A 72089-nucleotide genomic window follows, 5' to 3' on the forward strand; every position below is an offset into this window, starting at 1 on the left:
AACTTCTGAAATAATAGAATTGGTTGATACCCCGGATGTCTTATTCTGCCTAAACTGGTTGACTAGCACATTCTGTGAACCTGTCCTCTGTACCTACAAAAAAAAAACCTCCAATAAACAAAAAAAATTATAATTCTGATGTTTTCAGGAGGTGTGCTTTTACTGTTATAATTTTTTTTTAAAAAGTCTTTGTACTTTAAAGGAAGCCTGTATTGAGACAGTTCTGAACATGTGAATTGCCTGGATGTCGTGCTAATCCAATTTCTTGAGTACTTTAAAATGCATTTCTACCTATGGACATTGAGGCTCCCTTCACACTTATGCATTGCTGTAATGCACAGCACTCTGTGCAGCGCAATGGGGTGTCATTCATTTAGAAAGACACTCCAAAAAGAATACTGTAGATGCCCAAACTTCCATTGTAGCACAACACAATGTACATTTAGTTTGCACACACACAAATGCATCTAAAGGAATATTAAAGTAGATGTAAACCCTAACTGAATGGCCCATTTAGGGTCGGTTAATGGGCTTTTGCTTGCAGACGACAAGATTTGCATTTCTTCACAAGCCAAGGGGAATGCAAAACCCACTTATAGTCAGAAAGCCAACTACAGGTCAAATAAACCTGCCCAGATGCATCTCAAACTGATATCATTGACCCAAGTCCAAAGCCCGTCAACACAGGCCTCTATAGTTTACTAAAGTACTGTGTATCACTTTTTTTTCCATCCTTTGCTGTATCCTAATAAACATCCCTTGTGACAGTAATAGGTGGTGACAGGTACTCTTTATGGAGGGATCGGGTGTCTAAAAAGAACCCCGATCCCTCCTTTGCACTTCAAAGTATTCAGATCACCAAAAACGATGATTCTGAATACAGTGTATTTTTTTTTAAATCCGGCGCCATTGGCAGTCGAGAAACCCGGAAGTGACGTCATGACGTCGCTTCCGTGTTTACACTGCAGAGACTGAATCGAAGCCGTTTACGGCTTCGTTTCAGTCTGCGCCTGGACACCGGAGGTGCCGGATCGAGGATCGGGTCTCCCAGTGGGACAGGAGGCCCAGTCAGAGCGGCAAGAGGAAGTCCCCTCCCGGTCCTCTGGCATAACAACCGAGCGGCTTTTAGCCGCATCGGTTGTTATGCCTGGATAGCCAATCGCAGGCTCTAAACAACGGTACAACTAAACAAATGCCGAGGACGCATATATGCATACGCTCGGCATGAAAGGGATAAGCTACTTTAGTAGTGAGAAATTAACATCCTGCACTCTCATGCCTCAGATCTGCCCCAATTCCTGCAACTCCACACCTCAGATCACTGTCCCCCCTGCAAATCTGTTTTACCACTGTACCCCCCCTGCACATCTGCCCCACCACTGTAACCCCCTGCTAATCTGCCCCACCAATACACCTTCTTTCACATCTGCGCCACTGCTCTACAGCAACACTGAACCCCCTGAACATCTGAGAGAGGACATGAGGCCGACTGGCCACTTACAGCAAATTCCACGTCGCCCTGGAGGTTCGGTGATTTACGTCAGGGCTTGGATTCTGCCTGCGCAGTCAAGACGGGAACCATAGAGGCTTTTCTCGTATAACATACCATTAGGACTCCTTTAATATATTGCTTAGTGATCTGGCTAGAAAACTTGGTTATGTATACACAGCAGTTATAGCCACTTTGCTGGGAAAATACTGGGCAAGCTATGGCTATACAGATGTTGCTCTGTTTGAGACAAGTCAGCTGTACATCTACTGTTAAATGCCTTCTATAATGTATAAGTAAACCAGTCAGGCTTGGTTTAACTAATTTTTTGGAGGAAAAAAAAAAGGCACCGAATATACAACACAACTCATAGGTCCCCAAACAAATGCATTTTATTTTTCAAAAATAATAAAAATTAACAGAATAGGAGGGTTCTTCTAATAAGTATTTTTGCTTGCACAGATAAGAAAGGGGTTAAAGTAGACCTATGCGTTAATGGTGACATAAAGCCAATGTATGTCGTCAACCATCTTTCTGAAATGGATGTAAATGTGATTTGTGTTGAAGAGAAGCCTTGGAGTAGAGACTGTACATGATTCTTACTAATTTCTTCAGCAGAGATCAGGTAACCTTATACCTTGGCTTTTAGCCATCTTTCTAGTGCTTCTGAGTTTCTACAGCAGCATTTTCTCTAAGGCAGGCAAGCATTTCAGCATTTTTTTTAATATGCCAAGACTGTAAACATGGGCTGGAGTTAACATTTCAGTTTTGGTCCACTTTAATCCCTCCCATTAAAACAGATGAAAAGCCAAGCCGTGTTATTAAATTTCATGTTACACATGGGGGAAAAAAAAACAGTAAAAGCAATGGGGTAAATCGGTAAAAGCCTCCGCAAATTTGATGGGAGATTAACTAAAATTACAATTTTGTTTTGAATTTATGGGACTGTATTCACCTCCGATACAGTGAAAAACCATTATGGAACTCCCAACTGACCCATGTGCAGATCTGCAAAAACACTCCAAGAAAGAAAAGTGGTCACTTTCCCAGTGAAAGAAAATAAATGGGGGATAAATTCCTCCCAATAAATTAAAGATTTTATTGATCTATATAGAAAGTGAGTGGTGGTAACACTAGCGCAGAATGCATCACTGCACAGTCTGTGGCAAATGGGGGCAGAATGATGGAGAAATGTAGAGCAGCATCAACCGGTAATTCTTTATTAGCGATGTATTAACTTCGGAAGCCAAAGATGCCTTTGATGTATCCAGTCAATCCACTCTTTGCCTTCTGCTCCAGCTTATCCTCCAGAGAAGGCAGCGTTACATGATTTAAGGCCAAGTCAAAGAACAGAGGTTTACAAGGGACTGGATGGAAGTCTGGAGGGAACTGCACCAGACGGGCATGTTTGGTCACCAGAGAGGAGTCAAAGCAGAAGTTATCCAGACGATCCGAGAGAGGCTGTAAGGGATCAGAGGTGAGGAACACTATGAGATGAAAAATTGGCAACAATTCAATGCAGTGTATAAACTAGTATAGGTTTTATTAACCGTTAAGGCATCATGTACACTGCTGCTGGTAAACAGACGTTTAGGAGCAGTTGGGCATTTTTCTCTACTGCTTCTGAACTCGGTTATCTTAACTGTCCATGTACACAGGGTCATTTACAGTCATTTCTAGGCAGTTACGTTTAGAGGCTTTTTGTGTAAAGCAAAAAAATTGGTACAGAAGCTGAGTTTTAGAAGGGTTTGCGCTTGAAATGCTACTAAAGCGGCTAAACGCAGTAACTCGCATTTCATTTACAGGCTTTTTTATTTTAGAAAAAACGCTTCTAAATGCAGCAAAACTGACATTTTAAGCTTGGGTTACTATTTGCCAAGTTAAATCATTCAGGAGAGGTTGTAAAAAATGTCCCGTGTACACGAAGCCTTATTGTTTTGCTTAGAGTAGTAAAAAGGTTAAAAAAGAAAAATAAAATCAGTCAGTTTTTTGCAGATTGTCTCTCATTGTTGAGCTTTCACCTTGCTTTATTTTTACTAAAGTAAGAGGAAATCACCTCTAGTCAGAATAGTGGTCCCCATTACATGATTTCCCAACCACCTTGGGTTGAAGCGACAACTGTAAAATGTTGGATTTCTCATTACTCTTTGTCCAAGTGACAATGGTAACCATGAAACACGAGGGTGAACCTTATGGTTTCATTTTGAAACAAACAGGCCTGAGATTCACTTTCAACCAAGGATGCTATGGATTTTGCATATTCTTCCTTTTGTATAGTCCCTCTGCCCCCCCCCCCCCCAATTTCTGCCTCTAACCGGAGTTTCCAGTAAGTCAATTGGCCTCCATCCAAGATTATTCAATGGAGTGTACATAACTAGCTCCTTTCAATTTCTGAAAACCACCAGGTAGGGTTCTGTGTGGGAGCAGCAGCTTTTGTCACAAAGAGTACTCCATAATTGGAGGTTAAGGGTTTGTGGATGAAATATTCAATTTCAGGACCAATGTTAAAATTTAAGTGACAGGTAAATTGGAGCCAAGGATCAAATGCCTGGGTTCAAATATTGGAGGTTCGATTAAACGTGGTTGTAAAGGCTAAAGTTTTTTTTAACCTTAATGCATTCTCTGCATTAAGGTATAAAACCTTCTAGGTGTAGCCCCCCTTATAATTTACCTCAGTATGATCTCGATACGGTGTTGGTCTCCCCCTCCCTCCTCACTGGACTCAGTAAGAGCAATGGGAGCCATTTCCTTGCTGCTTTAGATATGGGACAGGAAGTGAAGGGAAATCTCCCCAATGTGAGACAGATGGCAAAGGGAGAGGGTTTGTCCAGGTTTTCAGGAAATAAAAATCAAGATTACAGAACCAGTGTTACATGAATGAAACAGACTGAGGACCTGTGGCTATGGGGCTTTTGTTCACATCCGAGCCGCTTCTCTCCCAAGTCTCATCCATTTCAAATATGCCCATAAACACAAGCCTTTACTATTCCTTCTAGGATTTAGAAGGACCAGGAAGGCACTGGTCCACCTGTCATCTATGAAAACCATTTGATATAAATGGAGTCTTTTCAAAGCACTGTAGGGAAGGAGGTTTCAGTTATCAGCATGGGGTAACAAAAAAAATAAGTTCCCAGTACATAGCACCTTAATTAAAACTTTGCTGTAAATTTAGCAGTAAACATGAGAAAAATATGTTGCTAAAGAAAGTATTTTCTGAAAAAAACTCAGGACCCCAGCAGGGGCTAAATGGGTTCTACTCAAAACGCTTCTCAAGGGGGTTACTAGCCTCCAATGTACAGATATTACCCACCGACATAATAATACTGGACTTACCTTGTTATCTTTTGTCTGAGAGGGAGAGACCTCTTCTGTGATGTCGGTGGAGTCTGTAACATATAAGTGAAAACAAAATCTATTAGGCTTCTTGTCCCAACACGGGATTAAGTGAGTGCCAACTGGCTGCCTAGTCTATTAACAATCATGAATATAGGACACATTTATGTTCGAGCTGCACGATTCTGGGAAAAATGAGAATGACGATTCTTTTGCTTGGAATGAAGATCACGATTCTCTCACGACTCAAAAACTTTTTTATTTTGAAAATTACCACAGTCTGAGTCAGCTACCCATATTATGATTATCATCACAGTGAGCTACCCCAGACTCTGGGTAGCTGAGTGTGGTATTATTCATAATATGGGTAGCCGACTGTGGTAATATTCATAATATATTATAAGGGACAGTGGTTGTTGGTATTTTAAAGCAGTTGTAAAGTAAAAAATGTTTTCACCTTAATGCAATCTATGCATTAAGGTGAAACAACATCTCATAATGACGCCCCCCCCCCCATCCCCCATTATACTTGCCTGACCCCTCGAAAGTCCCGCGCGGTCCCGAGATCCTCTTCGGCGCTCAGCCTGGCCGCTGATTGGCTAGAGCGGATGGATTGAGAGCAGCGCAGACATTGGCGGACGCTGCTGTCAATCGCATCCAGTGACTTGGCGCGCCGAGTCCGAGTGATACAGCGATCGGCTACGGCCGCTCGCTGTATCACGGGAGCGCGCCCGCAATTACTCACCACCATGCGAGCTCTCGCATGACTGTGGTCAGTAATTGCGGGGAGGACAGAGACAGCCGCCGAGGGACCCCAGAAGACGTGAATCGGGGCCACTCTGTGCAAAACGAACTGCACAGTGGAGAGAAGTATCACGTTTGTTATTTTAAAGGAAAAAATAAAATAAAACATTTACTAACCCTTTAAGTCCACTCCTCACAGGCTCACATGCCCCCCTTTTAATAGCCTAACTGTAATCTGCAAGGTCTGGGGTGGCCGACTGTGGTAATATTGATAATATGGGTAGCCGACTCGGACTGTGGTAATATTCATAATATATTATAAGGGACAGTGGTTGCCGGTCTTTTAGGTCCACTCCTCACATGCTCCTCTTTAATAGCATGTCTGACGGTCAGGCTATTAAAGAGGGGCATGTGAGGAGTGGACTTAATATATTATGAATATTACCACAGTGAGTCAGCTACCCATATTATCAATACCACCACAGTGAGCTACCCCAGACTCTGGGTAGCTGACTGTGGTAATATTCATAATATGGGAAGCTGACTCAAGACTGGTAATATTCATAAGGGACAGTGGTTGCCAGTATTTTTAGTCCACTCCTCGGCTCACATGCCCCCCCTTTATGCTGCTGGTGTGCACACTCATTGCTGTGCTGTGTGCGTTTCAATTCCCGGCTGAGAAACGTGGTAGTACCGCCCACGCATCATCGACATCCAGCGCCGCATCACACTCTCGGATGACTGACGTCAGTTCCGATATCCGCCATATGCGCTCCACGCTGGTTCTGTGGATCTGGCGGGGAGATCAGAAAATCGCGCTTATCCAGCCTGGAGATTGCAGGCGAGCCTATTGTTTTCAAGCAATGGCTGCCAGACTGCACAAGAAAAGTGTGATTTCTTTGCCTGTAGAACTTTTTTCTTGGAGTAGCTCACAGGACACATATCCATATCCAGGACACATATCCATGACCACACAGTTATGCTGCCACCTTCAGGTGATTGGACATTGGTAATATAAAAAAAGACTGAAAATCTTGTACTAGGGCATAACCCCTCTTGGCTCTGAGCAAGGCTTAAGCATTTGTAGCAAGGCTTAAGCATTTGTAGCAAGCCATGAACCACAAAAGGAAGTGGCCGGGATCCCGGTGTTCTGTGATGTACTCCAAAAAACTTTTTTTTTTTTTTAAAAGATAAGCCAAAAATTTCATGTTTTTCATCATACATCTTCAGGGTATCTTCATATCCATGATGCGGATCGATATGTCCCAAAACACTGAATATAAGGGAAAAGCAAAACAGCAACAAGCCTCAAACAACCAAACCATAATCTAACGCAGCAGCTGCCAAGACTTGCAAACCAAAAGATAGCATCCTTAGCATTCACAATTTACAAGCATGAACTGAAGACCAGGTAGCAGCTTTATGAACTTAAGCTACCAAAGCTTGATGACAAATAGCCCAAGAAGCACCAATAGAATGAGCCATCAGCAAAACCGGTGTAACCTTGCCCCTCAGACCATAAGCTTGGGAAATGAGCTGAAAAATCCACTGAGAAATGGCAGGCTAAGAAACTGCCTCACACCTCAAGGAGGACAAAGATATTCAGACTGACAAATTGAAGCAGTCGACTTCAGGTCAATGTTATCCAAGGTTTGAAGAGATTTGACCACCGGCATCTGAAGCTTGGGCCAGAAAAAAATTAAGCTTTGCTTAGCTGGGAGGGGGTTATGCACCTCTGCGCATTAGCTCTAGATTGCGGAAGTCTGTCCTGAAGCCCAGTGGGGTGTACGATGCAAATATGCCAAGAGATTGTAACATTTTTGCTTTGAGTCCTAGTATGTATATGAAGACCATGGAGAGCTAATAAATTACTTTAAAGGATCAGTGACCATGAAGTGGGATCCTTTTTGAACGCTAAATGACGATCAGTAAAATGAGGCAAATGTGTAGCGCACAAAGTCGTGTTACCCCTGTGAGAACCGGCTCCAAGAGCACTTTTTGTAATTTGGGTTTGAATAATATTGTGCTTTAATCGGTTATGGTGGCAGCATACGTAGTTGTGTATATATATATATATATATATATATATATATATATATATATATATATATATATATATATATATAGTTGATATTCTGCAGGGTATGGTGTATTTAGCAGTTTAACTTCTGAATGGTTGCTATAGGAAGCACTATTCATACACAGGAACCCACGTGATTAGTCTTTCTTCCCTCACAGTTCAAGTCAAATCACTTAAATGGAAATTTTACATTCTCTGGAGATTAGACCTGCGATAAACGCCAGTTCTCCTACTCACCTAGTATGGCAGCTGCCTGCATGGAGTACTTCTCTGCATTCACCTGTTTTATGAGTTCCAGCACATCAGGTAAATCCTAAAGAAAATGGAACTGGGTTAATGTTCAAGTAAAACACATATTCAAAACACATGCCTGTTTTGTGGAAAGTGACCACATTTTATATAAAAGACATACCCGATTCCTTAGTTATTGTATAAATATGACCCTAAGGCCTGAGATAAGGTGGTTAAGGGATCATCTTGTAAGTTAATATTGGGCACTTTTACCCCCTACCTGCCCAGGCCAATGATCAGAATTTAGCGCTGTCGCACTATGACTGACAATTGCGCAGTCATGAAGCACTGTACCCATAAGAAATTTTAATATTTTTTTTCCACACAAATAGAGCTCTCTTTTGATGGCATTTAAAGAGGAAGTAAACCCTCCTCTTTTTTTCAAAACACCCTGCAATACAAAGGCATAATGAGCTAGTATGCATAGCATACTAGCTCATTATGAAGTACTTACCTGAGATCGAAGCCCCCGCAGCGGTGCTTGTTGTTCTCCTCTGTCTGCGCCATCTCTCTACGAGTGACTTCTGCATATCGCCGCTCCGGAGCCGCGATGACGTCACTCAGGCCAGTATAGTGAGCAGCCATCGTTGTGTCCGATGACAGATCTTGCAGCCCAGCGAGCAACTTCTGAGGACATATGATGTCCACTCAAGAGGAAGAAAGGCCCGCCTGGCTGCCAATTTGCTCTAGGTCAGGTGGGAAGGTTGGGCTTTGGGGCCAGAAGAGTTTGTTGCTTAGTAGCTAGACATTTACGAAAAAGATGTCCGTTATGCTAAATGTTTTAAGTACAACAGTTATTTTTTAGTACATAGTTAGTCTAGGTGACACACGTTCATTTAGTTCAACCAATGCTTTACACTACTACAGTCTAGGTGCAGCAGAAAGACTACCCCTGCCGATATAGGTAAAGTGATAGATAAGATAAGCGGGTACCTTCAGACTGTCCTTAGATGAACCAGTCTGGACTTCTTTTGCATACTTTAGCACCCGATCATAGAGAACTAGGGCTTCACTCCACTTCTTCACCAGAACATAGGATTGAGCAATAAAGAAGCACCTGCAAACAAAACAGCATTGAGTTACTGAGATGGATTTAAGGAGTTTAGAATATAATCACATTTTCAGATTTTCTTCAATTATCCAATCATGCAACTTTAATTTCTGCACAGAACTGGTTATTTAACCACTTCAGATACCGCCCATAGTCAAATGACGTCCACAGATCGGATCTCCCATCCTGGGTAGACGTCATATGATGTCCTGGGCTTCCTGGCCGTCTGCGCCTGCTGCATCACAGAGGACCTGTGCGCGTGCCTGGCGGCTGTGATGTCCACCGGGCACCTGCGATTGCCCGCAATCACGGCAGGACTGTGGATTTGTAAACACACAGATCAGTGGCGACTGGTGCTCAACATTTTTGGGGGGGCGCAAACGGAAAAAAAATTGCAGCCTCACTGTGCCATCAAATGCAGCCACTGTGCCATCAATTGTCACCACTGTGCCATGCCATCAAACGCAGTCACTGTGCCATCAATTGTCACCATTGTGCCATGCCATCAACCGCAGCCGCTGTGCCATGCCATCAAACGCAGCCACTGTGCCAATTGTCACCACTGTGCCCTTTAATTGTTGCCACTGTGCCCATTGTTGTCACTGTGCTGTGCCCTTTAATTGATGCCACTGTGCCCTGTCGGCGCAGTGCCCTTTAATTGTTGCCGCTGTGCCCTTTGTCACCTCTCTTCCCTGTAAAATGCACTTACCTTTCTGCTTCTGCTGCCCTCCATCGATGTCTTCTCCCGCCTTGGTGACGCTTCAGCCAATCAGGTTCCTGATAACCAGAATCCGGGAACCTGATTGGCTGAAACGGCCATCAGTCTTATCCAAGGAACGCAGCCCCCTTACGTTCTGAGGATAGACCTTCCGGGAGACTAGGGCTGTACTCAGAAAGCCTATCAGAGCTGCTGGCTCCGATGGGCACTTACGCTTAGGTAACCGGCGCCCTATGTCCCGTTATCTGAATAGACCAGCGGCAGCTGGTAACCAATAACATACATTCGTGCAATACAATGCATGAATGTATGTTATTTGCGAGAGGGGGTGGCGCTGCAGCGCTCTCTATAGATGGCCGCCATCACTGCAGTTAAAATGTACAAATGACATTTTAAGCCAAATAAAAATTCTTAAAGGAATACAGGAGGGAGGGGGGGGCGGCACCCGGGCGTCCCTATGGACGGGCCGCCACTGACACAGATCCATGTCCTGTCAGAAGTGAAGAGACCGATGTGTTTTCCCAGTACAGAGGAACAGATTGTCGTCTCCTCTTGTGAGTCCCCTCCCCCTAGGGAACATTTAACCCATTCAGCGCCCCCAAGTGTTAACCCCTTCCCTGCCAGTCACATTTACACAGTAATCAGTGCAAAAAAATTAAGTAAAAATGCAATAAATCTATCCCCTATTTTGTAGACGCTATAACTTTTGCGCAAACCAATATACGCTTATTGCGATTTTTTTTTACCAAAAATGTTAAAAGAATACATATCGGCCTAAACTAAGGAAAAAAATAGTTTTTAAAAAAATAAATTGTCATATTTATTAAATCAAAAAGTAAAAAATTGTGTTTTTTTTTTCAAAATTGTCGCTCTCGTTTATAGCGCAAATAAATAAATACTGCAGAGGTGATCAAATACCACCAAAAGAAAGCTTTATTTGTGAAAAAAAAAAAAAAAAAAAAAAAAGTTAATTTTGTTTGGGAGCCACGTCGCACGACTGCGCAATTGTCAAAGTGCGACAGTGCTGAAAACTAAAAATTGGTCTGGGCAAGAAGGGGGTGAAAATGCCCGGTATTGAAGCAGTTAAAGAGACCGCATCACCAATTAATTGGCTGAAGATTCAGCGTAGTGCAGCTCCCCTTAAACTTACTTCAGTCCTATCCCGTTCCAGCGATGTGCACGCAAGCTGAGGCTCTCCCTCCTCATTGGCTGAGGCACAGCAGCGGAGCCATTGGGTCTGCTGCAGTCAATCACAGCCAGTGAGGAGGGAGCAGGACTGAGCCACGCTCTGTATGTCCCAAAAGAGACAGAGGCAGCTCAAGATCAATCATGCACGAGTGCCCACAGAGCAAGCAGCTTGTTATTGGGGCAATCAGCAAGGGGGAGGGGCCAGAAGCCCCACAGGGCTGCTCTGACCATTGCACAGAGCAGGTAATCATGATGGATTTATTTTAAAGAAAGGAAAAGGGAATCTTTAGAACAGTTTCAACTTCTTTAACCACTTCAGTCCCAGACGGATTGGTTTGCGCCTACAAAATAGGGGATAGATTTATGTCATTATTATTTTATTAGTAATGGCGGCGATCTGCGATTTTTAATCGGGACTGCGACATTATGGCGGACACCATTGTCATTTATACAGCGATCAGAGCTACAAATAGCCGATTACTGTATAAATGACGCTGGGCATGGTAGTGGTTAAACACTAGGGGGCAATCAAGGGGTTAACTGTGTCCTAGGGCTGTGTTCTAACTAGGCATCTCCCCATTCTGCCTTTCCGTGTCACCGAACAGAGTTCACTGGACCCGTAGGCATGGGCGTGCCCCCCTAGGCAGCAAATTCAAAGTGACGTGCAGGTACACCCCATTTGCCTTCCCATGCCGTTCTGCCGATGTAAATTGACAAGTGGTTAACAAAAAAAATTCTGTCTAGAAGGGACGTGTTCTGATAATTTTGAATGCAATACACGATCCACTGCAAGCATACAGAACATTAGGACTGACAGGAACTAAATGATTCATTCTAACCTGTATGCTTTGTACACCAGAGTCTTCAGTGCAATCTCCTTCTGGAAACTTTGGTCTTCCTCCAAACCAGGCAACTGGGTCAGCTCAGCAAGATTCTGTGTTGGAAGAAGCAGAGCGAGAAGCTGGTTTAGTTTTGCAGTTGGTATTGGCAATGTATATGCATTGTGTAAAAGGAAGGGAAAAGGGGATGGGAAAATTTTGCGCTTAGTGAGAAAAAATATATATTAGTGAAACAATTAAGATAAGGTCCTGGGAGTGACGTCCTGCTGCTAAACACTACAACTTAGATATAAAGTGTGAAGAAAAATGTGCAAAAACAGTGTAGCGCTGGACAACATATACCTTATAAATCAATGTATAAAGCAACAAGTATAAACAGTGTTAAACTATAAGTGATAAAAAATCATTTGAAACTTAATTCAATATATGAGTGCGCAAAATCTATAAATGCATAGGTTATTGTAACACTGTGCCAACAATGTAGTACTGAGCGATAAGTGTCAAAATACCTGTGTATATATCTCAACAGATAATATCATAATAAAACAGTGTAAATTGAAGTGACCAATTCAGCATATGAGGTGCAAAACAAATAGAGTCCACAGAAAAGAGCAGGGAGTAATTAACATTAAATGTGATCAGGGGCAGTTGAAAAAAATTCCCAAATGCCTCTGAACTCGAGTTTACCAGCGTCTCGTGTGCATGGGGCCTAAAAGTCCAATTATGAGATCCACAGGTGAGAAAGGAGGGAGATTTAGACATCCGTGACCCAACACCAGTGAGAATGAAGGCTTACCAGAAAGCCTGTGACTAATCCCTTTCAGGAGTAGTCTAAACAGGCATAGCAGGAGGTTGTGATCCTTTCAGGTGTCGGGAACGAATCCACATCTCTCCACAAGTTAGAAGGTGAAATTCACAGCTCCTCATAGGGTTAACCACTGCTCCCAGATAGAACTTGCATTGATGTGCGTGAGCGTGTGTTTAACAAACACCATGTAGGGAAAAAGAAAAGGACAATCCCATAGTGTAGGCGTAAAAAACGAGGGGATTTATTTAAAAGATTCAAGTTGAACAGCATAAAAGTACTCTCATTCATAGAGAGTAGTACAAAAGTCCTTGCAAGGATAAAAAAGCTCTGTATGAATGTCAGACCGCCTAAGGCCGTTTAGCGCATGCGCAATGCGAGTGTATCTGCCCAGAGTACTTTTATGCTGTTCAACTTTTATCCATTAAATAAATCCCCTCGTTTTTTACGCCTATACTATGGGATTGTCCTTTTCTTTTTCTCTACATGGTGTTTGTTAAACACAGGCTCACACACATCAATGCAAGTTCTATCTGGGAGCAGTGGTTAACCCTATGAGGAGCTGTGAATTTCACCTTCTAACTTGTGGAGAGATGTGGATTCGTTCCTGACACCTGAAAGGATCACAACCTCCTGCTATGCATGTTTAGACTACTCCTGAAAGGGATTAGTCACAGGCTTTCTGGTAAGCCTTCATTCTCACTGGTGTTGGGTCACGGATGTCTGAATCTCCCTCTTTTCTCACCTGTGGATCTCCTAATTGGACTTTTATTAGGCCCCATGCACACGAGACGCTGGTAAACTCGAGTTCAGAGGCATTTGGGCATTTTTTTCAACTACCCCTGAACACATTTAATGTTATCCTATGTGTCCATGCACACATTCACGTTTTTTTGTGTTTTAAAGCAGTTGAGTTTAGGCTCGTTTTTTCAGACGCAAAATTTTGGGTTCAGATGCAAACGTTTTTGCGTTTCAAAGCTTTGGGAGGGTCTACAATGTCTTTGTTATGAACGCTGATAGCCGATAAACGCGGCAAAACGACGCAAAAAATCAAGGCAAAAATGCTGGTTTTTGCCTTTGAAAACTTGAGTTTACATGTGTTTGCATTTGCTTCTCGTGTGCATGGGGCCTTAGTGCTTGCATTTTTCATCATCTGAATTGGAAGGGGCTAATTACTCCCTGCTCTTTTCTGTGGACTCTATTTGTTTTGCACCTCATACGCGGAATTGGTCACTTCAATTTACACTGTTTTATTATCATATTATCTGTTGAGATATATACACACAGGTATTTTGACACTTATCGCTCAGTACTACATTGTTGGCACAGTGTTACAATAACCTATGCATTTATAGATTTTGTGCACTCATATATTGAATTAGGTTTTAAATGATTTGTTTTGCACCTCATATGCTGAATTGGTCACTTTAATTTACACTGTTTTATTATCATATTATCTGTTGAGATATATACAGGTATTTTGACACTTATCGCTCAGTGCTACATTGTTGGCACAGTGTCACAATAACCTATGCATTTATAGATTTTGCGCACTCATATATTGAATTAAGTTTCAAATGATTTTTTATCACTTATAGTTTAACACTGTTTATACTTGTTGCTTTATACATTGATTTATAAAGGTATATGTTGTTGTCCAGCGCTACACTGTTTTTGCACAATGTATATGCATTTCCTTCCCGGAGACTGAACATCAAATATGCCACAGACTTGGTTCAACGACAATACAATGTAATGCTTTTGGTAAAAGCACACATCCACCTTACGATCTTCAGCCTGTACCAGGGTTGTCAATATCTTTTGTTATTTTTCATTACCTCTATTATACTCCTTTTTACTATTCATTTCCATTTTCTGGCCTTGTTACTGCGTGCACACAGAGGCCTTTTACTTGTTTTTAGAGGGGCCCAGGAGCCTCATAAACCCCAACATCAGGCTGTAGAATTAAGATGAGCTTCGTTCCATGGCTCCCTAATGGTTCATCAATATAACAGGTGGCATCCAGGGATGAATTGATCTTCCCAGGCCAAGTCATGCCCAGCCTAACATGCTGACACTGGAAATGGAGGGCCTAAGAAAGAAAATTTGCCTACTTCATTTCGGTATACCCGACAATGGACTAGAAGAGAAAAACCAAGCATTTGCCCTGTTCTGCCAGCAAGTTGGTTTTAGAGGAATGGAGACAGAGTGGCTAAAGCCTAAGCACAAAGCACACAATTTTTACACCAGCCAAAGAACAAAGACAGCAACACTGAGCAATTCGGATGGATTACACCAATAAAAGAATGCGTTAAAGTGGAACTCAAGTCTGAATTAAAAAACAAAAAATTATAATATGCAAGCAGGCAGCTCTTTATTGGAAGACAGAATTGCAAGGTCTCTTCTGCAATAAAATAAGCTTACCTGAAATGTGTAGTCTTCTTTAAAATGTACATTGTTTACATTCCAGCACGGTGCCCATTTGACGTAATGACTGAACTACTTACCGTGCATGCATGGGAGTTACATCACCATATGCAGGCCAATCAAGATGGCCAAAAACCAGCACCTGGAAAAGGTCAGGAAGAACTTGCCAGTGCCTTTAAAGAAACTTGCGGGCGTTGGACCGCTGAAGCATTGCAGATTTTTCTTCTGCTTTAAGTGGTAGCAACATGTGTAGATGAATATGGGCTGCCTTGCTTTTGAAAGCTCTGCTTTCCTAGGTCACACACCTATGTCGGTTACATAGTTATCCAACCCTGGGCGGGATCAGTACCATGTCATCTGATGTGTGTGATAGCACCAGTCCAAAAGAACAGAAGTGAGGCTGGATTCTGATGGATATACAATAGAATGTGTCTTCATTAAAAGCAGCGGATACATAATAAAGGCATATTGTAGGTGGACCTTCCTCTGGTCCTAGGCTGCTACCTCCTCGATTGTGGCAAACAGTGCACTCAGCTGATAAACTCTAGGGTGGGTATTGATGATCAAGGATTTGCACTCCTCAATATCTTCCTCAGTACTATGTTGTGAAAAAAAACTTTACAGAATGTTATTGAACTCCGCTACTGCAAATGCTAGATGTCTGTTTCCCAACTAGTGTAAAGAAACAAACATAGATCGAAATAGCACCGGTTTTGTCAATAAGTGAACATTTTCACTCTCATTACACATCATTGTGTTGCATCCACAAGACCATTACTAGAAAATGTAGTGACTGCCATCATGAAAATAATGCTAAAGTGCAGCAACAGCTCAGCTCTGTCTCACCTGCAAGATGATATCATAAAGCCTGATAAGGTCCTGTGGTCGTGGGTTCCTTTTGCCATCTTCTTCAGCCTGTGGCTGGCGGAGTAGGGCCTTCTGTAGAGCGCTTGCCATGCTCTCATTACGGTGGATGGCTGTGGACAGCTTGATGTAGGATAAGTAGCTACAAAAAAAGACACAGTTGTATAGAAGCTGAATTGTTCATTAAACCAATTACATCCCTCATTGTTATGGCACCATTATGGGGGAAATTAAGGATGAAAGTAATTCCGTTGCAGAAGGGCAAGTGTCCAGGATTCTGGAATTTCCTGCAGCAATAGGAACCAGGTTATCAGCCCTCCCTTTTTCTGAGATGATTTAAACAAGTTGTTCTGCCTAATCTTTAAGCAAATTCCTGCATCTGATTGCTTTAGACTTCTCCAAATGGGTCCTAAAGCCCCACACACACACACACACACTAAGACGAAAATCAAATTTTTCTTCAGATTTTCTCAGTGTGTATATGTACACAACTTTCGACATCCGATTCTGACTTTGCAAAAAAAAAAAAAAAAAGGACAAAAAACGCCAAGATTTTCTCGTACGTGAACAGAAGGAACTATCTGTTTAATGTGTACCATTTTCGTGTGATTTTTGGATGAGACATCTCAGATACGAAGGACCGCGCATGATCCAAAAAAAAAAAAAAAGAAGCCTTCGTCGTACGAGAATTTTCGTACATTTCTATCCTCCAGTCAGACTTGCTGTGAAACATTGAGAAAAAACAGCCGATCGTTCGGCCGATTTTCTTAGTGTGTACCCCAATTAATGCTTGAAACACACGCAGAGTTACTGTAATATACATTTTCTGATGCAATGTAATTTCAGACAACTAACACTTCAGTATAGAAAATAGGCAGACCGGAAATTTTCAAAATTGAATAAAAAACACAAAGTATGACTGCAGAATATTCACAATAGGACCAAAGCCTATTCCTGTAAGGGAGGGGACTTGTCTCAGGGGATAAGTCAACCTTCTTTTAACAAAACAAACTCGATTCTTCTGTGTCCCCCAATGAAGAGAAAAACATACAATAGTTACCTGTGCAAGTACTGTAGGGTAGAGACTTTGCCAGTTTCACCATCAATAACAGCATCTCTATGTCTCTGCAAAGAAATAAAATGTCCATCCACAGTAAACAAACAATCTGTTAAGATGTTTAGTGCACAAAACTTTTTATATGTTGGAATAAATGCGTACAGTAAATGGACTTGGTTACAGAGGATTTTTTTGTGGCAAACAAACATAAACGGGAACGTTTAACAAACTATGACCGTACATTTATATCATTATAGAGCATTCCTAACCACTTGCCGACCAGCCACCATCATACTGCGGCAGGTTGGCTTGTTCCCACGAATCGCCGGAGCTGTACGTTAGTCCGTTTTACAGCTACATCAACTAAAAAAAAAAATCTTGCAAGCTACCAATCCACTAACCTAAGGAGCCAATAAAAACAACCCTCATGAGTGATGAGGTGTATCTAGATTACTTTTACCTGCTAGCACCAGACAAACTCATAAACTGTTGAAAAAAGATAAATAAAATAAACCCCTGCCCCGCTGTGTATACCTTTGTGCAAATATTAATATCCAATGTGCCAATACATGAAGTGCAAATGCCAAATAAAAAATATTGGCAACTTGGATATTAATACTCGCACAACGGTATACACAGCGTTTTACAGCTAGCGCAGGCACGCTGCACGGTGGGGGAGCTGATGCGTGTGGCCGGCGGCCACGACGTCTGCCGGCCAGCAGCAATCGCTCCACAGAGAGCCAGAATAGGAATCTGTAAATGTAAAACATATCCCTGTACTAACCAGGAAGTACAGAGTGATAGTCTGTTCCTAATGATTAGAAACTGCGATCTCTCTGTACTCAAAGTCAGTCCCCTCCCCCCCACAGTTAGAAACATCTCCCAGGGAACACATTTAACCCCTAGATCACCAGTGTTAACCCCTTGCCTGCCAGTGTCATTTATACAGTAAATCAGAGCATTTTTTTTATAGCACTGACCCCCCCCCCCCCCCCCCAGTACATTGATCGGCAGGCAAGATTCTTCCTGTGTCCAGTGAACCTGTGTCGACTGAACACCCCAAACTCCCCCCAAATCAGTCAGGCTGGCATCCATCGCGATCACCGCCCAGTGAAAGGGAAGGAACGACTTTACTGGAATAAAGGGTCAGAGATCTCAGCCACCAGACCAGGGAAGTCCGGACTAGTTGGCTCATCCGGATTTGACAATCCAGGGACAACGGAGACTTATCCAACTTGGACAGGATCTCCTTCTGCAAGACTCGAGTGTGGAATTGAGCATACGGTACTGCCTCGAAGGAGGCTACCATGAGACCCAGGACTTGTATGCAAAAGCGCAGCGATGACCACCAGCGGAATGCCAACAGCTTCACCACCGTCTGCAGAGTCTGCAATTTTTCCAAAGGGAGAAAAACTCTCGCCTCTGAGGAATCTAGAATCAGACCCAGATATTCTAGGCGCTGAGTCGGTACCAACACTGACTTCTGGAAGTTCAGCACCAAGCCAAACTCTGAGGGTCTGACTGGCAATCGCCACATCCTCCTCTAATTCTGAGCTTGAAGCAGCTCTCAGAAGCAGATCGTCCAAGTAGCCCACGATAGCGATTCCTCGCCGCCTCAACAAGGCCAGAATTGGGGCGAGCACCTTGGTGAAAACCCTTGGCACTGACGTCAGGCCAAAAGGGAGAGCCACAAATTGATAGTGGTCTTCCCCAACCGCAAAGCGCAGGAACCTCTGATGCCCGACGAAAATGGGGACATGCAAATATGAGTCTTTGATGTCCAAGGACGCCAGAAAATCCCCCGGATGGAGTGCCGAGACCACAGAGTGAACCGATTCCATCCTGAACTTCCGAGCCCTCACAAAGGTATTGAGGGCTTTGAGGTCCAGGATTGGACGGACACCGTCTTTCTTTGGGACCACAAACAGATTTGAGTAGAAACCCTGAAACCTTTCCTGCAGTGGCACAGGTATGATTACCCCGCATTTGAGCAATTCCTGTACCGCCCCAAATAGGGTGACCAGATGACCCAGAAGGAGAGGGAGGTTTGAGGGAAACAATCTGTTTGGTGGACAAGAGAGAAACCATCTTGTACCCTGTTAAAACCACTTAGAAGACCCACTGGTCGGAAATCAGGGAGGTCCACCGAGCTGCAAACTCGTGCAGACGTCCCCCCATCCGAGAGTTGGGCAGGGGCAAACCTTCATGCCGTCGCCGATTTGTTCGCAGGCTTGTTTGGCTTGCAAACCCAGGGAACTCTCAGCTGGGCCTTTGTCGGTCTGAGGACGCCTACCTGCGGGTCCTGACTGACTAAAGTACCACTTCTGCGCGGAAAAGGAGGGCCCTGGCCTACGGTGTGGCTCCTTTCCTGGACTAAGGGAGGAGCTTGCTCTTACCCCCAGTGGCATCCTTTATGTCATCATCCAGGGAGGCACCAAATAGCCTCCCACCCCGAAACGGCAAATCCGCCAGAGCCTTCTTGGAAGTCTGATCCGCAGACCAGACCCCAAGCCAAATCAGGCACTGCAGATAGTGAGGCTCTGGAGATCAAGGGAGCTGCATCGCAGACATACTTGAGATCATGCACTAACTGGTCAGCCAGTTCCACGCAGCCTGGGGGGAGCATGATGCTCTTCCAACTCCTGGTGCAATAGTTTTGCCCATTCAGCAAGTGTCTGACACCAGTGCCGCATCCAAAATAGGCCGCAATGCTGATCCCAGCATAGTGAACATGGACCGGCCCACCGCTTCGGACATCCGTCAGCAGGGTCCTTAAATGCAGGGGTCCCCCTCAGCCGGAATCGTGGTTGCCTTGTTTAACCTAGATACCGGGGGGTCCACAACCGGGGGAGATGCCCACTTTTTTTTAAAAGGCTCTCCTCAAAAGGATAACGGACCACCATGCATTTTGGGACCCATTCCTTGTCTATGAACTTATCAAAATAAGCCACATAAGGAAACACCTTAGCAGTGCGGGCCGGCTTGTGGGACCCAAAAAGGGGCCGACACCTCAGCAGATTCCCCGGCAGTATCCTCCAGCTCGAGTGTCCCGCACTGCGATAAGAGCTCTAACAAGTGCCTTGTCTTGCGCTGACCCGGACATGGAGTCCTCCTCACTGTCAGAAAGGTCCTGGTCCGCATCCTCGGATACCTCAGAACCGGGGCCATGTGCCGCAGCCTGCCCCAAGTCAGAGTCAGAGCTATCCCCAGGAGATGGTGGGGGGAGGGGGCGTTTTTTTACCCCCCATGCGCCCCTACACCTCTTCCACCCTGGCAACAAATGATTCCAGGACTGCCGACAAAGCGTACACAGGAACCGCAGGTGCAGGGGCACCGGTTGCTACCACAGGAATGTCTGGGGAAGAAGCGACAGCTTCTGACGCCATGCTGACCCGCTCACTTGACAGCCCTCAGGGACTATAGTCAAGGTACAAGTGCACAAAAAAAGACCCACCCTCCTTGCTGTACTGGCCAAAGGGGTATCCCAGGGGACTCACCACCCTGACAAGAAGCTGCACAGCACCGCGGTCCGCTCTCCAACACTACACAGTGTGTGTGTCTGGGTGTCTCTGAACAGCGCAGTTCACCTTAGACAGCCATTCCAGCACTAGAGGCCAAAACCTGTTTAAAACCACACCAAGATGACCGCCTCAGGAAAAAAAAAGAAAGAGCGCAAGCTTCTTGAAAATGGCTGCCCGCTGTAACTACCTGCGCCACAGCACGGGTACAAGAAAATGGCTGCCAGCTGTGTTACATTAACAGCAGCGCGGCTACAAGAAAATGGCGCAGGTGCTCAAAAAACAGTGCCGAGCTACTGAGGTGGACGAGAAGGCCGGGAACGACGCCGAGGCCCCTTAAAAGGCAGACTACCCAAACAGAGAGCGGACCCGAAAACACCCGCATCCCCCAGGCAGGACCCGGTGCCCCCCTTCACAGGTACATGGCGGTCACAGCAAGCCCAAGCATGCATGGGGGAGGAGGAAAGGGACGGGGAGAGAGGAAAGGGAGGGCAAGAGACCCCATAGTCGACCACCCCAGGAATGCACAGCTATTCCATCCTGCCAAGACAGGAGGAAAACTACTTACCTGTTCCTGGAGGACTGCCGGCGCGTTCCTAACAGACTCATCCCCGAGCGGTACGAATTGGCTGTCCGCCACGGCTCACTGACTCAGACAGCAGTAGCCCAGTCATATGTGAGCCTGGAGCATAAAGCTCATCGGCCACCCCTGGAGCAATGGGGTATGGCGTGGCCGACCCAGCGTGTAGCTACGGCCTGCTCACGCTCGATGGCCGGACTGGGGAGACTACAAGGATCTATATTATCCAGCCTGTCACCCAGCCGGCAGTTGATTAGAAGATCTCAGGATCAAAAAAGTAAAGAAAAAAAAAAAAAAAAAAAAGTTCTCCAGGACCAAGGGCCCAAATTGATCCAGGTCCTTTTCTACTAGGCAGAAAAAAAAACATACCGCTCTATTCTGATTTTGTCCAGGGCTTCCCGGTTCCGATGACTGCGGGACTGGGCGTTCCTATCCCTGCCTCAGGGTTCTGATGACTGCGGGACTGGGCGTTCCTATCCTTGGGTTACATGATTGACGGTTTGTGAAACAGTTCCCCTGTCGCACAACGCGTGTCACCAGATTTCCGGAAATAGCCGAGCTGCGAATCGGCACTATACGGCGCCTGCGCCGTCAGCTCTAAGTGGCGGGCGCAAGCACCGTATAGTGCCGACTCTCAGTTCGGCTATTTCTGGAAATCTGGTGACGCGCGTTGCGCGACAGGGGAACCGTTTCACAAGCCGTCAATCATGTAAGCCAAGGATAGGAACGCCCAGTCCCGCAGTCATCAGAACCCGGAAGCCCTGGACAAAAAGACAATATAACGGTATGTACTGAGAAAAAAATAAATGACCTGCATACAGTAAATGTGCTTAGTATGCTGGATGTAATGTTAAACATTTTTTGGGTGAACCCCCGCTTTAAGGGAGAAAATCTTCTGGTCCTTAAGTGGTTAGTTCCGCTTTAACCAATTGCATAGTTTTTAAGTAGTTATGAACATACAATGTTATGCAGATACCATAATGGATTTTTCAGAAATTATATATTTCTTACCATAAAAAATAAAAAAAAGTTAAAAAGTTGTCTCATGTGAGCACACATCTAGGTCTTCCTGATAAGGACACTGTGCAGACATACTGGTGTTGATTTAATAAAACAAGAGCACTCAGAACCTGGTGCAGCTCTGCATGGTAGCTAGTCAGCTTCTTCAATGAAGCTTTGACAATAAAACGGATTGGTTTCTATGCAGAGCTGCACCAGATTGTGCACTCTCCAGTTTAAGTAAATCTCATCCACTTGGTGCCTGTATTCCATAGTCTGTTCAGACAAACTGTAGCATATGCGTTAGCAGGGGGTGTGTGCAAGATGACAGGCTATGATGATTAAGAGGAGGGGGGTGTATGCCAGAGGCAGGCTGTGAATGGTCAGGGTGGTGTCTAAACAACTACGCAATACAATAGAGGCATTCTGCATGTCTGCATAGTGTTCTGTACCTCTGAATGGCCAGCCAAAAAGGATGAAAACTGTCCACACAAGCACAGATGAGCTTCTGTTCTTTGTGTGGTCAGTTTAGAACAAGGAAGGTCAATAAGGTACTTCAGTTCGAACAGGGCCGTCTTTAATATGGTTTGGGCCCTGGGCAAACATTTTTTTTGGGCCCCCCTCCAGCTTAGTTTGGGCCTGGCTGGTTCACATGTATGTTTTGGCGGTCCTCATTTGTGCAGGTACAGCAGCCCATTGATTTGAATGGGCTGCCATGCCTTTGTTTCCTGCAGAAAAAAGGTGCATTCAGCATTTTAAAAATACAGTTGCTTTGAAATCCATTCTGCTTTTGCACCATGCTACTTACCTGCAGTTCTTGCACACACAAACGCACTGTGTTTTTAAAAGCGTGACCTAAACGTCTAAAAATGCAGCAAGTTTGACAGTGCGGGAACTGCAGATGAGTCACAACAGACAGCAGAATGGACAGACAGTGCTGTATTTCAGTGCTTGATGGGTATAGGAGTGCCGTGTGCGCAGCCTATTACATGAGGCATGCGCTTTTATTTGCAGGAAACGCAGGCATGGCGGCCCATTCAAATGAATGGGCTGCTGTGCCTGCGCAAATGTGGGCCGCCAAAACACATACATGTGAACCAGCCAGGCCCAAAATAAGCCCATCAAGCAGTTAAATACAGATAGTAATGCCATGTGCTCTGAGGCCTTACTCAGCCTGGACTGCAGGTCTGGTTTGTGATTTAAAGAGTTCCTCTATTTTACACATGGCATGGCATGGGGTCCCATGGTGCTAAAGCAGAACTGACAGACCCCATGCCATGCCATGTGTAAAATAGAGGAACTTTTTAAAACACTGACCAGACCTGCAGTGAATCATCAAATATTATAAAGACTTTGGGCACACTCTACAGAAAACTTCTATTTACAATATAGATTAGCAAACAGTGACATACCTTGAGGAGCAGGACATGAAGAAGTCAGCCTCGGGTAGAGCAAACTGGGGATGTTATAAAATCACATTCTAATTCACTTTTATATACAAGCAGCACCCAGTGGCAGGAAGGGAGAAGTGCACGTCTAAAGGGAAGCCAGGGGTGCTGTACATTTTAAAACACTGGGAAGGGAAGCAGTACTGCCACTGGCTGCGTGCCGCTGGGCCGCCATCAGGAATTATGGGGCCACTTATACAGCTTCAGGCATGGGCCCCCTGGAGCAGAGAACTGGGATGGGGGGGTGCTGCCGCCTGAAATTGAGAAGCGGGGGGGGGCTGCCGCGAATTTAGAAGCGGGGGGCCCTTTACCAAAAAAGAAATAAAGAAAGAAATAAAGATAAATATATATATATAAAAAAAGGGGTGTAGCCATCCGGGGGCCCTGGGGACCTCTGGGCCCTTTAATAAAAAGAAAAAAAGAAAGAAAAAATATATATAAAAAATATATTTTAAAAATGGGGTTGCCATCTGGGTCCCTGGGGACCTCTGGGCCCTTTAATAGTTTTTTTTTATAAAAATAAATTAGAAAAAAAAGTGGGTTGCCATCCGGGACCTCTGGGCCCTTTAATAAAAAATAACAAAATATATATATAAAAAAGAAACATTTATAAAAAAAAAAAGGGGGGGGTGTTTGCCACATGGGGCCCTCTGAGCCCTTTAATAAATAAATAAATAAATAAATATATATATATATATATATATATATATATATATATATATATATATATATATATATATATATATATATATATATATATATATATATATATATATATATAAATAAAAAAGAAATAAAAAGAAAAAAAAGAAATAAAATAATATAAAAAAAAATGTTTTTTTATAAAAAAAGGGGGGTTGCCATCCGGGGCCCTGGGGACCTCTAATAATAATAATAATAACAACATTTATATAATTTATATATATAGAAATAAAGAAATATATAAAAAAAAAATGTATAAAAAAAAGGGGGTTGTCATCCGGGGCCCTGGGGAACTACGGGCCCCTGGGGACCCCCAGACCTCTAAAAAAAAAAATTGGCCCTTTAATAAAAAATAAAATAAAAATATATTAAAAAAATATATATTTTTTTAATTTAAAAATAAATAAAAAAGGGGGGTTGCCATCTGGGCCCCTGGGGGCCTCCGGGCCCTTGGGGACCCCTAAAAAAATGTCCCTTTAATAAAAAATAAAAATGTATTAAAACATTTTTTTTTTATTTAAAAATAAATAAAAAAAGGGGGTTTTGCCATCTGGGGCCCTGGGGGCCTCCGGACCCCTAAAAAAAAAAAAAGGGGGGTTGCTTTGGGCCCCCAACAGTGACAGGGCCCTGGGCAGCTTCCCCATTTGCCCTGTGGTAAAGACGGCCCTGCGTCCATCACAGGCTCCAGAAGGCGGGATCTGCTGCTATGGCACTCGGCCGCACTCGGCAGGACTTGGTTTGGCGGCGTTTGGGAACAGATCGTTCCCGGGGGTCGCCGCTTGGCTCGGGGCTCACAATAGAGAGCCTGCATGCCGAGACTCGGGGCTTTTCGGGGACCCATTCAGGGCTACAGCCACCCAAGCCTGGGCCTCCCGACGCCCCTCAGGATTGTCCTGCTGTCCAGTGTCATCTTAAGAGCATTATAGGCCCCCGGGCAATACAGTGCACTGGGGCCCTGTCTACACAATCACGCACGAGAATTTACTGACAAAAATCATAAAATTTACTGGCAGAACCACATTTTTTACTGCCACTGCAAAAAAAGTACCTACAATTATAGTTTTCAGTGCCGAACAATGCAAATGTCAGTATTTAAACTATAAACATATAGCTGGTGCTATTAGCAATGTGTTTAAGTTAAACAAAAGTAAAAAAAAATGTCTTCATTGACATGAAGGTCAGGTTACTATAACCCAGCCAGCACAGAGTTTCCTCTTACATCAGAGTCTGCAGGATTCCCCCTTACAGTGAAAGGGAACTCTTATGTAAAGGGGAACGCTGCAGATCATGATCTAAGGGGGGAACTCTGATGTGGAGGGGGGCTCTGGTGACCAGAGACCACCTTATATCCGAGTCCACTGCTTTCTCTTTCCCACTTACATCAGGGTCCGCAGACTGAGTTCCCCCTTGCTTTATAAGGGAGAATCCTGCAGACTCTGATGTAAAGGGGAACTCTGATGTGGGGGGCACTCTGGTGACCAGAGACCACCTTCCGTAGAGTAAATACACTAAGGTAAGGGGGGTCACTAATATAGGAGGGGGAACCTTTATATCAGTGCCCCCTTACATTTTTGCATTCACTCCCCCCTTACATCAGCAACCCCCCGCACTCGTGGAGGACCAGATCTTCTCTGTAATTTCCGCAAACTGGGCATGGGCAGTTCTAACCCGTCACTCTCCACATTTTTTTTACTGGGCAGCCGGTGGGGCCCCCCAGGCAAGCGGGGCCCCCGGGCAACTGCCCAGCGTGCCCAATGGAAAAGATGGCCCTGAGTTCGAAGTACACAAAAATGAGAAGACTATGATTTAAAAAATAAACAAATATGCACAAAAAAAAAAAAAAAGGACATATCTGTATACAGAATGTCTCCAGGTGCAATATGGCAATATTGCATTTTACATATTTGGCATTTCTACTTATGAAAGTGCAGTTATCTGTTAAGGTTCATCAGAAGTAGTAGCTGCTTTCATCACAATGGATGGTAAAGCTCACCTGTTCAGATCGAAGCTCCTCTCGTACTCCCTGTATAGCATCTCTACACTCACTCAGCACAGATTCAAACAATCGTTCTTTGGTCTCCTCATCTTCAGCCTAAAAGAAAGACAGACATTGTTTACAGGAGAAGAATTAAAACAGAGAATCCTCCGCTTCTATACAGCCTTCCTTTGAATCATTGCTAGAAAATGGTAGTAGGATAGATAATCAGCGTTTTCAGTCCTTTGTTTCCATTCAAATCGAACATATTGAAACTGATTCACAAAAACTAGAGCAAAAATAAAACAAAGCCTACAGCAGCTAACTAAGCAACCAACGCATTTCCCCATACAAGGCATTGACGCCTTTTATGGAGAAACGCGTTGGGTGGAGCACTAGTCCGTGGCGTCACCACGCAACAGCCAGCCAAGTCATAAAAAGCATTTTTTCCTTCCTCAACGTTAATACCAAACAACACAATTTTCGAAAAAGTAATAACAAGAAAATTAAATTATAAAAAAAGTGTTTTATTGTTAACGATTTGCTTTGCAGGAATGGAAGTCAGCTGCAGAACTGATCCGTTTATTCTGACAGCAGCAGGGTGCTGCTTTCAGAATACGCCAGTGCATGCAACGCTGCAGGAGGAGATTTCTCATCCGCAATTAAAAAATAAATAAAATAAAAATGTATATGCCCAAGGGGGCCTGGGATGGTTGGTCAGTGGGCAGATCACTCCTATGTTTCGGCGTATACATTTTTTCCTGACAGATTTCTTCATCCAGATTGATGTTCTTCGGTCTCTTCATGTAATCCCAGACAAACTCAATGATGTTGAGGTCAGGGCTCTGTGGAGAAGCCAAACCATCACTTCAAGGACTCCTTGTTCTTTACATTAAAGATCCTTCTTAATGACATTGGCTGTTGCCCTGCTGCAGAATAAATTTGGGGCCAAATCACACACCTCCCTAAAAAGGTATGGCAGGAAGCATCTGCCTGTATTTCTCAGCACTGAGGACACCATTAATCCTAACCAAATCTCCAATTCCATTTGCAGAAATTAGGCCCCAAACTTGCAATGAACCTCCACCATGCTTCATTGTTGCCTGCAGAGACTTATTGTACCACCCTCTGGCCTTTTAGCAAACTTTCTCCTGCTACTGCAATATTTCAAATTTTGACTCAGACCAAAACAACTGCTGTCATTTTTCTGCCCAGTTCCGGTTTTCATGCATAGTTAGCCTGGTTGCCACGTCAGATGTATTTTTTTGGGCTGCATTTCTTCCACAAAGACCACTTCTTTTCACAATTCTCTGGACAGTAGATGGGCGTACCTGGGTTCTGTGCTGATGGCACTGCTGGACATCTGGCGCCAAAGGTGAAGCTTGCATGTGTCTTTCATCTGCTACACTTCCTTGGCCGACCACTACGTCTATGGTCCTTAACGTTGTCTGTTTCTTTGTGCTTCTTCAAAAGAGACGAACAGCATATCTTGAAACCCCTGTCTGCTTTGAAATCTTCACCTAGGGGAGACCTCGCTGATGTAGTATAACTACCACGTGTTTTATTGCAGTGCTCAGGTTTGCCATGGTGTTTGATCTGTGAAATGAAACGGTCTTTCACAACCTCACCTTAGTAACAGAGTTTGGATGTTCCTACCCCAGTTTTAAGCCTCCTACATAGCTGTATCTGTTACAGTTATTGACTGTTCAACATACATAATGAAATTGATGATCATTGGCACCTGCTTGGTATAATTGGTAAATTATACATCTAATTCTACTACAAAATCTCTCACCTGATTTGACGCCGAAGGGTAGTCATACCAAATATTGATTTCATTTATATTGGTCTTCTGTTCTTATAAAGAGTGTATGTATGATAGAGATACATACACCCCCCCACCCCTCTTTTATGCAATTACATAAGTGAACAGATTATAGACCATACAGTGCATAGTATTCATAATGTAATGACTAAAAACCGTTTTTCAGCTTACATTATAGATATTTTGTTAGTAAACCCAACGTTTTTCCACATCTTATATTTTTCTGTACTGTCCATCCCTTTTAAATTTTTTATTTTCCTTTGATCCACGATCCCATTGGCTGGCCTTGACTCCCACGTCACTTCCGGTGCGACGGCGGGACGCTGCGCTCCACGGTGAAGCGCACGCCGAATCTCCGTGGCCTTTCTGGTGTTCCTATCCCCGGACATTGAATACCATCAGCCTGCTGCTGCCCGTGATTTGGACACCCGTTAGTTGACACCACCGAATGACTCCAGGCACGCAGCTGACCGATAACAGACACAGAACCGGAATGGAGGGGTGCAGGTTATCTACTTCTGTTTGTGAGTAGGCACTGCACATGTATTTTTATTTTATTTATATTCTTCATTAAATTTGGGCAGATTGGCGCATCTTGTCCCTTTTTCTTTGGATTTTATTTAAACCAAGTCGATTTAAATCGCTAGTAAAAAAAGCTCAAATTAAATCATAATTTTTTAAATAGCAACTGTCATCTCTGTCCCACTGTTGACTCACCGACAGTCCCATTCACTTTAATGGGATGGTTGGTGATGAGGCAGTGACAAAGTGAGGGATGTGGCGGCAGCAGGTGAGTGGATGCCCGCTAACGGGCGCTACCATGATGGATCTGAAATGGATCTGAAATGACCGGTACTCTTTACTGTATCAACAAAAAATTAGTCCTTACAATTAGTTAGAATCTATAATATTTGCAAACAAAATGGAGTAATAAGCTGTCAGGTAAGTAAAACAGCAATATCAGAACCGATTCAATCATGGAGTTTGTAGTGTACATAGATTTGCAAAACAATGGGATAAAGGAATATTCCTGAACTTTGTTTTATCTCATGGTTACTGTGACATTGTGTGAATGCATCAACGCAGTCCATGTTATCTCAGCTTGCAGAGCTTGGATTTGAGTTTAAATATTGCAGAATATACAGCCTTATACTGTATAACCAAGCTCCATTTCATGCCGAATAAACTAAATTATTAATGCATCTTAAAACAGAAAACTATCTTTACATAGATTTTTACTCCAAAATCCGAATATATACATATACATATATATACACATATACATATACATATACACACATATATATATATATATATAATATAATCTCTCATTGATTTATATCCACCTGGTTAGAAAAATTAAGCACTAAATTGTGTTTGTACAGAAAAGATTGGGATAAATGAATCAGGTCTGTTCAAAAAAAAAAGCTGCACTTTTCAGGTGACAGGTTTTGTTGAACGTCATCAGTGCTGAACTGTATCATCCCAACCCACAGCTACCCCAATAAAACATTTACTCATCAAAACATCCGTTTTTGAAAGGTTAAAGCTCTGCATTCTAAATAAAATACAGCTGCGTAAACGATTTTTCTCCTGCATGAAACATGTGGTTTTATATAATGGTGAAATGGCAAAGAATTTCTTTTAGCGTACACTAAAAATACAGAATCACATTCCTTCCTTAATGGATTTTTGCGGGGGAATCGTAGAGGGTTTTTAAATGCAGCTTGTATTCTTTACAGGCTCTGTCATGACTATATGAAGAGTACACAAACTCAAAGCGCACCAGTCCTTAGATGTTGCAGCCACAATTGAATATTCAAGCTTTCTTTCCTTTATTTTTTCCTGGTGACCCTTAACAGAACTCCTATCTTGGGGTGACAATACTCAATCATCTGAAAGTAGGGGTGCAACGGATCAAAAACTCACGGTTCGAATCGTTCCTCGGATCAGGAGTCACGGATCGGATAATTTTTCGGATCGGATAATTTTTCGGATCGGCAAAAAAAAAAAAAAAAATCTCCCCCACTGTAATATCCACATCTCCCCCCCCCCCCCACCAACTATAGTACCCCCTCGATGCAGACACCCCCCCTCCTCAGTACAGAGACCCCCCCCCCTCAGTACAGAGACCCCCCCCTCCTAAGTACAGAGACCCCCCCCCCTCCTCAGTACAGAGACCCCCCCCCCTCCTCAGTACAGAGACCCCCCCCCCCTCCTCAGTACAGAGACCCCCCCCCCCCCCTCAGTACAGAGACCCCCCCCCTCCTCAGTACAGAGACCCCCCCCCTCCTCAGTACAGAGACCCCCCCCTCTCAGTACAGAGACCCCCCCCCCTCTCAGGACAGAGACCCCCCCCTCTCAGGACAGAGACCCCCCCTCTCAGGACAGTGACCCCCCCCCCTTTCTCAGGACAGTGACCCCCCCCCCTTTCTCAGGACAGTGACCCCCCTTTCTCAGGACAGTGACCCCCCCTTCTCAGGACAGTGACCCCCCCTTCTCAGGACAGTGACCCCCCCCTTCTCAGGACAGTGACCCCCCCCCTTCTCAGGACAGTGACCCCCCCCTTCTCAGGACAGTGACCCCCCCCCCTTCTCAGGACAGTGACCCCCCCCCCTTCTCAGGACAGTGACCCCCCCCCTCCTCAGGACAGTGACCCCCCCCCCTTCTCAGGACAGTGACCCCCCCTTCTCAGGACAGTGACCCCCCCCCCAGCTAGTACCGACAGACGAGCGGCGTGTCCCACGAGTGCGGGCTCCTCCTCTGTGGGTGTAAACAGAGGAGGGCCGCCGCCGGGTGTACCAAGATGGCCCCGGCTCCGGAGCTAGGCCAAAGCCGCGTTCTTTCCTAATGTTACGGCGGCGGCTCCGGAGCTAGGCCGAAGCCGCGGCCTTTCCTAGCGTTATGGTCGCGGCTCCGGATGTCGGCCGAAGCCATAACATTAGGAAAGGCTGCGGCTTCGGCCTAGCTCCGGAGCCGCCGCGGTAACATTAGGAAAGGTCGCGGCTTCGGCATAGCTCCGGAGCCGTGGCAATCCGCGGATCACAGTGTGTTCCGATCCGAAGGGGGTGACCCGTTCGGATCACGGATCAACTGTGATCCGTTGCACCTCTATCTGAAAGGGTATCTATGGAGGAGCAGTGGTGTTGTTGACTAGGTGACTGAGTCAGTAGAGAGCGGGTAATTCCAGAGAATTGCAAACTAACCCCTTAGAGCAAGGCTGGGAAAATGTCAGCACCAAGCAGTTTGTCTGTACGCATGGGCATAATCCCTACTAACCATAGATGAGGCCCTGCGGAACCCCCATAGGTATCTTAGGAATAGAAAGACAGGATCAAGGAGCTTGCTTCTCCCGCAAGAAATCCCCCTTCCGTCTAGCTGACATACCCCATAAGGGGTCTTCACAGACAGGGCCCGGCTCTGTACAGTACTCTGCAGTTGCCTCACACAGTACACAAGTACCTAGAAAAGCAACTTCTGTACAAGTCCATTGTCAAAAGACGCATTACAAGCAGGCCCGATTGTCCTGTCATGACAATGCGGAAGATTAAATGATCTAGAAAGCTGCCAAGAGCTCCGTCTGAACACACTTGCTAGATGAAACTGAGATCTTGCTGAAATGTAAGGCCCCATGCACACGAGACGCTGGTAAACGCGCGTTCAGAGGCAGTTGGACAGCTTTTTCAACTGCTCCTGAACACATTCAATGTTATCCTGTGTGTCCATGCACAGTCTCGTTTATTGCCGTTTTTAGGCAGTTGCGTTTAACCTAGTTTTTCCAGAAGCAAAAAAAAAATGGGTTCAGACGCAAACGTTTTCCACGTTTCAGACGCAAAATGCCGCTAAACGCGGCAAAACGCGGCACCGCCATTTTGCCGCGATTTAGTTTAAGCGTTTTTAAAGGTGACCTATTTTTTTACATTAGAAATCTCAAATGGCAAATGATGAAAAACCATAAAAAAAAAAAAAAATTGCTTGCATTGCGGACAATCCACAACTTGTGGCAGGTGGCGTGGCCAGTGGACAATCCACAACTTGTGGCAGGTGACGTGGCCAGTGGACAATCACTTGTGGCAGGTGACATGGCAAGTGACACGCTAAATACAAGTACACTGCTGCTACTCACTCTGGTTTTAAAAAATGGCTGAAATGGTTACATACTGTTTTTTGAGCTTAGGGAGGGTCTTATGATGTTTAACTAAACGCTTATAAACGCAAATGCGGTAAAACGCAGCGAAATTTGTGGCAAAACGGGCGTTTTTAAACGCTGGTTTTAGCATTTAAAAACATGTGTTTAGCAGAGGTTGCACCGGCGTCTCGTGTGCATGGGGCCTAAGAAAAGCACATTAGCAAAAAAACTGGAGGCAGGATTTGTGTTTGCTGGTGCCAAATCTCATGAAAGCAGCAGGATAACCCAGTGTACATCATTAACCACTTAAGGACCTTGGGTGTTTTTCAGATTTGGTGTTTACAAGACAAAAACTTTTTTTTTTGCTAGAAAATTACTTAAAATCCCCAAACATTATATATATTTTTTTCTAACACCCTAGAGAATAAAATGGCGGTCATTGCAATACCTTTTTTTGTCACACCGTATTTGCGCAGCAGTCTTACAAGCGCACTTTTTTTTGGGGAAAAATTCACTTTTTTTTATTAAAAAATAAGACAGCAATAAATTTGGCCCAATTTTTTTATATATTGTGAAAGATATTGTTACGCCGAGTAAAATGATACCCAACATGTCACGCTTAAAAATTGCGCCCGCTCGTGGCATGGCGTCAAACTTTTACCCTTAAAAATCTCGATAGGCGACGTTTAAAAAAATTATATAGGTTGCATTTTTTGAGCTACAGAGTAGGTCTAGGGCTAGAATTATTGCTCTCGCTCTAACGATCTGCACGTTGCTCATGAATATACTGTATCAGCTAAGATTGGACTATTACTACACACAACTCTGGGGACCTGGAATATGACATATATATCCATCTTATAATGTGCCTTCATTCATTCTGTCCGGACATGCTTAATTCCATCTTTAACTACTCGCACATAAAACAGACCCAACCTGCCCGAAATTCTGAATATCGCAGATCGGAAACTCTTGACTGGGTTTGTATAGGAGAACTTGGTTGCCAACAGGCCTGATTAGGTCTTGCTCAAATCCTTTGCGGAACAATGATTACACCGAAACCATGCATAGTAATCACTTTGCTAACATGTATTGCTACATGGCCTTGATGATAATGTTAAGCGACAGTGAGGCTTCTAAAGAAAACAAATTCCACAGTGCAATCCACACCCAGGATTTGTCTGAACAACTGCAGTCAAACTGCTTTTAAAAAGCATACACAGTAGAAAACATAGTGGAAAAAACAACAGGTATAGACAGTTTTCCTATCGAAGTTACACTGAAGAGATTTGCACTTGTTTGTTAACCACTTCCAAACCAGCTACTTGGGGCACCTATTGCTCCAACAGGACCCCTTTCACACTTAAGGCGTTTTTCAGGCATTTTCTCTATGATCGTTAGGCAGCCGGGTGCGATGTTATGACATCACGACCAGCCTATACATTTGGGAAAAAAAAGCCACCGCCTCCGGCTGGGAAGCCAGGATCTTTATTTTCCAGGATAGAGGTGAGATCTGGGGACTTATTGACCCCAGATCTCACTGTAAAGCAGACCCGCCACGCACTATTCACAATACAAGGGATGTTTACATTCCTTGTAATAGAAATAAAAGTGATAAAAAAAAAAGTCAAAAGAAAAGCATCAAAGCTAGGAAAAAAATTATATATTGTATATATATTAAAAAAAACACACGATTTAAAGTGCCTTTGTCCCCGCATGTTCCCTCACAGAAGCGAACGCAAAAGTCGCGCCCACACCACACGTAAGGCATTGCCGCAAACTTTAGAGCAAGAGCAATAATTTGCAAAGAAATTGGGCCAACTTTAACCACTTCAATTACCGGGCATTCTCACCCTCTTCCTGCCCAGGCCGATTTTCAGCTTTCAGCACTGTCACGCTTTGAATGACAATTGTGCGGTCGTGCGACGTGGCTCCCAAACAAAATGTATGTCCTTTCTCCCCCCCCCCCCACAAATAGAGCTTTCTTTTGAGGGTATTTGATCATCTCTGCAGTTTTAATTTTTTGCGCTATAAACAAAGATTGACAATTAAAAAAAAAAAAAAACCCACAATAAAGCGTATAGGGATTGGTTTGCGCAAAAGTTATAGCACCTACAAAATAGAGGATAGATTTATGACTCTTTACTAGTAATGACGATTATCTGCGATTTTTGTCAGGACTGCGATATTACGGCAGACAGATCGGACACTTTTGACACTATTTTGGGACCATTTTCATTTATCGGCTAACAGTGCTATAAATATGCACTGGATTACTGTATGTGATTGGCAGAGAAGGGGTTAACACTAGGGGGCGATCAAGTGGTTAAATGTGTTCCCTAGGTAGTGATTCTAACTGTGGGGGGAGGTGACCGGTGTCCCTATGTACAAGGGACACACCATCAGTCTCCCTCTGACAGGACGTGGATCTGTGTTTACACACACAGATCCATGTCCCCGGCTCTAACTGCTGATCGCGGATAGCTGGTGGACATTGCAGCCGCCAGGCACGCGCCAACCTAGTGGTCGGGAGGCCCGAGGACATCATATTACTATAGGCGGGATGCAAAGTGGTTAATGCATAAATGTGCAAATCCTGTGCGAGATGAAAGGTTCCAAGGACTGCCATTTTTTTCTCTAGGGTCTCTGCTAAGAAAACATGTTTGGGGGTTCTGTGTAATTTTCTAACAAAAACAATATGATTTTTACATGGAGAGAAATGTCAGAATTGGCCTGGTAGGCGAGTGGTTAAAAGGAGAAATGCACAGAGCCAGAGCAGCTCAGTGCCTTGCAATCAATGTTAACCAATCGTAGTGGTAACACTGGCTGTATTCACAAATATCATTCCTTCCTTCCTCTCACAAAGGCGAATCAAGGAAGGGGAAAAAGTGCAGCAGATTGGAGCAGCAAAAGCCTGCAGCAGAGGAAGGCTAAAGCCGAGTACACCACTTTCAGTCTTTTTTCGTTGCCCAAATGTAGTTTAATGCAAAGGCAAAAGCAGCGGGTATCCACCAAATGCAGAACTTCACAGCAGCCCTTCCAGCCTGAAAATGTGTGCATGTGACAATCCCCCCTTCTCTAGAAGAATATATTTTGGCCCAAGTTTATGCAGAAAGACTATTTGACATGTTTTACTAAAGAGTATAAGACAAAAAAAAAAAAAAATCGATGTTACGTCCAGGATATAATGCAACAAAACAGAAAAACCAGAGGTTGGAAGGAGAAGAAAAAAAATAAAACTTTCCCAAGCCACTGTAATTACACCCTTAGCTGGTGATGGTACAAATCAAATATCAATGATTGTTGATATCAAAGTTTGTTAATTGGCTTTGACATCAACTAATGGTGTATTTGTGTTGCTAGTATTTCCCACACAACTAAGAAAATGCACACATTTATGGGTACCGTTTCTGAGGTCCATTCAGTTCAGTATGGGATCAGAATGTCCTGCCAGAACATTTGGGGGTTAAAAAAACACACACACACACACACACACACACACACACACACACACTATGTGTATATTTTAAATGGATGTTATGAACAATACTAAAGCCATTTTCTCTCTAAAGTTGAAATTAAGTTCATAGCTCATGAATAGACAATGTTAAAAGTTTCATGAAGAGCCTGTATTATCTTCCCAGACCATAAATTAGACACTTCATAAAATAAACAAGATAAGGGGAGATTCTACAGATGATGTATGAGCTCACAGGAATTATCTTTGCATGAACGAAACAAGAGGGCTTATTCATAAACAGGCTATCGTATTGTGCATTTTAAATAATAATCTTTCCTAATATGTTTACAGTGTATCTGTATTAGTTATTCATATATAATCCCATTTAATACATATATATTATAAAGGTTACCAACTTGGTATTCTATTAGTGAGATTGTTCATACAAAAAAAAAACTGTTGGTTTCTCATTGGAGTCATATATTGGAGTTTCAAGGAATTTACAACCTCAACTAGATGTGGAGTAAACATTCCCAAAACATATCTAAGCTAGACAACAGGACGGCTGGGGAAGTTGACACGCGATATTAATCATTACACAATTAATGGTGTTTCACTAAGCCGAAGATCAAAGGGTGTCATAAATTGTATTAGAAGTAATTTCTTATACAACACTGCCCCTAGAGGTTAAAATGATAATTATTCAAGATGCCTGCCAAATCCGATTGTTATGGCAACATATAAACTATCAGAGAGTGGGTAACCGCTCAAAGAGAACCAGGTAATCTGATTCCTGTGGTCCGAGCCAAGGGTGCAGGCAGTGCAATCAAAATGCAGGTTAGGATAAAGGAAAAAAGCTGGGACAGCCGCACTCCAAAAAAACTCCTCCTTTAATTAAAAATCACAAAATACAGCTATGAAGAAGCACTAAGGCATAGTGCGAAACGTCAGCTTTTCTTTTGTTGTGCTGTTTTTTGCTGTGGCATGTATTTTGTGATTTTTAATTAAAGGAGGAGTTTTTTTTTTGGAGTGCGGCTGTCCCAGCTTTTTTCCTTCATCCTAACATATAAACTCTATCGTCATATGACATCATCAATTACATAGTAGGGACACACACACACTTTTTGTGCAAGATAAAATGGAGAGACAGATGACAGAAGGGGGGTCTGAGGATGGCTGGATGGCTCTATCTCTATAGAAATCTCAGAAGGGAGGAAGAGAGGCTCTCGCTGTCTGGCTACCCAGAGCAGAAAGAGATGCTAGGCTTAAGAAAATAAGATCTCTTGATCTCTCGCTATCTCTCAGGCTGAAGGAAGAGATCTTGAAAAAGCAGAGATGAGGAATGTGGAAAGAAGTCCTTTTTGGGACTTTGCTTCTCAAAACAACAGAATTCTTAAGTCCTGGTAAAGTATTAATTTTTATGTATACCTTTTTGGTAATTCAATTGTTTTTGCATATACATTACTAAAAACCATTTAAATATATATGGCAGAGCAAATTGGGAGTTGTATTATTTTTAACCGCAGTTTGAAATAATTATATTCCAAATATTAAAAGACATACATAGTTTTGTCTGTCTCTAAAAAGCTAGCACTAAAGTTGAAAAATGTTTTTATTATGATATAGGTTTAGAAATTGATTCATCCTAAATTTAACATACATCTTGATTGAATTATCAAGCTGTGCACAAAATGACATTTTGTCTGTGCACGTTTAAAGTTAGAAGATCAGCTTGTTTTGAGAAAGCTTCACATAGTGTAAGAGTCGATTCACACTAGGGCGACACGACTTCCAGCGCGACTTTCAGAGGCGACTCCGACACGACTTGAACATGAACCACAGGGCGATTTACAACACAACTTGAAGTCGTCTCCAGGACAGGAGACTTTCCAGTGGCCAATCAAACAACAATCAGCTCTGGGAGAGGGAGGGGGAGGGAGGGGGGCAGGAGAGGTTTGCCTGAGAAATGTATGTTATCTTTCTGGAAAGTCGCTTCAGTTAAGAGAGTGATCCGACTTCTGAGGCGACTTCCATTGAAATCAATGGGTACAAATCGCCTACAAGTCAGATTGAAGTAGTACAGGAACCTTTTCTGAAGTCGGATCGCCTTGAGTCGTGTGTATTAACACCGCTCCCATTCACTTCCATTGTTTTTCTCTACAGCGTGACTTGGGACGACATGAAGTCGGATCGCAAGTCGTCCCAGTGTGAACCGGCTCTTAAGGTTAACAACAATTGTTTACACAAGTTTGTGAAACCACGGTAGCTATTCACTTAGACCCCATTCACACCTGAGGGGGAAAAAAAAAAAAAAAAAACCTATTATTCTCTATTGAGATGGTTCACATCTCCACTCCAAAACCCCTGAAGCCAGAAGCTCCAAAACGCCTGAAGCTCAAACAAGTTCTGGGACTGTCAGATTTGGGCGTTTTTCTGGTTTTTATATTGGTGACCTTTTGACCTGTAAAAAAAATCGCTGCAAGAATTGCAGTAAAATTGCGTGACTTTCTGGCTGAAAAACGCTATGCTCAGGTGTGAATGGGGCCTAAGAGTTACCAAGTCTTAAATGTACAAGTATCATTCAAGTATTGAAATGTGGTCATTTGTTATAGAGCCTGTATAGAAAATGTGAATCATCATTTATCTTTGATATGTAGAAGTATATCCATTTATTTGTATTGTCACGAAATATACCTGATATTAATTTGCACTGTATTTTTAGTTAAGAGGTATTTTTTAGCATATCATTTGTATCACTTGTTTTCAAAATAGCAAGGATAAAAACGAACTTGAATTTCTTGTTGGTATTGGCGGAAAAAATGTAAATCTCCCAAAACAAAGACTTGCATATTTTCATAAATACAATATGTATTATTTCAGTATAAACATTCTGACAGTCCTTTTATTTTACTTGACCTTTTTCACCTAAGTATCTTACAAAAAAACAAAGCTGAAAGCCAAAACATGCACACTTTATGCTTTACCTGAGCAATTGCAGCTTCAGTATCTGATAGCCCAAGAAGGAAAATCCTCACTTTATCAATTTTAACTGGAATAGTGCGCCCTCGCCATTCCACCTCACTCATGGTAGCTGCCTGTTTTGCCCTTGTCTGGCTGATCAGGGCCTGTTAAAGAAATGTAAACAAATACAGTAAAAGTTCCACAATTTAGTAAATCAACAAACATACAGTACAAAAGTTGTAGGCAGGTGTTAAAAAAATGAAAATAAATTTACAAAATTAGGAAAGCTTTCAGAAATAGCATTTACAAATGTTTTATCAATTAACAAAATGTAGAATTAAACAGAAGAGAAATCCAAATCAATATTTGGTGTGACCACCATTTCCCTTTAAAACAGTGCCAAATTTTCAAGGTACACTTGCTCACAATTTTTGAAGGAACTCAGCATGTAGGTTGTTCCAAACAGCTTGGAGAACTAACCACAGATCTCCTGTGGATGTAGACTGCCTCAAACCTTTCCTGTCTCTTCATGTAATCCCAGACAAGACTCGATGTTGAGATCAGGGCTCAAACAATCACTTCCAGCACTTTGTTCTTCTTCATCTCGATCCCTGTGTCCAAACACCGAAGTCCTTGTGATCACAATGCCAACAAAGCGGTTATGAATTCTTAACAGCCGATTCCTGTGCTGCGATTGGCCCACAGCTATCACATGGTAACCAGGACAAATCACAGCACTCTTGTACCATGCTATTAGTTGTAGCCAATCATAGATCCCTAGTGATTACAGCTGTCATGAATGATTAACCCATTCATTACTGTTGAAAATTTTGCTGTTACAATGATCATCCCCCAAGAAAAGAACAGTGTTACTATGGTGACAATGAACTACTGACAAAACTATGTTTAACTATTGTACTGCAGCAGGTTGGTAAGGCAGCGTGAATTGCTGTCATTGTACATCGGGCGCATACACAACGATCTGTGTGCGCACGCCAATTCGCTAGCGGGGGAGCCAACCTGCAGCCCACCGGCCATCGCTCCAGAGAGGCAGAGCAGGGATAACAGATTCCCGTTCTGTCAGGGGAGTAGAGTGAGATTGTCTATTCCTAGTGATTAGGAACAGCAATATTTCTTCTCCTCCAGTCAGCCTAGCCCCCATACAGTTAGAAACACCTCACATAGAACAATTTAACCCCTTGATCACCACTAGTTTTAACCCCTTCCAGCGTGGTTTATACAGTAATCGGTGCATTTTTATAGCACCGATCTCTGTATAAAATGTCACTGTTCCCAAAATGTATCCGATCTGATTTTTAGCAGGATTGCAGCGGACAGATCACCGGCATTACTAGTAAAAATAAATAAAAAATACAGATACCATAAAGCTATACCCTATTTTGTAGATGCGATAACACATACATACACACTGAAGTATGGCATGGTGGACAAGTATCTGCCTGTACTTCTCAGCATGGAGGACACCACTGATCATACTACTTGAGGAACAGCTGTGGGAAAGGATAAAAATTACTGTGCGCTAAAATGCAGATATTTATCAATCATGCCATACCTTTAGGGAGGCATGCGATTGGCTCCAAATGTATTCTACAGCAGGACAACGACCCCAAACATACAGCCAATGTCATCAAGAACTCTCTTTAGCATAAAGAACAAGGAGTCTTGAAGTGATGGTTTGGCTCCCACCATCCCTGATCTCAACATCATAGAGTCTTTCTTGGATTACATGGAGAGAAGAATTTGATGCAGCCTACATCGACAGAGGATCTGTGTTTGGTTATCCAAGATGTTTTGGAAAACCTACCTGCCATGCTCCTTCAAAAACCATGTGCAGGTGTACCTAGAATAAATTGATTGTCGGTTTGAAGCCAAAAGGCTAGTCACAACAAATATTGATTTGATTTTTCTTCTGCATTTTGTAAATTGATAAAAAATAATTTAAATATATATTTTTGAAAGCATTCTAAAAAGGTTTGCATGGTACTGTACAGCGAGGGGAAAAAAAGTATTTGTTCACCTACTGATTTTGTATCACAAAGAAATGATCAGTCTATAATTTTAACGGTAGGTTTATTTTAACAGTGAGACAGAACAAAAATATCCAAAAATAAACGCATTTCAAAAAAGTTATAAATTGATTTGCTTTTTAATGAGTGAAATACGTATTTGACCCCTTAGCAAAACATGACTTGGTAGCAAAACCCTTGTTGGCAGAGGTCAGACGTTTTTTGTAGTTGACCACCAGGTTTGCACACATCTCAGGAGGGATTTTGTCCCACTCTTTTTTGCAGATAATTAAGGTTTTGAGGCTGACGTTTGGCAACTCGAACCTTCCGCTCTCTCTACATATTTTCTATGGGATTAAATAGTCTGGAGACTGACTAGGCCACTACAGGACCTTAAAGTGGTTGTAAACCCAAATAAAAAATAAATAAAAAAAAAACCTGCAAGACAAAGGGCATAATGAACTAGTATGACTAGCTCATTATGCATTAATTACCTTAGATCGAAACCCCCGAAGCCGTTCGTCTCCCCCCTCCGGCCGCAGACATCTCTCCCAGAGGTTACTTCTGGGTATCGCCGCTCCGGCACTCTGATTGGGCGGAGCGGCGATGACACCATTCCGCACATGCGCGTGGGAGCCGTCAAAACCGCCATTCTCATTGCACCTGTACCTTAGACAATGGGGCATTCTTTGTGGCAAATATCTCCCATGTAGGTTTAAGAGATATTTCAAACACCTACAGGAAAGCCTTAATCTAGGATTACCTGTAGATAAAACATGTCAGAGGGTTTACAACCACTTTAACTTGCTTCTTCTTGAGCCCCTCCTTTGTTGCCTTGGCTGTGTGTTTTGGGTCATTGTCATGCTGTAATACCCATCCATGACCCATTTTCAATGCTCTGGCTGAGGGAAGGAGGTTCTCACCCAAGATTGTTGGTACATGGCCCCGTCCATCATCCCTTTGATGCGTTGAAGTTGTCCTGATCCCTTGTCCAGAAAAAAAAAAAAAAAAAAGCACCTCCATATTTGACAGTGGGGATAGTGTTCTTGGGATCATAGGCAGTATTCCACCTCCTCCAAACATGGCGAGTTGAGGCTAAAGAGCTTGCTTTGGCTCTCATTGGACAACTACACTGTAAACCAGTTCTCCTCTGAATCATTCAGACGGGCCTGTAGATGTTTTTGCCCGAGCAGGGGGACCTGCAGGGGAAAAAAAAGCAGGGAATCCTGCAGCGCTGCAGGATTAGTCCTTCACAGCATAGTGTGTTACCAGTTTTCTTTGCGACTATAGTTCCAGATGCCTTTGGATCATTGACAAGATTCTCTCGTGTAGTTCTGGGCCGATTCCTTACTGTTCTCATGATCAAACTCCACAAGGCGAGATCTTGCATCAGCCCCAGACCGAGGAAGATTAACAGTTATTTTGCGTTTCTTCCATTTGTGAATAATCTTGTAGCCCATTCCAGCCTTGTATAGGTCTACAATCTTGTCCCTGACATCCTTGGACAGCTCTTTGGTCTTGGCCATGGTGGAGAGATTGGAATCCGATTGATAGCTGTATAAAAGACACCTGTCCACAGACGCAAACAAGCCAATATTAGGAGCACTCCCCTTTAGGAGGGTGCTTTTATCTCAGCTCGTTGCCTGTATAGAAGACACCAGGGAGCCAAAAATCTTGCTGATTGATAGGGTTGATTCCCTATAATACTTATTTCATTCATTAAAATGCAAATGTATAACTTTTTTTAAATGCATTTTTCTGGATATTTGTTATTCTGGCTCACTGTTAAAATAAACATACCATTAAAATGATAGACTTGATCATTTCTTTGTCAGTGGACTAAAATCAGCAGGGGATCAAATACCTTTTACCCTCACTGTATGTTGTATGCAATTTAGAGCTTAAAGTATAGTCCAGTATAACTTTTACATCTGTAGAGAGAAACATTAATATTCCTTGCAGAGGAAGCTTAGTTAACACCACTAGAATTACATCTCCTAAGATTCCTTTGCTACACAGTGTATTGACAGGCTCTTGGGAGTCAAACCAGCAGCACTATTTTGCAGGAAAATAAATCAATGTATGAATGTGGAGAGGGAAAGAGGAGTGTATAGGTGGAGGTTTCGTAGTCCACCTGGCCGTGCAAACATTGGTTGGCTATACAATGCAGCAAATCAGGAAGTTAGGAGCTCAAAAGGATTTCTGGCAGCTCAGGTATTTTCCTGTACTTTGGTTAGTTTTAAAAATTAAAGTGCAGGTCTGTGTTTCAGAGATGTAATGAATGCCCACTCCCCCCCTTTAACATGTCGACCTTACATAATCAAAGTATTCTGGGTAGGTCATTTCTAATTTTACATGTTATTTTAAACCACAACATGTTTGCACAAAACACTTATATGTGCAATGTTGCCTGCTTCAGATAGCATTTTATGTGACATAAACTCATCCAACTTGGCGAATTTGGTGCACAGAAGTTCAAAAAGCCTTGGACTCAAGAGTTGTGTAATGCTTCATTGGTATCTATCAGACTTGGTCCCCTGTATTAAAAAGCCTTAGGCAATAGACGTTGAACTTTAAAACAGGGGTCAAAACCTTTTTTTTTTTGCATTGGATAGTCCATAGAAGGAAATGAAAGCTTAAATGAACAGTAAACATACCTCCAGCTTTTCAGCCAACATGCCTTCTGCACCTCCAGTACGAAGTCTCATTTGCATTAACTCGTCCATGGCCGTCTTATCCCCTAAAAGAGAAGGAACGTTTAGATAAGCATGACATGTTTCTAGACAGTGGAGAACTAGTCCATTGCCGCTGTCGGTTATCCATCTCAATACAATATGTGGTATGGTCTGTGTCAAGAAATGATTGCATGACCATTTGGTGATTACTAAGGAAGCCTTGCAACACTCAACATTTACCACCAGCACTAGTTTTACATGGAAGTTGCATGTTCTACCAGAATTAGCTTCTGAAATTTTATACTATACTGTAAATCCCAATCTGCCCTCCTCTAAACTGGTGTATGCGTGTCTGTAGGACTAGTAAAACCAGAAGGGGTACATTCAGAGTCCTTGACCACAACATGGACAGACCTCATCGATTAACCCTTTCCAAAACAGAAAATATCCGACAGCGACATTAGAAGAAAACCACCAAAATTAAGGTTGTCGATTGCTACATTCTGATAAGTTGTAATGCTCATTGAAATTTCACATTTCTTCAGCGCCTGTTAATGTCTTGTACATGCATTTGATATACTTTAAGCTTTACCCCCAAAAAAAGGTATAACCTCACACAAGATGCCTCCTTACCAATATTGTAAGCACAATAACGTATGTTGGGTGAGATTTCATCCACTCTTTGATTGTACAGTACAGATAGCTCCTCAGTGAAAGCACTGGCCAGCTTTTCATAGATGGTTCTAAGATAAACCAAACAACGTTACAGACAGCAGAGAAGAAAAACATTAAATAGGATTTTAATTATACAAATATATACACACAGTACATACACATGCACGTGTACACGTACTTGCATTTGTTGAAGGCTTTCATTGCTTCATCCCATTGCTGTTGCTCAAAATGCAGCATGCCATTGAGATAGGCGCTGTATGCCTATGGAAAGGTGAGAAATTAAGAAATCCTTAGACAAGGTGGTAACCTAAACATTTCTATATAACCAAGGTGCAAGGTTAGAAATAAGCATCAGAAATATTGTCAGACCAATGGTTTCAACAATCTTCCTGCAAGATGCTTTGTGCAGATATCCAAAATCCCAGAGACTGCCGATGGGTGCCGTCATCTTGGGTGCGAGGTCAGCAGCCTCTGCGACTCAAATGACACTATAATATTCCACTCTTCTGGCTACTACATGAAAGGTTATGTAGGGAGATGAGAAGAGGGGCAAGGATATTGGCAAGTACAGAAAGCAACTAGACACTCCCAGAAAAGTGGAGGGCTATAATTTGCAGTAAGGGAGGAGGTTTTGCCAGGGAACTGATTCTTTCCGGAGTGTTAACTTCCTAGCAAGTTTCAGAGCAACATTGCAAACAATCAAAAAACTTATTATGAAAAAGGAGAAATGGCAAACAATCATTTAAATGATAAAAAATGTATTTTTTGTGTGTACTTTCATCTGCAAATTGTTTTTCTTCTTCACGTTAAAATGACATCCATATTTGTTCTGCAACATATTTTATTTGCCACCACAATATTGAATTCTAGTACCTGAGCCTCCAACTTTGTCTTTGCATCCACTCGATCACTATCACAGAGTCTTTCCAGCTCCTCGCCATGTTTGACAGCTTTCCGCAGTCGGGACAGCAGATGAAAGCGCTTGCGAGGCTCTGTGTTGGCCTCCATTTTAAGTTGCATTGCATAGCTCCAGGCTCTCTCCGCATCCATCAAGATGATTAGCAGATATCTGCAAAAGGAAATCGGCTTATTTGAAGACTTTTCTGCATTTTACTTCTCAAATAAGCTTGAACTTTCTATATTAATATCTGCAAAAAAATTCTGAGAATGTTAATCAACTTACCTGTTATCAGACAGCATCTCCACAGTGATTTTCTTTCCTGTGAATTTGTGTCTGTTTCCCATCTTAAAATTTAGTGTTTTCCTTAGACGTCTCAAGCGACGAGAGCAATAGCCTCTGAGGGGGGGGGGGGGGGGGGAAAAAAGAAGGAAATGTTTATAAAAGCTGAATTCCAGGCAGAATTTCTCTATCACTTTTAAAGGACATTTTCTACCCCCTGGTAATATTGGCATCTGTTGCAATGCAGTTGTCGAGCCACAAATTCATCCTTGAATGCTGCCAAATAGAAGCACAGTTCCCCTTATTCATATTTTGCATGACCAGTGGCCACTATGCCTGCGTTAAGGGCCATCTAACATCAAGGTTTATTTCACTGTTATTAAAGCAGCAACATATTTAGGTTGCTGCACACCGTAGTGAGAGGACCCAGGAGTCTCAAATCTACACACTGGATTGACAAGCCAGGAGACTCCTTATCTGTCATGCGTATTCATGCCTGTTGAATGCGACTGGTAGGCTATGCAAAGGGAATCACCACCTCCTTGATACCACGCCTCTTTGGTGCACACAATAGTGCCCTCGCCTTTCATTGATAACTACAAGCCATCCATTCTTTTGCAGAACTCTGAATGAATGATGTGGCTGTATGGGTAGAGCTGCGCTGTCTTTTGAATTGTGACAGTGGGTGTTATTACAGGACTGCGCAGAAATGTCAAGTTCTATAAGGTCCCATAAGTTGCACATGTTCTAATTAACATGAATTAGTTTAACGGTGGGGGTACGCGTCTGTTTTACACTTATATAAAGTGTTCATTGTGGGATATGGATATGAAATGATCCCACTGTCAGGTTGTGTGGGGCTCTCAGGGCATTCTGGTGGGCTGTTATAACAATTGTGGACCCAGGGGTTGTGCCCACAGGCCTTTTGGATTTTATTTTTTAACCACTTGCCGACCAGCCACCGCAGTTTTACTGCGGCAGAATGGCACGGCTGGGCGAAACAACGTTATGTAGCTTTTGGCCACTAGGGGCGCGGCTCGCCCACAGAGCGGATGCAAGTTCTCTGAGGGGAGAAAAGACTGATCATCTGTTAATGCAATGTATGAACAGCAATCTGTCATTTCCCCTAGTCAGTCCCACCCCCCCCCCAGTTAGAACACAGAGGGAACACAGTTAACCCTTTCACTGCCAGTGACATTTTTACAGTAATCGATGCATTTTTATAGCACTGATCGTTGTAAAATTGTCAATGGCCCCAAAAATGTATCCGATCTGTCTGCCATAATGTCGCAGTCCCAATAAAAAAACAAAAAAAACAACGCCGATCACCGCCATTACTAGTAAAAAAAAAATAGAAATGCCATAATTCTATCCCCTATTTTGTAGACGCTATAAATTTTGCGCAAACCAATCCATATACACCTATTGCAAAAAAAATGTTTACCCAGAATCGATAGAAGGATACATATCGGTCTAAACTGAGGGAAAAAAAAGTGTTGTTGAAAAATAAAATAAAAATGTGGAATATTTATTATAGCAAAAAGATGGTGTTTTTTTTCAAAATCGTTCTTTTGTTTATAGTGAAAAAAAAAAAAAAAAAAGCAGAGGTGATCAAATGCCACCAAAAGAAAGCTATTTGTGGGAAAAAAAGGACGCACATTTTGTTTGGGTCCAGCGCCGCACGACCGCACAATTGTCAGAAAAATTGACGCAGTGCCAAATTGTAAGTGATCTGGAAGGGGGTAAAAACTTTGGGGACTGAAGTGGTTAATATAAAGTAAAAAGTAATGTAGAAAAAGGAATAGAAAACGTTATAATTGCCTTGATACAATATACCTGTGGATCATGTGAACTCAGTGCTGTTCTAGGCACTCCCAGATCTTATATTCGACTACAGAACAATTAGTCCCTACGTTGTGAAGATTAAGTCGGGGAGCGATTCAGTCATTTAGCAAAAGGCAATATGGCAGGGCTGACACCACTTGGTACAATGAAGTGCTGTGTGTTGTCAGCCCAAAAAAAAAAATTTGCAGCCGTGTGCACTTCTGACAGATCAAGGGGTAACTTTCTGTGTGTCGCATGCAGGGTCTTTAGGGGGATAAAACATGGGGAAGATGTATTGCAGAGGTGTACAGTTACAGTATATGTATTTTTTCATTCTGCACTGACACAGACTTACATACATAAACATAATGAACAAAGGGGAAGAAATCCCTATACCATACTTTTTACAAATACATCACAGTATATTTACAGTGGCCTTACCTGTATCTCTGGAAGTCTCCATGTCGCATGCCATGCTGCTGCTGCGATTCCTTAATAATCTGAAGGACTGTATATCGAGTTAAGGAAATAATGAAGGACCAGAAACTAACCTTAACTCAAATCCTTACATAGAAATTTCTAAGGTTATTAAATAATAAGAATAAATAACAGACAATTGAAGAATAGCTATAAAACACCTGCTGTCACCTGGAGACTCTACTTACAGCCGCCACCAGAGTGCTGCCAAATTAACAGCTCTTGCTATGCTGCAGCACAACATGCAAATCTTCTAAATGTTAAGTCCAGAGCATTTGAAGTTCATGCCCAACAGTAAAAGTGATCATACACAAATTTTACTGCTGTGATGATCGATTCGAATATTAAAAAATACCTGGAGATTAGGGTTGCACCGATATCGGTGCAGATACCAAGCTTTTGCACGCGTACTTGTGAAAATGCTCTGATACTGGAAATTGTTACCTTTTGGTGCAATTTAGCCCATACAAATCGAACTGCAAAGAATCGTGTGAGTTGAACAGGAATGTGGTGTGATTCCTGTCCAAAACGCATGCAGTTTTCCCCACCGCTCCTGTGTGAACCCAGGCTTGTCATAGTGACTTCACACCACATTCCTGTTCAAATTGCATGCGATTCCTTGCATCGCGTTTTGAGCCAATTTATTTTGTATGGGCTCAAATCGCACCACAAAAGGTATTACTACTGGTTATTGATGAGTACTTGACTGAAAGTATCGATACTCACCAGTAAAAAGACAGTATTGGTGCAACCCTACTGGAGATAAAATAAACAGAGGGACATTTGTATATAGACCCAGGCACCATATAGTGCTAGGACATTTCCCTTCTTTTTCTCAATCTAGCCACAGCATTCATGGTGCCCTCTAAATGTGCTCTGCAATAGCAGCCACTTTGTTAGAAGGCAGCACAAATAATGACAAACAAAGTGGGTATCTGCATGCACAATTCACGAAAGTCAATGAATGATGTGGATAGAACCTTAAAGCGGTTGTAAACCGCATAAACAATTTTTTTTTCTTCAAACCTGCAAGGCAAAAGGCATAATCAGCTAGTATGCACCGCATACTAGCTGATTATGAAATACTTACCTCGGAACGAGGTGAACAACACTTACCTGGTCCACACCGAGCGAGATGTCATCTTGCTCCGGCGTGTCTTCCGGGTATCGCCGCTCCAGCGCTGTGATTGGCTGGAGCGGCGATGACGTCACTCCCGCGTGTGAGATTTTAAATCGGCAAGGGTCGGCGGCTGTCGGTCCTTTCACCGTGGATTCCCTCCTGCGCCGATGCAATCAGCGGCGCATTGCGAGGGGAATATCTCCTAAACCGTACAGGTTTAGGAGACATTCTTTATACCTACAGGTAAGCCTCATTATAGGCTTACCTGTAGGTAAAAGTCAAAAAGTGGGTTTACAACCACTTTAAGTATGGGGGGAAAAAATAAATAATTCACATAATCATACTTACCTAGGTAGATGCAGCATTGATTTGACGCTGCATCTGTCCCCTGCCACCTCTGCACTGAGAACCAAGCCATCGAACACCACCGCTGGCTCGGTTCTCACAGATCCACGAGCAGGCACCTGGCGGATCCAGACTCCCAGAGTTGGGATAATGCGGTGCATGGACTGATCTGTGCGACGTCAGCAGAGAGCAGGCTTTAAACAGCTCTCTGCTGAAAACAGATCACAGGAGTGCAAAACAAATTGCTCTTAGGGCATTTCTATGGAGAAGAGATGTGCAAATTTACCTATACAGAGGGTGCTCTGGTCTTGTCACATGATCAGTTCCCAGCACCAACTTCAGTGCAGAGGAGGGAAAGCCAAGAATGGGTGCCCCATAGTAAGCCTATGAGCGACGTCACCACATAGGCATTGCAGCTGTTGTCTGCAATCTCTCCTCTCCACTGAAGTCGGCTGCTCAGGAGATCATGTCACTGGACCAGGGAATTGGCAAGTATAGACATCTTTCCTTTACAGGTTAGTATACAGCTTAGAATGCGGGTGGGAGTAGGTTTAAAGCGGGAGTTCACCCAAAAATCAACTTTCTGCAGTTAGATCCAGCATACTGCTGACATCCGTATTGGCTCAATGCATGACAGCAGCGGGAGCCAGTGGTGCTTCGCTGCGGTCTCAGTCAATTAGGAGGGAGAGTCCGTGTCAGCCGAGTTTCTCGAACATCACTGGATCAAGATGAGGGCTCATGTAAGTATTAGGGGGCCTGCTACACACAGAAGGCTTTTTATCTTGATGTATAGAATGCATTTTGATGGAAAAAAAAAATAATTCTGCCCTTACAGTCACTTTAAAATGTACATTTAGACCTAGTACATCCTTTTGCTATTAAAATGTACTGTACATCTATTTAGACCTACTATACGTTTTCGCTATTGAAATGTACATCCATGTAGAACATATCTTATATTTGACTGCATGTAGTTTATTGTGCTTCGGTTTTTGTGTGTTAGTGACAGATAGCTGTAAACCAGATTTGAACACGGTCTGTCCTAACATTGCGCTAAAAAGATCTAGAAGTTGGGCTTCTGCATTCTATGTTAATGATGGGGAACTCCGTGTGTCCAGATCAGGTTTTCTCTCATCACTAATTGAGTAACTATAAGTCCACTGGAGGCCTGCTCCAAACTCTAGAAAGGCAAGAAATATTTTAAGGTATGCCCTGTAAATTGGAACACAAACGTAGGTTCTCAAATTTGACTGCAAAACTGAAAATACAATTTAAAGCGGAAGTTTAAAAAAAAAAATTGAGCAATCCTCTGTAGAATGTACAGCTCAGTTTTCGTGGGAGTGAAGTCTCATGTACTTCTCAATCAAGATGGCTGATGACCAGCACCCAGAAGAAGCCAGTGCTGGCGAGGGACTTTGCAGGAGTTGGGCTGTTGAACAGAGGTAAGTATTTCTGACTTTACGTCCACTTTAAAGGAAACCTCTTCATCTGAAAATGTAGGTTCCCTGGTTGCCATGTTTCAATGGATGTGTAGAAGGTAAAACATCTGCACTAAACCTCTATATAGTTAAATAGAAATGCAATTTTTTTTTATATATATATATATATATATATATATATATATATATATATATATATATATATATATATATATATATATATATATATATATATATATTACACATATACACACACATACATATACATACACACACACACACACACACACACACACACACAGTGCCTTGCGAAAGTATTCGGCCCCCTTGAACTTTGCGACCTTTTGCCACATTTCAGGCTTCAAACATAAAGATATAAAACTATTTTTTTTTTTGAAGAATCGACAAGTGGGACACAATCATGAAGTGGAACGAAATTTATTGGATATTTCAAACTTTTTTAACAAATAAAAAAACTGAAAAATTGGGCGTGCAAAATTATTCAGCCCCCTTAAGTTAATACTTTGTAGCGCCACCTTTTGCTGCGATTACAGCTGTAAGTCGCTTGGGGTATTTCTCTATCAGTTTTACACATCGAGAGAAATTTTTGCCCATTCCTCCTTGCAAAACAGCTTGAGCTCAGTGAGGTTGGATGGAGAGCGTTTGTAAACAGCAGTTTTCAGTTCTTTCCACAGATTCTCGATTGGATTCTGGTCTGGACTTTGACTTGGCCATTCTAACACCTGGATATGTTTATTTGTGAACCATTCCATTGTAGATTTTGCTTTATGTTTTGGATCATTGTCTTGTTGGAAGACAAATCTTCGTCCCAGTCTCAGGTCTTTTGCAGACTCCATCAGGTTTTCTTCCAGAATGGTCCTGTATTTGGCTCCATCCATCTTCTCATCAATTTTATCCATCTTCCCTGTCCCTGCTGAAGAAAAGCAGGCCCAAACCATGATGCTGCCACCACCATGTTTGACAGTGGGGATGGTGTGTTCAGGGTGATGAGCTGTGTTGCTTTTACGCCAAAAACATAACGTTTTGCATTGTTGCCAAAAAGTTCGATTTTGGTTTCATCTGACCAGAGCACCTTCTTCCACATGTTTGGTGTGTCTCCCAGGTGGCTTTGGGCAAACTTTAAACAACACTTTTTACGGATATCTTTAAGAAATGGCTTTCTTCTTGCCACTCTTCCATAAAGGCCAGATTTGTGCAATATACGATTGTTGTCCTATGGACAGAGTCTCCCACCTCAGCTGTAGATCTCTGCAGTTCATCCAGAGTGATCATGGGCCTCTTGGCTGCATCTCTGATCAGTCTTCTCCTTGTATGAGCTGAAAGTTTAGAGGGACGGCCAGGTCTTCGTAGATTTGCAGTGGTCTGATACTCCTTCCATTTCAATATTATCGCTTGCACAGTGCTCCTTGGGATGTTTAAAGCTTGGGAAATCTTTTTGTATCCAAATCCGGCTTTAAACTTCTCCACAACAGTATCTCGGACCTGCCTGGTGTGTTCCTTGTTCTTCATGATGCTCTTTGTGCTTTAAACGGACCTCTGAGACTATCACAGTGCAGGTGCATTTATACAGAGACTTGATTACACACAGGTGGATTCTATTTATCATCATTAGTCATTTAGGTCAACATTGGATCATTCAGAGATCCTCACTGAACTTCTGGAGAGAGTTTGCTGCACTGAAAGTAAAGGGGCTGAATAATTTTGCACGCCCAATGTTTGTTTATTTCTTAAAAAAGTTTGAAATATCCAATAAATTTCGTTCCACTTCACGATTGTGTCCCACTTGTTGATTCTTCAAAAAAAAAAAAAAATTACAGTTTTATATCTTTAAAGCCTGAAATGTGGCAAAAGGTCGCAAAGTTCAAGGGGGCCGAATACTTTCGCAAGGCTATATTTTTAAAAAGCTATTTTTTTGTTATCACAATATTTTCTATATCTCTAATATATATATATATATATATATATATATATATATATATATATATATATATATATATATAAAGTATTGTGATAACAAAATATATATATATATAAAAATATAGCCAGTAAGTGATTAGTGGTGCTGCAACTAAAGAAACCTTGAAAATCGGTCAACAAGAAAATAAAGCAGAAATCAGAGAGCTACCACACAAAAATTGGTTAAAAATGAATATAGACACCATTAAATAACTGATGTAAACACAAATATATATATAAAAAAAAAAAAGTGTTGAATTAGTGAGTGATGCGTAAATAATTAAAGGGACAACAGCTTAAAGAGGAAGTAAACCCTGGAACTAAACGCAGGAAAAAAAAAAACCCTGCAAGAAAAAGGCTTAATGAGCTAGTATGCATAGCATACTAGCTTATTATGTTGCACTTACCCGAGATCGAAGCCCCCGAAGCGCTCCTCGTCCCCCTCCGCCGCCATGTCTCATCGGAGCGTCTTCCTTGTATCGCCGCTCTAGCGCTGTGACTAGCCAAAGCGGTGATGACGTCACTCCCGCGCATGCATGCAGGACCGGCACGATCCCTGCGCATGAGCGAGTTTTCAGCATCATCATTGATATTGCCGGAACGCTCAGTGCGCCGTCTATGGTGCGCATGCACCGTAGACATTGGTGCAGTGTTATCAGCAAATATCTCCTTAACCGTGTAGGTTAAGGAGATATTTCTTGCACATGTGCAAGTTGTGTGGTTGGGTTTACAACCACTTTAATCTAGTCCATGGATAAAAAACCCAGATGGATCATTCCCACAAGAAAAAGGTTGTCAATTTTCCATGTAGACAAAAGAGGAAGAAAAGCTTGACTGCTTTCAAATGAGGCGATCGCCGCCGCTTACCAGATCTGTTGGATCCCTAGTTAAAGAGATCAGAAGGGCATGTCAAAACACAATCAGCTGGTTAAGGATCAGAATCCAGGGACTCCCGTGGAGGTAAAGTATCCTATCCCATGAAGGTAAAGGTGTCCTGTCCGTGCTAAGCAGAGCTCCAACCTCAGTATATCCCGGTATGGCTCTGCCATATGTAAACCACCACTGGCTCTGGAAGTGTATTCTGACATATATCAGCTGCAGGATATAATGAGGTTGGAGCTCCGCTTAGCATGGACAGGACACCTTTATCTTCACAAGATAGGATACCTTACCTCCACGGAAGTCCCTGGATGCTGATCCGTAACCAGCTGATTGTGTTTTGGCATGCCCTTCTGATCTCTTTAACTAGGGATCCAACAGATCTGGTAAGCGGCGTTGATCGCCTCATTTATTGATGAACAGAATTTCTGTCTTATCTGCAGTCAAGCTTTTCTTCCTCTTTTGTCTACATGGAAAATTGACAACCTTTTTCTTGTGGAACTGTTGTGTGACTGATCCATCTGTTTTTTTTTTATCAATGGACTAGATTAAGCTGTTGTCCCTTATTTATGCATCACTAATTTTTATTTTTATTTTTTTTGCTTATTCAATGGTGTCTATATTCATTTTTAACCAAATTTTGTACAAATCAATTTTAGTGTGGTAGCGCACTGATTTCTGTGTTTCAATGGATTAATTGCTTTCTTAGTCACTAATGTGGAGAGCTCCAACTTTCTAATCAGCATGCTTGGGTCAGTAACTCAAAGTAATAAAGCTAGAGACATCTAGACAAGGTTGTCAGAAATCTGTCAGATGTTGGGGGTCCTCAGTTTTTATATCTCGCTCTCCTCTATAACCTGTTGCATGTTCAGAGAGCTACCCGATGTTAGGGCTACGCAACTCCCACATGTTCCTTTTCCCTAAAGACACTTGTATGTTAGCAGAATAATAGAGGCATGCCAGATGTTGGGTCCCTCAGCTCCTATACTCTCCTCTACCGCACCGCTTCCTACATTTCAGCAGGCAAGATATCTGCCACAAGTCTCCCCCCCCCCCCCCCGGCTTCCATATCCACCTTTCCCCTATAGCAGCCTACAGGTTAGCAACAAGCCAGTGATTTGCCAGATGCAACAGTTCCCATGCCCTCCAAACCCTAATCTTCCAAATATAGAGATCAACTTTCATACCTTGCTCCTCCTATAACTCCCTGCATGTCAGCAAAGAGATAGAAATGTCCTAGATGTGGGGGGCGCTCATACCTCTCCATTAGTCCATAGTTCTGTCAGATGTAGGGGGCACACAGTTTCTATGCCCCCCCCTATTAACTCCAAGGATATTAGATGAGGGCATGGAATCAGAGGGCCTCCACTTCTACCCCATTGTCCTAGGTATCTGGCAGATGTTAAAACCCTCAGGGTCTCATGCACAAAACACCTCCCTCATTAACCCCAGGGATCTGTCAGATTTGGGTCGTTCAGGTCCTTTGGCCTCCTTCTCCCCATTACATAGGGATCTGTCACACGTGGAAGCCTTTGGTTCCCATGGCCTCTTCTTCGCTATTACCTAGGGATCTGTTGGGTGTGAGGGCCTTCATATCTCATGCCTTCGCCTCCCCAGGAATAGGCTCTCAGGTATTGACCTAGTGATCTGTCGGGTGTAGGGGCCTTCAGGTTCCATGCCTTGACCTCCTCCATTAATCCCAGGAATATGTCAGAAGTAGGGGTCCTTGGTTAATCAGATGTGGGGCCCTTGAGTCTCAAAATCAAAAAACGTGCCATATGTTGGAACCCCATCACTCACATACCTTCATGTCACATATCCAGAGATATTGGGGCACCTCAGTCCCCTCCTCAGAATATACCAGATGTTGGGGCCCCTCAGCTCTTATTCCCTCCACTGTAACCCCAGAAATGTGCCGGGGCGCCTCAGTCCTCCTCCCCCGAGTGTCAGCAGAGGGCCGGCTAACCTCCGGGGCCCCTCGCCCCCCATCCCGACTGACACGTCAGCTCTCCGGCCGGCTGTACTGTGCGTGTCTCCTCGGCCGGCCCTCTCCTCCCTCCCGGTCCCCCGGTGTCAGGATACTCTCCAGACCCAGAGTGTCTCCCAGGCGTCCCGCCTTCCCCGCCGCCGGCGGCCGCTCATTCTCCTTATTTTCCTCCGTCCCGGTACCAGCCTGTCGCTCCGCCGCCATCTTTCCACACTCAGCGCTTCAGACACCAACGAGATGAGAGGGGCCTGCCCTGTGCATGATGGGATATGGAAGCAATGCCTGTTGGGAGACTGGAGGACTGAGAGGGGCGGGGTTTAGCGGACAGAGAGTTGTAAAGCAGTAATGTGACTGAGGCGCACAACGCGATTCTGTATTCCCGAACATGAGAGTTATTGTATTACCTCAGAAAATACATTTCATACCGAAAGAAAAAAAAAAAGGAATAATTCTTATATATGTAAAAAAAAAAAAAATCATACTGTTATTAACCACTTCAGGCCCCGGGCCAATTCTGACAGTTCGTTTCTACATGTAAAGATCACCTTTTTTTTGCTATTTTTTGCTAGAAAATTACATAGAACCCCCAAACACTATAAATATTTTTTTAGCAGAGACCCTAGAGAGCACAATGGCGGTCATTGCAACTTTTTGTCTCGCACAGTATTTGCGCAGCAATTTTTCAAACGCGTTTTAAAAAAAAAAACTTTCATGCTTTAACCACTTCCCTACCGCGTCATTGTGAAATGACGGCGGCAGGAACCCCTCCTCGATCCAGGAGGACGTCATGTGACGTCCTGGGCTTTGCGGGTGGATATCTGAATGATGCCTGCAGCTAGAGGCATCATTCAGATATCCTTCTCTTGTGCCGGCGATTCTGCACAACGTAATACCGATCATAGCGGCGATTCCGCCGCTAGATCGTTCTTACAGGCGGCGGGAGGGGACACCCCCCCCTCCCGCCGCCATCCGGTGCTTCTCCGGGCTCTCCCGTGCCATCGGGGGCCCGGAGAACGAATCGCCAGGCGCTGGCAGGAAGCATAGAGATGACTGGTGACCAGATGGTCACCAGTCATCTCTATGACCTTCGGAGGACCCGGGCGCGATGTGATGACGTCACGCCTGGGTCCCCGTAAGTAAACAAAGCCGCAATTGCGGCTGCTAAGCCACAGCAAGCATGAGATCGGTGAATTTTTTTTCACCGATTTCATGCTTTCCAGCCTGGAGGAGAGATGTGGGGTCTTATTGACCCTGCATCTCTCCATAAAGAGTACCTGTCACACACATTTCCTATTACAAGGGATGTTTACATTCCTTGTAATAGGAATAAAAGTGATAATAAAAAAATAAAATAAAAAAAAAGTGTAAAAAAAGAAATAAATATGTAAAAAAAAAAAGAAATAAAAAATATTTTTTTTAACGCCCCTGTCCCCAGTAGCTCGCGCGCAGAAGCGAACGCACACGCAAGTCCCGCCGACATATGTAAACGCCGTTTAAACCACATATGTGAGGTATCGCCGCATGCGTTAGAGTGCCAGCAACAATTCTAGCACCAGGGAGCTAATGTCTCCTGGGAACAATGACAAAAGCTCCCAGGAGACATTGCGGCATTGAAGAAGTGACGGAATACCCGCACACTACCTGATGAATCCATATACAGGAAGCGGGGAGTAACAAAGGATTACTAAGGTTCGCCTGCCCCTAACAGTGACTTGAGCTGGGCATCGCCGCTTAGTGAAGGATTGGCTCGGGCGTCTTGGCTGCTCTCGGCTGCTCTAGTCCTGCAAAGGGAACTGCGTTCCTGCTGTGAAAAAAGTGCAGGAACTCCGTTCCCACGCGTTCCCGCAGGACTTGAGCCCTGATTGTGAAGATGGATGAGGATGACTGTGGATGGAAATGAGAGTTACATAGTGAAGAGGCGGGCAGCGGGCTCTCCAAAATGTTTCACAATGCAATAGGCAGCTAGTCAGCTGTCAGTATAAGGGTGTCCCATCCAAGAAGAAGGAGATAAAGTCCAACTAAAATTTACAGGCAGCACAGGAGGCATAGTCAGTAGGCACACATTCATTTTTTGCGACTTACCCTCCATGCTGCACTCTCTGATCTGCTATTGGTGTCTGTGTCCATGAGCACTGTCGAGCTGGCCACGCCCCCTGTCCTGACCAATCACAGATCGAGCAAAGCCTGCAGCTTTGCCCTGCCTCCGCAGAGCAGGGAATGGATGCACAGAGAGCGCCTGCTAATGGGAAATCTCCTAATCTGTGAAGTAACAAGTGTCAAACCTTCTCTCATGCCACGAGAGATGATTGGGGGGGGGGGGGGGCGGGGGGATGTTCGGCTCCAGCGTTCACAAGTGGACACATGTCATGATGTCAAATCTTCTCTCAAATCTTCTGTGTGATACAAGAGAAGGAGAAGGAGAGCGCTGCAGCCTCGGCTCAAAGCGGCGCCAGGGCAGTCCAGCCCTGCCGCTAGTTTACTGGCTGATCGCTTCAGGAAACTGTCAGCCCCTGGTTCACCCCAGATCCTCACTCGCCCTGGAACAAATTCCACTCGCAAAATGCGAGCAAAAAGAGTGAATTTTTGAGGGCTGGGTTACATGTTTTGAGTTACAGAGAAGGTCTAGGGCTAGAATGATTGCTCTCGCTCTAACGTTCGCGGCGATACCTCACATGTGTGGTTTGAACACCATTTTCTAATGTGGGCGGGTCTTACGTATGCGTTCGCTTCTGCGTGCGAGCTCACAGGGACAGGGGCACTTTAAAACATATTTTTTTTTATTATTATTGTTAATTTTACTTTTTTTATTTTTTTTTCATTTTGACACTTTAAAAAACAAAAAAAATGTTTTGATCACTTTTATTCCTATTACAAGGAATGTAAACATCCCTTGTAATAGGAATATGCATGACAGGACCTCTTTAGAGTGAGATATGGGGTCAATAAGACCCCACATCTCACCACTAGGCTGAGAAGGCTAAAAAAAAAGAAAAAAAAAAAAGATCACCGCTTCACAGCCGAAGCGGCGCCGTTTTTTTTTAATGCAGAGGCCGCGCGTGACATCATAACATCGCACCCGGCCTCCGACGATCATAGAGACTTCGGCGACCATCTGGTCCGCCGGAATCCTCTGTGATCTGCATCCGGGGGCCGGCAGTTCCTGTCACCAACTCACCGATCGCACAGGTGAGTCGGTAGAAGCACCGGAGGGCGGCGGGAGGGGGGGGACGTCCCCTTTCGCCGCCAGTAGGAACGATCAAGCGGCGGAACAGCCGCTGTGATCATTCCTATGGTGTAGGAAATCGCCAGCTGAAAATGCTGATATCTGAATGATGTCTGTAGCTTCAGGCATCATTCAGATATAGCCCCACAAATTACCACAAAGCCCAGGACGTCATATGACGTCCTCTGGGTGCCAAGTGGTTAATTACCTCAGAAAATACATGTCATAATAATAATATTTTTTTTTAATAATTGTTATATATGTAAAGAATAAATAAAATCATACTGTTTTAAAGGTAAATTTTTTCCCCCTAAATAGCTTCCTTTACCTTAGTGCAGTCCATCTTCACTAGCCTCATCCTTTCGATTTTGCTTTAAATGTCCTTATTTCTTCTGAGAAATCCTCACTTCCTGTTCTTCTGTTTTTAACTCCACACAGTAATGCAAGGCTTTCTCCCTGGTGTGGAGTGTCGTGCTCGACCCCTCCCCTGGACTACGGGAGAGTCAGGACGCCCACTAACACACAGCTCCTTTCTCTATCTGCAACATAGAAAAAAAGGTCATTTAAAAGCAAAATCGAAGGATGAGGTAAGTGAAGGAGGACTGCACTGAGGTAAAGGAGGCTATTTAGGAAAAATCTTTTTTACCTTTACATCCCCTTTAAGGTGAAAAAACACGAGGGTTTACAACCCCTTTAATGTTAACAAGTGTTCTTAACACAAAACCTTCTTTCTCTTTACTCCATGGACGGACACAGCTCCTTAAATCTTCACAAGTGGGTTATGTTCCTGTTCACAGGAGAGGACTAGGCAGAAACATGTTAGAGAATTAAATACATGTTACTTTAACAGAGTTGAACAGCCCTGCCCAGGGGGCGGTCCCTCCGGACATAACCCTCCCTCCCTGCAGCATGCAGCCTCGGTTTTTTTCTGCCTAGCAAAGGAGAAGGACGTATGGCTCCATTTGGGCCCAGGGCCCTGAGGACATTTTTCATTTTATTTTCATTATTTTATTGAGAATCTTCTATTAACTGTCGGCTGAGAGACAGTGTAGTCTCCTCCGTTCTGGCCAGCGAGTGTGAGCACACCATTGCTAAGAGGCTGGGTCTGCCATGACATACCCAATGACTCCTGGGGTGGCCGGTGAGCTTTGGCTCCAGGGTCCACACAAGACTGGGTTGTGGTGTTGTCTCACTCACAGTGGACGGGGCCGACTTCTACTCCAACGCGGTTGTATGCCTGTCAGGAATGCGTCAGCGATTTCTCGCATGGACTGGTAAATACAGTCCTTCCTGCCTCGGCGGGTCATTCCTGGGGTGAGGGGGTCCTCCTATCCTCCTTTCCCTGCTCTCTGTCATGTTTCCCTCTGTTGCTCAGCTGCCGCTGCTGGAGTGGACCTGTGGGGGCGTCTCCTTTTCCCACCAGGGGACTGTGGGGTGTCTGGCCTGTGTATTTCTGTGGGGGTGTGTTTGACTCAGAAAGGCCTCATTAGGCCTTCTCGTCCACATCGCAGCGTTTTTCCGGCGCCGGCGCCAATTTTTTGGAGTCTGCGGTTATCATTGTGAAATCCCATTGGTAGCCATTTTGTTGTGGTTGCGATATGGCGCAGCTTACTATTGCGATCGGCCATTTTACTGTGGCCGTGCCCTGCTCTATCTGAGGCGTCCGGTGGCTATTTTGGAGGTGGTTTTGGCCTCTAGTGCTGGCTTCTACAGCGCGCAGCACAGATCTCCTCTGTTACGGAACCATGAACCAGACGTACAACAAGAGATAAGTGAAAATAAGAAGGCTTTATTGAAAATCAAGCTGTAAAGCAAAAGTCCAACGGATGGTGAAACCAGAGGTCAGGAACCAGAAGGGTAGTCAGACGAAGCCAGGATCAGGAACCAGCAGGGAAGTCAGACGAAGCCAGGATCAGGAACCAGCAGGGAAGTCAGACGAAGCCAGGATCAGGAACCAGCAGAGAAGTCAGACGAAGCCAGGATCAGAACCAGAAGCAGCAGCAGTCTTAGAAGCATGTGCACACAGGAGGACCAAGCAAGGAACTGAAGTCACAGACCTCCTATATATGTGAGCCAGGCATCCAGCTCCTCCCAGTGGGAAGGAGGAGCCGCAGGGTGGGAGGCTACAAGAGACCTAGAAACCAAGATGGCCGCCAGCACATGTCAAACGAAGGAGACAGGAGAGAGGTAAGACCATGACAGTACCTCCCCCTCAAGGGCCCCTCCTCCGCGGTGCAAAAAACGGTTTCTGAGGGAAGCGTGCGTGGAAGGCTCGGAGCAAGGCAGGAGCATGGACATCTGCGGAGGGAACCCAGGAACGCTCCTCAGGGCCATAACCACGCCAGTGGACCAAAAACTGCACCCGACCGCGGACCAGGCGTGAGTCCAGGATATTGCTCACCTCATACTCCTCGTGATTGCCCACTTGGACCGGACGAGGCCGAGGAACCGAGGAAGTGAAGCGATTGCACACCAGTGGCTTCAACAGGGAGACATGAAACACGTTGGAGATCCGCATGCCAGGATGAAGCGCAAGGGCATAGGCTACCGGGTTTACCCTGCGAAGCACTCGGAAGGGACCAACAAAGCGAGGAGCCAGCTTGGGAGTGGGCACTCGAAGGTTGAGGTTGCGAGTGGACAACCATACACGGTCTCCGACCTGGTAGGAAGGAGCAGGCGCTCGTCTGCGATCAGCCTGGAGTTTCTGGCGCTGCGCAGAGACCTCAAGGGACCTCTGGATCTGTACCCAAGAAGCACGTAGAGCAGAAAGGTGATCCTCCACAGCCGGAATATCCTGGGGAGAGAATGCCTCCGGTAACACGGCAGGTTGGAACCCATAATTGGCCATGAAGGGAGACGTCCCAGAGGAAGAGTTCACAGCCGTGTTCCTGGCAAACTCAGCCCAAGGCAGGAGGTCAACCCAATTGTCCTGGTGATCGGAGACATAGCAACGAAGGAATTGCTCCAAGGCCTGATTGGATCGTTCTGCGGCCCCATTGGACTGAGGGTGGTAGGCCGAGGAGAAGGAGAGATGAATTCCCAACTGGGAGCAAAAGGCGCGCCAGAACCTGGACACAAACTGACTCCCCCGATCCGACACTATCTCCTTGGGCAAACCGTGCAACCGGAAGACCTCCCGGGCAAAAATCGTGGCCAACTCTTGTGCAGAGGGTAACTTCTTGAGAGGAACACAGTGGCACATTTTGGAAAACCGATCCACAATCATGAGAATGACCGTATGGCCTCGGGATGCAGGGAGGTCCACAATGAAATCCATCCCCAGGTGTGACCATGGGCGCTCCCCGGTGGCTATGGGTTGCAGCAGGCCCAACGGAAGGTGCCGAGGGGACTTACTTTGGGCACAAACGGAGCATGCCGCTACATATGCGGCGATGTCGGAACGTAGGGAAGACCACCAGAACAGACGTGAAACAGCCCAGGACAGCTGATTCTTACCAGGATGCCCCGCGGTCTTGGAGTTATGGTAGGTTCGCAACAACCGAGTGCGCAACTCCTCAGGCACAAAACATCTGCCGTTGGGTGTCCCAGAGGGAGCACCAGACTGAGCCGCCAAAATCTGCTCACCAAGGGGAGAGGTCAGGCTGGTGCGAATGGCGGCCAGGATCTGATTCGGAGGTATGACCGAAGTCGGTATAGATTCCTCCCTGGACAGCTCGGAGTACTGCCGTGATAAGGCATCCGCCCTGATGTTCTTGGAACCAGGTAGGTAGGAGACCACGTAATTAAAACGTGACAAGAACAGAGCCCATCTGGCCTGACGTGGTGTCAATCTCTTGGCCTCAGAAAGGTAGGTCAGATTCTTGTGGTCCGTCAGGATGAGAACCGGAACCACCGAGCCCTCGAGCAAGTGCCTCCACTCTTTGAGAGCCTGCACTATGGCCAATAACTCCCTGTCACCAATCTGATAGTTGCACTCCGCGGGTGACAGTTTCCGGGAGTAAAACCCACAAGGAAGCAGCGGACCCTCTGGTGTCCTACGCTGAGACAGAAGGGCGCCTACTCCCGTCTCGGACGCGTCCACCTCGAGGACAAAGGGCAACCCAGGGTTGGGATGAGACAGAATCGGAGCTGACACAAAGGCGGATTTTAGGGCCTCAAAAGCCCGGATGGCCTCGAGCGGCCAGACCTGGGAATTACTGCCCTTCCTGGTCAGATCCGTGAGAGGCTTGGCCAGCATGGAGAAGTCCCTGATGAACTTCCGATAATAATTGGCGAAGCCCAAAAAGCGCTGCAGGGAACGAAGACCACTGGGCTGGGGCCACTGTAAGACAGCCGAGACCTTCTCAGGATCCATGGAGAACCCCTCAGCAGAAATGATGTAACCTAGGAAGGTTACCTGGGATCGGTGAAATTCGCATTTCTCAAGCTTACCGAACAGCCTGTTCTCTCGTAACCGTTGCAACACTCGTTTGACATCCAGAATGTGGGCCTCCATGGATTCAGAATATACCAAGATGTCATCCAAATAGACCACCACACACTGCTGCAACAGGTCACGGAAAACATCGTTGATGAATTCCTGAAAGACTGCGGGCGCATTGCACAACCCAAAGGGCATAACCAAGGATTCATAATGACCGGTCCTGGTGTTAAACGCGGTCTTCCACTCATCGCCCGCCTTGATCCTTACCAGGTTATATGCCGCCCTCAGGTCGAGTTTGGTAAAGACCGTGGCCCCTTTCAGGCGATCGAACAGCTCAGAAATCAAGGGTATCGGGTAAGCGTTCTTGATCGTGATGCGATTGAGACCCCTGTAATCGATGCAAGGCCTCAACTCACCGCCCTTCTTTTTCACAAAGAAAAATCCAGCCCCTGCCGGGGACGAGGATTTGCGAATGTGACCACGGGACAGCGCCTCCATCACGTACTCCTCCATGGCCTCATTCTCCGCAACCGACAGTGGATAGACCCTGCCGCGAGGAGGAACGGCACCAGGTTGTAACTCTATGGCACAATCATAGGGGCGGTGCGGAGGTAGGGCAACAGCGCGTACCTTATCGAATACATCCCGGTACTCCTCGTATTCAGGAGGCAACAGAGAGTCCGAGGAAGTACACAGCAACTTGACAGGCCCATGGATGCACTTAGCCCCACACTGTGGTGACCATGAGAGGATCTCGGCCGATCTCCAGTCGAAAGTCGGATTATGCTTCTGGAGCCAGGGGTACCCCAAGACCACCGAGTAGTGTGGAGACGAAATAACTTGGAAGCAGACCGACTCTCTGTGAGCGACACCAATGGCTATCCCCACTGGAAGGGTCTCATGAGTCACGTGTGACGGCTGGAGGGGTCTGCCGTCTATCGCCTCTAGAGCCAGCGGGAAACCTCGAGCCTGTAGAGGAATGGAATTGGCGGCAGCGAACTCACTATCAATGAAAAAACCACCAGCACCAGAGTCCACCAACGCCTGGGTCGTCACCGAGCCCCCGACCCAGGAGAGGACAACAGTGATCAGTGGTTTATCAACACGGGAAACCGGGGACGAGGAGACTCCACCCAAGATCTGCCCCCGACAGGATCTCAGGTGCGAGCGTTTCCCGGACGGTTCGGACATGCCAACCGAAAATGCCCACCGAGACCACAGTACATGCATCGGCCCTCGCGTCTCCGGAGTACCCTCTCCCCCTCGGACAGGCGAGCAAACCCCAGCTGCATGGGTTCACCCCCAGACAAGTCAACACCAGGAGGCGTGGGAGGAGAGGGAGGCACGGGTGGGACAGCAAAAGTAGGCGCCAAACTGTTAGGAGGCCTCCGCAGGCGCTCCTTAAAGGAAGGTCTCTCCCTGAGTCTGGTGTCAATCAAAATCAGGAAAGAAATAAGAGCCTCGAGCTCCACTGGTAGGTCCTTAGCTGCAACCTCATCCTTCAAGGCATCCGAGAGACCATGAGAGAAAGCAGCGACCAGAGCCTCATTATTCCAACCTACCTCTGCTGCCAGGGTACGAAACTCAATGGCGTATTCGGCTACGGATCGTGAACCCTGTCTGACGGACATAAGGAGCTTCGCAGCAGAGGCGGCGCGAGCCGGCACATCGAATACCTTCCGAAGAGAAGCAACAAAACCGGAAAACTCGGCAACCACCGGATTGTTGTTCTCCCATAAAGGGCTGGCCCAGGCCAAGGCCTTGTCCGAGAGCAGCGAGATCAAGAAGCCCACCTTTGATCTCTCAGTGGGAAAGGCATGTGGCAGCAACTCGAAATAAATGCCCACTTGGTTAAGGAAACCTCGGCACTGAGTTGGCTCTCCCCCAAATCGTTGTGGAAGGGGGGCAGAACCGGACATACCCCGAAACACCGCAGGCGCAACATCAGGTGTCGGGGTAGACTCTGGCGCAACAACCGGAGCGGCAGTAGGAGCGGGCCCAGGAGCGACAACCGACCCATCGGCAACGGGAGCGACATGAGCCGTGCGTTCAAGCAGGGTTTGCAACGCCACGGCGAACTGACCCAACAGGGACTCCAGCTGATCAAGTCTGGCAACCAGCGTGGGTAGCGAGGATGGCTCTGTACCGTCAAAATTCATGGCTTGGTCCTAATGTTACGGAACCATGAACCAGACGTACAACAAGAGATAAGTGAAAATAAGAAGGCTTTATTGAAAATCAAGCTGTAAAGCAAAAGTCCAACGGATGGTGAAACCAGAGGTCAGGAACCAGAAGGGTAGTCAGACGAAGCCAGGATCAGGAACCAGCAGGGAAGTCAGACGAAGCCAGGATCAGGAACCAGCAGGGAAGTCAGACGAAGCCAGGATCAGGAACCAGCAGAGAAGTCAGACGAAGCCAGGATCAGAACCAGAAGCAGCAGCAGTCTTAGAAGCATGTGCACACAGGAGGACCAAGCAAGGAACTGAAGTCACAGACCTCCTATATATGTGAGCCAGGCATCCAGCTCCTCCCAGTGGGAAGGAGGAGCCGCAGGGTGGGAGGCTACAAGAGACCTAGAAACCAAGATGGCCGCCAGCACATGTCAAACGAAGGAGACAGGAGAGAGGTAAGACCATGACATCCTCATGATTTTACCTCAGCTTTACCTCACAGTTTTTTTCCTCACATACACACGCTGTGTTCTGAGGGTGGGCAGCGGCGCTGGACAGTCTCCTCCTGTGGTTGATAAGTCTCCTGGGTAACCCCCGGTCAGTGCAGCAAGGAGGGTGGGCTTTATTCAGGTCTTGAATGGGTCCCTGAGAGCTGTCTGGTTATGGAGTCAGTGTCTGGTTCTTCTTCCCCAAACATGCCAGAGGTGGCAGCTGGTGCTCCTGCACCTACGGTTTTCATGGAAATGCTCTGACTCAGATCAGGACCTGGCTGTGGCTCAGGTCCCTGGTTCTGTGTTGTCTGTGAAAGTGGACCAGGACCTTCCTTGTGAGGGAGACTCCTCACTTGGGTCAGTACTGGACTGGGCACTTGTCAGTGCGCTTATTACTGCTGTAAGGGACTCCCTTAAGCTGGATTGTGCAGCTGAGGGCTCTGTCTTTTTTGGGTCACACAAATCAGAATGCTCTGTGAAGGTTTTTCCTTATGTGTCCTTTTTTGACGAGTTCATTGATAAGGAATGAGATAAGCCGCAGTATTTCTTTGTAGTTCCTCAGCGTCTGGCAGTTCGGTACCCCTTTGAGGAGAGCCTCTTGAAAAAATGGGCGTCTCCTCCGGTAGTGGACCCCCCGGCTGCTCAGTTACATAAGGTGACCACTTTCCCTATAGAAGGGACCCGTGCCTTCAAGGACCATACTGATAGGAGGTTCAAGGCACTGACCCACTCCATGTTTGCCATGCTGGGTTCTGCATTGCGGTCTATTGTGGCTGCAACCCTGGTGTCTCAGACACTCACTGAATGGGCAAAGGTTTTGCACCAGACTGTGAAGGAGCACCAACTCCCTCCTGAAGTTATTAAGCTGGCGGACCAGCTGGTCCAGGGCCTTGTATATGTCTGTGATGCTACACTGACCCTTGAGATCCAGAGCTTCTGTTTCAGCGGTGGTTTTACACCGCCTGATTTGGCTGAAATGCTGGTCTGCTGACCAAGCATCCACAAAAAGCCTTGACAGAATTACCCTTCAAGGGTGGGAGGCTTTTTGGTACCTCACTGGATGACATTTTCAAGGATGTCACTGGGGGTAAGAGCACTCTCCCCCTCAGTCCACCAGGAGGAATGAGCCCCGGCATTAGCCGGGTCCTTCTTTTCCCACTCAGACGCGGTATTTTTCGTCAGTCAGGGCCCGCAGGTAAACCTTCCCAGGCCGACAAAGTCTCTGCTGGGGGACAGAAACGTCCCTGGGTGCGTAAGCCAAACAAACCAGCACCAAAATCCTCCAATCCAAACCGGAGGGGGCGTGGCCAGGACAGGCATGTGAGAGGACGCATCTCTCATAGCTCCCGGCGCTGATCCGGTATCGATCCTCCCCCGGCCACGATTCCGGTTCACCACCACCATATGCTGGACGCCCGTACTCCCAGGATCATAGCGGTACCACCACCGGCGCTCTGCACCAGGGGGATGACCCGCAAAGGACAATCGGAGGCAGCGGGGATGGAAATCCAAGATGGCGCCGCCGCGCTGGCTGGGAAAGGGACGCCTCGTGGAGCGGACAGAACGGGGCCCAAACACAGCAAGACTGCTAAGACCCAGGGTAAGGACCCCCCCAGGGACATGCTTTATTATGCCCAGAAGATGACTGGGACGGGGGGGCCGGAACAACCGTCCCGCTCGGGTGATGCGCCCCACACTAGGCCCGCAGCACAGGAGGACAGTGTCCCACTTTACTGGGGGGAGGAGGAGGACGGAGATCAAGCAGGCCTCAGGCCTGAGGATGAGCAGGCCGCAGACGCACAGGCTGCGAATGCTGCGCAACCCACTCTGGCTGATATACTCAAAGCAGTAAATAAATGTACAGCTTCTGTGGACACACTGAAAGAACATTTTGGACTGCTGAGGCAGGATATGCAGAAAATCCGCGAACGTACTACTGCCGTGGAAAGCAGAGTCAGTGAGGTGGAGGACCAGATGCAGCCCATGACCCAAGACACCAGAGCTGCTTTGCAGATGGCTAGAGACGCATATGACAGGGTGGAAGATATGGAGAACCGTCTCAGACGAAACAACGTTCGTATAGTGGGTCTGCCGGAGAGGGTGGAAGGCAAGGACCCCACCATGTTTGTGGAGAACTGGCTGATTGAACTTTTTGGCAAAAATGCACTGTCGTCATTTTTTGCAGTGGAAAGGGCCCACCGAGTACCCTCTCGCCCACCGCAACAGGGGGGCCCCCCTAGATCCATCCTGGCGAAACTACTTCACTACCGGGACAGGGAGGCGGTGCTGCGCCAGGCTCGGGAGCGAGCGAATATACAACATAACGGTGTCCGGGTGTCCTTCTACCCGGACTTCTCACAAGAAGTACAGAGGCGCAGGGCCAAATTCTTTGATGTAAAACGGCGGCTGCGAGCTCTGCAACTCCCATATGCCATGCTTTACCCTGCGAAGCTCCGGGTGGTGGTGCGGGGTCAAGCCCAGTTCTTTGAATCTGCCAAGGAGGCCATGTCATGGCTGGATCGGAACGAGCAATCTTTGCAACGCCGAGTGCAGGAGGAAGGGGAGTGAGACATGAGCAAGTTTGTCCCAGGCTATATCTTTTGTTTTGCCTCCAGGCACCTAGTATGCACATGTTGGAAGAGTTATTATACTTCAACGGTTGGCCCTTTTTCTGTTTAGGGGGGATCTCCTACTTTTTACTTAATTGAATCTTTTTATTTTTCCCTTTGGCCGGGGGACTCAATGATTGGCGACACAAAGCGAGAAGAGCTGACCTAAACGTAAAGTGTACTGTGCTGATGGTTGATGTGACTGGAGTAAGTCGACGATCAGTCGCACAAAGTGTTGAACCCGCCCTGTTGGCGGTCCAAGAAGTTTTAGGACCCGTTCGGTCCATAAGTTTTACTAACTTTGATCTTTTCAGCCACCATACAAAGAAAGAGGTACAACACACCAGACTTGGGCCTTCAGCCCTTGTGCGAGAAACTGTGCAGGACAGAACAGGTATGGGGGGGTGCCCTGTCCCCCGAGAGAGGGGCCAGCCTACATATGTTTGCTCGCTAGTATACTGTTTTTTGATGATAGTGGAAGATACACATGGCTAAGGTGTCTATTGTATCCTGGAATGTGAGGGGTATGCACTCTCCACTGAAACGCACGATGTTATTTATGTGTCTGAGGAAATTTTTACCAGGGGTGATCTGTTTTCAGGAAACACACCTGACAGCGGAAACTGTGTGCTTTTTGAAATACAGGTGGGTGGGTAAGGCATATCACTCTACACACACCTCCTTTTCTAGGGGGGTGAGTGTATTAGTGCACAATGCTCTGGATTTTCAGGAAATTGACAGTATGATAGACTCGGAAGGTCGCTATGTGTTTATTCATTGCAAAATGGGTAATTTGGTATGTGTCTTAGCATGTGTTTATATCCCACCGCCGTTCACGGCAGCGGTGCTCCGGCTCCTCCTCTCCTTTTTGGATGGTAGGCCGGATGTCCCGTTGCTCGTGATTGGCGACTTTAACTGTTGTCTAGACCAGGTGGCGGATAGACACCCGGGCCCCGGTCCCTCTGCCCTCGCTAGGAGTACTCCCCTGGCGCGGTTGTTGCAAGAGGTGGGCTGGGTGGATATCTGGAGACACCGTAATCCCGGGGTCAGGCAGTTCACGTGCTTTTCGAAGACACATGGATGCCTATCAAGAATAGACCTAGGGGTGGGAAATTTGAGCATGCTTCCATTGATAGCGGACCTATCACACAGACCCCGCAGTGTGTCGGACCACTCTGCCCTGGTGGTGCAGCTTTGCGTGGCACCGCAGGGGAGCTTGGTTAAGGCACCATGGAAGCTGAATGCCTTTTGGCTGAAGCTGATAAGTTCCCATGTGGAAATAGAGGAGGACATACGAAGGTATTTTGCTGATGGGGAAGGAATGGAGCGGAATGTGTTAAACTGGGATGCTTTCAAGGCGTATTTTCGGGGCCTGCTTATAAGGGGAGTGAATGAGGTGAAGAGGGCCTCGGCTGCACTACTGATAGAAGTGGAAAACAGGGTCCAGGAAATGGAGCGGGTATACGTCGCTGATCCTTCTGACCTGACCAGAGAGGCCTGGCAGGCTGCTCAGTCTGCCTGCCAGCAATTGCTCTCCTCGTCGGCTGAGAAGAAGAGGTTCTTTGCTAAGCAGGCGTTCTTTGAGGAGGGTGAGAAAACCGGCCGTATATTGGCGCGGATTGCAAACTCACATCAACGCTTGCCTGCGATAGGGGCTATAAGATCGGGGTCAGGAAGGGTAGTCTCTCAGCCAGACCAGATTATGCAGGAACTGGCGGGTTTCTATGAGACCCTGTACAGTTCTGGCACGATGTACACCCAGGGGGATCTAGAGAGGTATTTGGCCCAAATGGTCTTCCCGGAGCTGTCCGATAGCCAACGTACCATGTTAGAAAAACCAATCACTGTCGAGGAGCTACAGGTGGCAGTCAGTGCTTTCCCTAACTGTAAAGCCCCGGGAGAGGACGGGTTGCCCATGGAGGTGTACAAACAATATCCCGAGGTGTTATTGCCACAGCTTCTAAAAGTCTTTAATAGCGCCAGGGAGGGGGGGACTTTGCCCCCTTCAATGTCCAAAGCAAATATAGTACTGTTACTCAAGCCAGGTAAGGATCCCGTGGACCCGGGGGCTTATCGCCCCATCTCCCTATTACAGAGTGACATTAAGATATTGGCCAAGGTGCTCGCCATTCGACTGAATGGGGTGGTGACTTCCTTGGTTCATGGGGATCAGGCTGGGTTCATGCCCAATAAGTCCACGGCGGTTAATCTGAGGAGGCTGTTCCTTAACATGCAAGCACGGGCGGATAATATGGGTAGTAGGGCACTGCTGTCCCTAGATGCTACAAAGGCCTTTGATAGCATAGATTGGAACTATCTCTGGACCGTGTTGCACAAATTTGGATTTGGCCCTGTTTATATCTCCTGGGTGCGGCTGCTGTACAGTCAGCCGCAGGCGGCGATACGGACATTTGGCTCTTTGTCGGGGAGCTTTGCACTGAGGAGGGGGACGCGACAGGGATGTCCCCTGTCCCCCCTGCTCTTTGCCTTGGCTATCGAGCCGTTGGCCATTGGCATCAGAGCTAACCCCCGCATCACTGGATTCTGCTATGGTGACATGCAGGAAAAAGTGATGCTATATGCTGATGACACTCTCCTTCTGTTGGGCGACACGGATCCCTCCCTCAGGGAAGCTATGGTGGCAATTACAGAGTTTGGACAGTTCTCTGGTTTGCTTATAAACTGGGCAAAATCATCACTACTTTTACTAGATGGCGACGATACGCAGATAATCAACCCCGTATGCCCCATACCCGTTACTTTGTCCTTTAAGTACCTGGGAGTACAGATCACGGCTAAACCACGGGATTTCATACATCTAAATATCTCTCCCTTACTTCTGAAATTTAGAGACAAAGTTAAGACTTGGAAGGCCCTATTCTTGTCGGTTGCCGGCAGGGTGAATCTTATTAAGATGATACTCATGCCGCAACTGCTGTACTTTCTACACAACGCCCCTATGGTTATACCCCTGAAGATTTTTCATACCGTAAATAGTATTTTCCGAGATCTCATATGGAAAGATAGGACGCCCAGGATTAAACTGGAACACCTGCAGAGACCTAAAGACGGCGGGGGATTGGCGCTGCCGAACCCCTGGCTGTACTATTTGGCGGCTCAGATGCAGCAACTGGTTGGCATGTTTCGGCCGGCGGTGAGATCCTCGGCTCAGAAGCTTATGGAGCACACCGTGGGCGGAAGGCCGATCCCTGAGGCATTGGAGGCGCAAGCCTTTGCTAAACCGCACAAGAAGCTCCCCACTTTTAGCTTAATTCAGAAGGTATGGAATAAGGTCAAATACGTGCAAAATGCGGAGGGTTACACGAAATACAGCCCTATATGGCAGAACGACACATACACTGAATTGGCCAAGTTACAGTCCGGGGCCAGGTGGAAACAGTATGGGATCACGCACCTCACACACATATTCAGTAACGGGGTGCTCCGCTCGTTCTCTGCACTGCAGGGGGCGTTTGGCTTGCCCCAGACTATGCACTTCTCCTATCTGCAGTTGAGGCACGCAGTGGCGGCACAGGGTCGCTCCTCTGAGTGGTGCCTGTCGCCGACCCCTGCTTTTGATCTTCTGGGGGATGCTGGGACGTCAAAAGGCTTTATTTCCCAGTGCTACGCCATTCTGCTACAGTACGTGATGAAGCAGCATCCCCTGAGGATACGGGAAAGGTGGGAGGCGGATGCGGGCGAACTGGATGGGGAACAATGGGAGGAAATCTTTCAGGCAGTGGGTAAATGCTCGCTGAATGTTTCACAGAGGCTCACACAACTGTATATTTTGCTGCGCACTTATTATACCCCACACAGGCTCCATAAGATGAATCCTCAGCTTGATCCAACCTGTACCAGGTGCAAAAGAGACCATGGTGATCTGATCCATATGCTGTGGAGATGCCCAAAGCTCCACACGTATTGGGCGGGAGTTGTGAGTACAGTAAATTCGACTTTTGGCGTGGCTCTTCCACAGGACCCGAGGGCTTGTCTCTTGGGGGCTCTGGAGGAGTACGAATGGGAGGAAGCGGACAGAGAGGCGATACACAGGGTTCTGTTCCAAGCAAGGAAACTCATTATGGTCCACTGGAGGGCTGAGGCCCCTCCGACTCTGGCTGAA

The 72089-nt window shown here is 45.2% G+C and overlaps 1 protein-coding gene across 1 annotated transcript; it reads right to left on the bottom strand.

Annotated features, from left to right (window-relative positions):
- Positions 1-1859: 1859 nt before the first annotated feature.
- SRP68 (signal recognition particle 68) lies at positions 1860-55354 on the bottom strand. Its single transcript, XM_040329984.1, has 16 exons — positions 55184-55354; positions 47306-47372; positions 45044-45157; positions 44734-44929; positions 44039-44121; positions 43819-43928; positions 43168-43250; positions 38507-38647; positions 26127-26225; positions 16890-16954; positions 15812-15971; positions 11734-11828; positions 8871-8994; positions 7884-7959; positions 4823-4875; positions 1860-2950 (listed from the first exon to the last, which is right to left on the bottom strand). Exons 1-16 carry the CDS (start codon positions 55290-55292, stop codon positions 2723-2725), a joined length of 1803 nt encoding a protein of 600 aa, XP_040185918.1. The 5' UTR covers positions 55293-55354; the 3' UTR covers positions 1860-2722.
- Between the last annotated feature and the right edge of the window lie 16735 nt (positions 55355-72089).

This window comes from Rana temporaria, chromosome 12 (genome assembly GCF_905171775.1).
Source record: "Rana temporaria chromosome 12, aRanTem1.1, whole genome shotgun sequence".
Lineage (NCBI taxonomy): Eukaryota > Metazoa > Chordata > Amphibia > Anura > Ranidae > Rana > Rana temporaria.

Bases quoted from the DNA above. Each gene is read 5' to 3' on its own strand.
- SRP68 (XM_040329984.1), bottom strand. From the start codon at position 55,292: ATGGCGGCGGAGCGACAGGCTGGTACCGGGACGGAGGAAAATAAGGAG. The intron at 44,930-45,043 runs GTAAGTTGATTA...TTCCTTTTGCAG, and splicing joins GAGATGCTGTCTGATAACAG to ATATCTGCTAATCATCTTGA. The intron at 15,972-16,889 runs GTAACTATTGTA...CTTTTTTTGTAG, and splicing joins ACCCTACAGTACTTGCACAG to CTACTTATCCTACATCAAGC.